At 38.3% G+C, this 72,089-nt stretch overlaps 1 long non-coding RNA gene across 1 annotated transcript; it reads left to right on the top strand.

The window, feature by feature from the left end:
* The first annotated feature begins 17,534 nt into the window (after positions 1-17,534).
* LOC111544743 lies at positions 17,535-49,761 on the top strand. The gene is made up of 3 exons (XR_002732271.2): positions 17,535-17,672; positions 48,395-48,451; positions 49,517-49,761. It is a non-coding gene; the product is annotated as an uncharacterized LOC111544743 (long non-coding RNA).
* The last annotated feature ends 22,328 nt before the right edge of the window (positions 49,762-72,089 follow it).

Genomic DNA, 72,089 nt, shown 5'->3' with positions numbered 1-72,089 from the left:
TGGTTATTTTTAATAGAGTGCTCCCTTGCCCTCCATATCTGATTCAATTTTCAATAATTTGCCTCGATAACAAGGGAAATGTAAATTCAAACTTTGTAAATTAGGATAAAATTATTTACACGCCCTTTGGTTTAGCTTGTTAATCCAGGTTGGAACCAATAAATGAGAAAAGTAAACTGTGGTGATGGAACACTCTTGCCCACAAAATAGAGATATGTGTGTAGCAGAGAATGCCTCTCGCCCATTGACATCTTTATCAGGCCTGGCAAACTGGATCTGCTGCAGGGACCCTGCTGCTCCTGCCCCTAACCTCACCCCTTCTCCCTCTCCAACAAGCCTTGCTGCTTTCTCTCATTCGTAAGTGCCTTGGCTGTGATGGGGGCCAGTGGATGGTGAGGCGTCTCAGAAAAGGAGAATGATGCTCTGCAGCCAGGTGCATGGCCTAGTGTTAGTGCTCAAAGAACAGAATGAAAGAGGCTTCATTATTTCCAGAGTGAACCACAGAACTTGAGTATCTATCAGAAGGAGTTTTATGTGATCCAAGAGGCTGAGGGAGCCTTGGTTAGAGTGAGGAGTGTGGGTGGTGCCAAGACCCCACATTGATCCTGTGGGGATTGAAACTGTAAGGGGTTGAGGGATAGAAACAAGGATCCACCTATAACCAGGGACAGTAGAAAAGGTGAGTTGGGCCAGGACTAGTGTGGCTTTGTATGCCCAGTTGAATCCATTCTATACAGTTCTTATCATATGCCAGGCTACGCACTAGCATGGAAAATACAAGTGTTGTGACTCTCAATTGGGTTTCAAAGCAAGGCAAAGGAAGGGTTGCATAGGTCACAAATCCTATAATATCGGAAGGAGTTAGCCATGCGTTGTAGGAGAAGTGTCTACAGAAAGTCTGAGCATACAGAGGAGACTTACAGGAGGAAAATATTTCCTGGAATGGATGTCATTCAAGAGGGTCAAGGACTCTGAGAGGCAGGAAAGGGGAGGGGGATATCAGTGGATGTATTAGCTTAAACAAAAGTGTGGAGCTGGGAGACATTACCTGCTCCTGTCTGGTTGGAGGGTAGGGTAGAGATAGGAGCCCAGCAATGTCATCTGTACCTGTGCAGGGAAAGTGCCAGCTACAGAACTAACAAGTTTTGTTTTAACTATAGAAAGAGATACATGTCTATGGGTATCTTTTTTTTTTTTTAAGTTTGTATTTTAAAAGTGCACAATCAGAGCAACTATCACCACTATCTAGTTCCAGAACATTTTTTATCATCCCCAGAAGAAACTCCATACTCATTAACAGTCTCTCTTCTCTCCCGAGACCCTGGCAAGCACTAATCTACTTTCTGACTCTACCGATTTGCCTATTCTGAACATTCTATTATAAATGGAATCATACAATACGTGGCCTTTTGTGTCTGGCTTCTTTCACTTAGCATAATGTTTTCAAGGTTCATCCATGTTATAGCACATATCAGAACTTCGTTCCTTTTTATGGTCAAATTATGTTTCATTGTATGGATATACCACATTTTGTTGACCCGTTCATCAGTTGATGGACATTTGAGTTGTTTCCCCCTTCTGGCTATTATGAATAATGCTGCTAAAAACATTTATTTACCCATAGGCATCTTAAATAAATACACAGGAGTATCCACTTGAGTGACTGAAATTTCAAATATTTTCTTCTCTACCAATGAATGTGGAAGTCTTTCTAGGGCTTCTCTCTGGCTCAGCTCTCAAAAACCTTTATATACTCTTTGAGGACCAGCTTGCTCCTGACCAGCTTGCTCTTTTTTCAGGCTCTGAAGTGGATCCATTTCTGGGTTTCTGTTTGGTAGTTTCTTAATCTAAGAGCAGGCATTGCCCCCTCATTCCCTGTATAAACTAGGTTCAGCTGCCACCTGCATGTGTCAGGCTGGGCAGTTATTTTACAGGGAGTATTCCAGGTCTCACACATGCACTGCTGTGCTCAGGGTTGTCTTGAAAAAGGCAGGATTTTCACCCTGCCACAGTCAGAAGAGAAAAAACTCTAAACTCTGGGCAATCTTACACCATCACGGCATCAGAATGTTACCTAAATATTTATTTTAAAGAAGGAAACATTTGGATTTATTGTTTAAAAATACTCACTGTATAATATTCAAAACTGTACTTTTGTTCTTTTGGGCACATTTTTGAAATGTATATATTTTATATGTGACCTGGAGTCCAAGACAAGTAAATTGTGGCCCAAATCCAAAGATCAGTTCTTCAAACTACTTTTCTTTGTTCTAATTTTTCTTTTGATCCCCTCATTCCAAACCACAGCCTTCTTTCTCCTATTCCCCACTCAATAACTCTAGACCCTCCTCTGAAAAAGTCCCTAAATCATAGCCTCTCTTCTTGAATCTCCTTTTCCAGACCTCACCCCCAGCCTTTCTAGTTACTTCATCCTCCAAATCACAATTCTCCCTTTCCAAAACATTTAAAACTCATTTCCTAAACCAGCTTCTTTTCACAAATCCACTTTCCTGAAAACTATAGTTTACTTCTTGGAACTGAAAGACACACATGTCCTACAATCTGTAATGGGGCTGGGACTGTTTCATGGAGAGAAGAAACTAGAAAGCTATGAACTTTGGAGGCTGTGGAGACATGTGTAGAGGTTGCTGTAGGCAGAAATTCAGAAATTCTAGAACCATGACTTCAGGGCCCTCTGGATAAGCCTGGGGCTGTGGGCAGCTGCCCTCATTTTGCTGAACTTTGATTTTCTCATCTGGCATGTACTAAGCCTCTGGTTCACAGGAGGTCTCAATAATAATATTTGTTGACTTGATTAAGTGGTTGAATGAAGGACTAAGACAAGGTGACCTCTAAGCTGCTTTCAGCTCTATGTAAAACTCTAATATCCATGAAGTCAAGATGAAGAGGATCGGCAGAACTTTTGAAGTTTGAATTATCCAACCAATTATTTTCATTTTGTTCTTCACTTTGCTTGTGTACACTAAGTCTTTTTTGTTGAGGAGGAAAATGAGTTGAATTTTCCTGGAAATAGATACAAGACAGTTTACTCCCCTCTTTGGACTCCAAACTCCTTGACTATATATCTGTCAGTAGGTAGCTAATGAAAATAACTTTGGTTCCATGGAAATAACTGTGAGGACTATGAAATCCAGGGACGTGAGCTGGGAGTACAGGACGTCCAACCAGGATTGTTCTAAAGTGCTCAGAATGTAGTAATGAAAGTGAAATGCCATGGCTAATAAATATTTGTTGATTGATTAAAGAACATCAAATGCTGGATATACCTCTGATAAAAATATCTTGTAGCTCTAAGTTTATACACAAGGACCAAATGTAAATGAGCATGCTGGTTTCAATTAACGAGTAACCCCTGTCAAAAAGTTTGAAAAATTTTTTTAACTCAAAATTCGTCACAGATCAAAATGTAGAAAGTAAAACTATGCAACTTGTAGAAGAAAACATAGGAGAAAATATTCATGAACTTGGGCTAGGCAAAGAGTTCTTAGATAAAACACCAAAAGCATGATCCGCAAAAGAAAAAATGGATATACTGGTTTTCATGAAAATTTAAAACTTTGCTCTGTAAAAGACACTCTGAAGAGAATGAAAAGACAAGCTATAGACTAAGACAGCATTTTCAGAAATCACATATTCATAAAGAGCTTGTATCCAGGATATATAGAGAATTCTCAAAATTCAACAACAACAACAAAATGGCCAAGAACAGTGGCTCATGCCTGTAATCCCAGCACTTTGTGGGACTGAGACAGACGAATCACTTGAGGCCAGGAGCTTGAGATGAACCTGGACAACATGATGAAATCCTGTCTCTACTATAAATACAAAAATTAGCTGGATGTTGTGGCCTTTAATCCCAGCTACTCGGGAAGCTGAAGCATGAGAATTAACCCAGGAGGCAGAAGTTGCAGTGAGCTGAGATCTCACTGCTGCATTCCAGCCTGGGTGACAAGACCCTTTCTCAAAAAAAAAAAAAAAAAAAAAAAGAAGGAAACAAACAACCCAATACAACTGAGCAAAATACTTAAACAGATGCTTCACAAAAAAATGATATATGGATAGCATATTAGTACATGAAAAAGTACTGGAGTATATTAGTCATTAGGGAAATGTAAGTTAAAACCACAATGAGATACTACTACACACTTATTAAAATAGCTAAAAATAAAAACAAAACTGACATTTTCAAGTGCTGACAAGGATATGGAGCAACTGGGTTTTCAAACATTGGGAATGTATGGAATGCTGGTAGGAATGCCAAATGGTACAGGCCCTCTGGAAAACAGTTTGGCAATTTCTTATGAAATTAAACATACACAAATCAGATGACTCAGCAGTCATACTCCTAGGTGCTTACCCTAGATAAATGAAAATTCAAGTTCACACAAACATCTGTATCCAAATGCTTATAGCAACATTATTCATAATTGCCAACAACTGAAAACTATTAAGATGTCCTTCAATGGGTGGACGGATAAGCAAACCATGATCCATTCATACAATGGAATACTACTCAATAAGGAAGGACTGTTGATATGTACAACAATATTGATGATTTTCAGATGTGTTAGGCTAAGTGAAAGAAGCCAGACTCAAAAGGTTACATAATATATAATTAAATTTATATGACATTCTGGAGGAGATAAAACTATAGGATGGAGTTGCCAGGGGTTGGGGGTGGGTGAAGAGTTTGACTCCAAAAGGGAAGGATCAGGGACACGGGGTAAGAGAATTGTTCTGTGTCTTAATTGTGGTGATGGTTACATGACTGCATTTAAGACGTTCACAATTGTACACCCCCACGCCAAAAGTTAATTTAATGTATGTAAACAAAGATAAAACTTCTCTAAGTAATGGAAGGGAACAAAATTTAGTCATCAGAGATCTACCATAGGTTAGTCAAGAGGCTTTAATTTTTACTCAGAATAATCTTGTTTTTGATGCTTAACTGACTGTACAATGGGTACAAATGAATATTTTCCCAGTACTATATTTATATAGCAGCCAGGATGACCCTTAAAGACATTCTCAAACACAGGGCAGCTGTATCCCCTAGCTTTCCTAATCAAGCTATCTGACACTCAAGCTCCTGTAACCTCGGAAGAATTATGACTGCTCAGCCAAACAAAGCGTTGATAACACCACACCCTGCACTTTTCACCTGAGCAAATGTCACCAAGATCTCATGCACGTCATCTGCCTTGGTGAGTGTGCTGGCCTGAATGCAATCCACGGGAGGTTTCCACGTCCTCCTCACCAAGTGCTTCCTGACCTTGCCCCACTGATTAGATCCTACTTTGATGACAGCTGAGATGCAACCTGGGTGCTGCCCCTGGGCGGGACTCAGCTTTGACAAGCCTGATTTAGCGCTCCATTTCTTTCCCTTATAAATCCTGTCTTTAACCTCAGACCATTCATTGTTTAGGAATTCAAGGTCTCCTTAGGAGTCTCATGTCCTTGCCAAGCCTTCGCCAGGCTCTCGCCACTGCTGTTCCTCTGCCAGCCCAACGCTACATTCTGAGGCTCTAGGAACACAAGAGAGAACTCCAGTGCTCACATCGCATATTGACTCTTTCTCTGTTCTTGAATTACCACCTACCTGAAAAAGCCTCAAAGTCTCCGGGGAACATTCTGTAGTCCCTGCTGCCAAAGAGGGTTTTTTGAGTTTTAGTCGTCTTCCAAAGTTTATTGTATGAAGTCTTAGTGCTTCACTGGAGTTTGTCATATGTCTGGATAATAAATAAGTTTCAAAAATGTAACTAACATAAGTTCCAGTTTAATTTCCAAGGCTAGTAGAATTGTGGTCTTCTTCATCTCCCTTTCCCTCCCTCCCTGCCTCCACCAACTGCCACAGCATATATTAAAAGGTGACGTGCCAAACTTTGCCTTCCGGCAGAAATTACCTCGGAAATAAAGCTAAGATTCCAGGGGTCCTGGCCTTGAAGAGAATCTAATCCAAGAAGACAAGCGGAACTGAGAGGCCTAGGAAGACTTAAAGTTGGAAGGAAAGAATTCACAGCTAATTTGGAGGATAAACAGAAAAGTAGTTCAGCATAATGTGAACATTTTTCCATGCGCTACAGCAAAGGAAGGGGATTTGGGATATTTAAGGTGGAGAATTGCCCTTTCCACCTTAGCCTTATTTTCTCAGAGTTAGCATTCAACCACCAAAACAGCCAGAAACCAGAGGGCTGTTCCCACACCCACAATTTATATAGTTTTACTCCATTCATAGCAGGTAGGTATCTAACGACACTAAAGCTTCCTACTAATTTTTTACCATTTCATTTTATTGCTCATTATTCCCTTTTGTTACTTTTATCAGCTTTGTGTCCTGGAATTTCACTTAGCCTGGCAGGCCTTCCCTCTGCCACAGCTAAAGGAGAACTCAAATAGACTTTGTCTCGGGAGTGGGACATGACCCAGCCATCTGGGGTAGCATATAGCCCTTCCCATACTAATTGTTCTACTGATTTTTTAAATCCTTGCTTTCAAAAGAAACGTAATCCTTATGTTTCTACTTCATTTACACTCAATTTAGGAAAGCCCTCTTTCGTAAGAGCTGTGTGGTGTCCAAATAGCCTTCTTGACACGCATGCCCCTTTTCAAGAGCCTCCAGTAGTCTTCCAAAGTCAGAACCAATGCCTTCTGACTCTAAATTGAAAATCCAATTAAACACACAATTTAGGTGAATACTGGAAAGTTTAACCTTGAATTTTCAGCTAACACCTACTCACAAAAATATTTGAGAGCATCGAAATTCTAGAATCTAGAAAAATAATCTGTAGTGTGTGCTAACAATTCACTTCTCTAGCATCAATAATTTCTGACCCTGCGACAAGTCCCAGCATCAGGAAGTGATGCATTTGAATTCCATAGGTCACTTTAGCATCTAGTAGCAATGCCCAAGACATGGGCTCCAGAGTATACTTTCTGCATTTGAATCCTACCTTTACATCATAAGTTATTTGTAAATATCAAATGAGTCAAAGCAGGCAAAGCACTTATTGTAGTGCCTGACATAGTCACTACTCAGTCCCATTACCTGTAATCACTAGGCTTTTGCATACTGTTCTTGGTGCTTATTGGGAACAATGTAAGAATTTACTGTATCTACAGGAAGACATTTATGCAATTTTTGCAAAACTACTTTTAAAGATACTGCTCATTTTTCCTTTTAATATCCCATCTAGTAAATAAACCTTTGTTAAATTAATGTTAGATTACTCAAGCTAGAAAAATAGAAATGTGATTAACTAATAGACTTCTTTTAACTTTAATATCATAAACACAGATGAGTGACTAGTTTTTCATTCTTAATTTATTCTTTGCTTTGGCTGTCAAAAAGTAAGGGTTTATGTTTGGCTGTAGTAGCAATCCTGAGTTTAGCAATAATAATAGCTAAATAATAGCTCTCATTTATTTACGAAAAAAGTGCTAATGTTTAAGAGCAATTTGTAATGTTATTGTCTGATTTTTGCACTCCAAAAATAAAAATTAAAAAAGGGCAGTTCCTGCAAATAAATATACCTGAAATTAATACACAAGAACTTTTTGAGCCACTTGCTTTATTCCTGTCCTGGCTCTGACCTATGTTATATTCTGATATAAACAGGAGACAAGTATACATAGTCTAATATTACAGATTTCAACAGCTGTTAAAATCACATAGTAATTGTTCCTTCACACTGTATAGAGTTACACCATGGTGAATTTGCTGTTCATACACAAGGAAGGAAATCAGAATCTAGACATTGATGAGTACTCATTAAATCAGACACACACATACACAAAATACTTTGATGCACTCTTTTTCTTTTGTGTTTTACTCTAGTGCCATGTAAAATATACAGCCAAGACTTTCTGGAAGTTTCTGATTCTCCACTGCTTCATGGAAATGCACATGAATATAAAGCATACGAATGACCAGATCTGTGGCTGCACCCATCAACTGCTTACTATCTCAGACACCCCAGTCCAGAGGATCACCAAGGGGAGCACAAATTCAAATTACAGTTCTTAGAGGTTCCAGATGGACTTTTCATTTATGGTCTAAACTGAGATAGCTTTGAGAGAAAAAGAAGGCACAATTAATAATTTTGCCAGGACTATAGGTGTAAATATATACTAGACAAATTAGGATGCATAATCACCATACCTAACAGGCTCAGATTATTTCAAATCTACCATCGCAATTGCTGGTGGGCTGAAAACGATGTTGAGCCAAAATATTTCTGCACCTTCCTTTCCTGATGACTTAAATTTTGCCATTACAGATTCATTGGTTTGGATTAGAAGTTGTCAACCAGGGATAATTTTGCCACCAGGGGATATTTGCCTAATGATATTTTTCATTGTCACGACTGGGATGGGGGCTGTCACTGGCATCTGATGCATAGAGAACAGGGATGCTGCTAAACATACTACAATGCCCAGAACAGTCCCCAAGAACAAAGAAATTATCGAGCCCAAAGTGCCCATAGTGCAGACTGAGGTTTGGAAACCCTGCTTTGGAGTACACAGTCTCTTCTGTTGCTCCCATTTGAAGATACATGAAGATCAAGAGATTGATAAGACAAGCCACAGTCTGGGAGAAAATATTTGCAAAAGACATATCTGAGAAAAATCTATAACAATTATCCAAAATATACAAAGAACTCTTAAAACTCAACAATAAGAAAACAACATGAATAAAAAAATAGGTAAAAGACACGGACAGACACCTCACCAATGAAGAGCTACAGATGGAAAATATGCATATGAGAAAATGCTCAACATCATATGTCACTAGGGAATTGCAAATAAAAACAACAATGATACTATTACACACCTATCGCAACAGCCAAAATCCAGAACACTGACAACACCAAATGCTGGAAAGGATGTGAAACAACAAGAACTCTCATGCATTGCTGCTGGGAATACAAAATGATACAGCTGCTTTGGAAGACAGTCTGGCAGTTTCTTACAGAACCAAACATTTTTACCGTAGATCTAGGAATTGCACCCCTTGGTATTTACCGAAAGAAGTTAAAATTTATACAAGTTTTATTTATAATTGCCCAAACTTGGAAGCAACCAAGATGTCCTTCAGTAGGTAAATAGAAAAATAAACTGTGATACATCCAGGCAATGAAATAGTATTCGGTACTAAAAGGAAGTGAGCTATCAAGCCATGAAAAGACAAGGAGGAACATTAAGTGCATACTGTTAAGTGAAGGAAGCCAATCTGAAAAGGCTACATATTGTACAATTCCATCTAAGTCACTTGTTTGAAAAGGCAAAATGATGAAGACAGTAAAATGATCAGTGGTTGCCAGAGGTTAGGAGGAGGAAGTGATGAATAGGCAGAGCACAGAGGGTTTTTAAGGCATTGAGATTATTCTGTATGATACTCTAACAGTGCATACATACCATTATACACTTGTTAAAAGCCATAGACTGTACAGCACCAAGAGTGAACCCTAGTGTAAATTGTAGACTGGGTAGTAATGATGTGCCGATGGAGGTTCATTGATTGTAACAAATGTGCCACTGTGGTGCAGGATTTTGATAGTTGGGGAGGCTGTACATGTGTGGGGGGCATATGAGAACGCTCTGTATCTTTTGCTCAATATTGCTATGAACTTAAAACCACTTTTAAAAAGGATACATGAAGGATGCACACAAGTCCCTCATACTTCATATCAAATGGTAAGAAAAAGTGATAAATGCAGGAGTAGTAAGTAAAAATATTACTGTCTTTAGATTATTGCCTATGCTGACTCTGCTATAGTGGACTGGGAGTGGTTAGGAGATGAGGGAGGTGACTGCAATTAGCTGATGTTTTGAGAGCGGTTATAAAAATCATATATTCATTTATTCATTTCACTAGCCAAATTTTATTAAGCCCTGCTGTTGGCCAGAGCCTTAGGGATTTCCCTTAAGCCTCCCATTTCCATAGTGGAAAACAACGTAAAGCTTGAACTAGTGATGCTTAACATCCTGGCCATTCCGCTGCCCCCAGAGGCCACCATTTACTATGTAGTCACTAGACCTATGCTGGCATCATCAAAACTTTGAGTATGAACCTTAAACTGAGGCTACAGCTTCCCCAAATATGACATGATTGGTTTTACTCAATGATTGTGCATTCCAGTTATTCATCTTGTGAGTAGATTCAAACTGCCGCAGTACCCTGAGTTTTAGTGTGTAGAATGGCTCAAGTATGTAGGCCAGAAATGCCCTATATCCTGGATCTTGAAATGAGTGGGAAAGAAGGAAGACATTTATCTAAAGAAGCATTTCCCTTAGTGCCCCATGCATACCAATGATTGGCTTCTGTACTCTTCTAATGTCATAACCTAAACTATAGAGTTTGTCCTGTCCCCCTAACTTCAGACCTTAGAGACATACAGGGCATATCCAAACAACAACTACTAATACCAACCCTAGTTACACTGATGACACCAAGACCCTATGCAGATGCCTCAGAGTGATATAGAAAGACGGACTAACTAAATCGGTGGTATTAGCATGTGCTGAACTCTGGTAAAAGCAATTTATTTTTTAGTCTCATTCTAGGCAGCTGTGGTGAGATTTTTCCCCTCCCCGGCCCCCAAAATAGATAATCCTTGGTTTTCCCAAAAGTAGCATAATTTTCCTGATGTAAATAGTAGATACCGCCATAATCTCTTGTCAAAGATTGCTTCAGAAGGGAATAATTTTTCTGTGAAACTTCAATTAAGGAAAGAAGTAGCTCAGTGAGTATGCAAACATATAGGAGGTGTAACTCTGAAACTTCCATTGCAAGTATTATTCTATGCAAAATACTGTTTTTTCTTTTTATATATGATGGGGAGGTGAGATTAAGAATTATTTAAGACACCATTAAACCACTCCCACAGTCTTTACATTTCTTCTAGTTATCTTTTCATCTTCTAAGTCCCTATATTTTGAAGTTTTCAATTCCCCTTTGTTTCTGACTTCTGTTTCTAGTTTTCCATAATCCTCCTTTCACTGCTTTCCTTTTGGTTCAATCTGATGCCTTTCTTATTTCATTCTGTTTACTACAACATTTTCTATGTGCACTTTTGTACTTATTTCCACTGCCTTTTTGCTCCCAGTTTTAGTATCTAATCTCCTTTATCTGTTGTGTGTGTATGTTTTGCTTTTTGCCACCAATGATAATTATTTTTACTTCTGAGGATTGCTTCTTTCTTTTTTAAAAAAAGAGTTAGAATGTGAACATTTTATCTGCTCTCATTTGTGGTATATTTGTTTATTTCTTGAGTCTTCCAGTTTGGAACTCTCTCTCTCTGCCACAAATTCTGCCCTTCAGAAACTCTTTTACAACATGCCATAATGTGTGGCTCAATCCAATTAAAAGAATAGGAAAAAAAAAAAAAAACAGATGGTAAAAAAATTGGGCTGAGATTATTAGCCACCAATATTTCGTTTTGTTAGAGGACTCTCTCCTTTTGTTTGAGGGGGTGGAGGGGCTGTCCACTGCAAATATACCTCTCTATGCCTTGATGACATGTGCATTGGAGGAGTTTCTGGAATAGACATTTAATAGCCTTCAATGGTCTCTGAAGGAAATTAGTCAGTGTTGCCAAAAATATCAGAGAACTAAGCAGAAGAGTAGGAATATCATGGAGAGTGGGCTAAGGGATTAAGAAACAAAGAAAGAACTGGAATGTTCAATTGCTTAAGGAAAATCTGAGTATGGGTAAGAAACACAAAGCTTATGTCTGTGAATGTCCTAGAAGCTGTGTTATATCACTTCACCTGTCACTTTGATGAATTACTATTTACTGTAGTGAAGCCACATTACACCATTCACGTGGGTCAATCTTCCTTTTTAAAAATCTGACCTTAGGTTCCCAAAACCTAGTCTCCTAAGGAAGAACAGCAGGAACTTTACTTTGTACTTAGGAATTAACAATTTGAATTTTTCTGTATGTGACTCTGCAGATACATCTTTTTAAAAACCCACCGAAATTAGGCAGTTTCTAATAATTTTTAAATATGTAGGCCACTGGCTTGGGATGTAATTGTTCCTATGTGTATTATTTATTTGGAAGAGAATTTGCCTGAGCTAACTAGGTTGGAAATCGGCATGTAATGTAAATTTATTGAGGGTTAGAGGTGTGTCTTTTACAACCGTATATCTCGGGAGAACCTACTGCAGAGCTCTGTACATTGTTAGCACTTAACAAATACTTGTTGAAACAATGCACAAAGGAATAAATAGCAAATTTCGGTGAAGTTGGAAGGGACCCCAAGTGATCAGCATGTGCTTCTCCATCCGGAATGAGGTAAATGGACAGGTGCACACGAAGGCTTCTTTCTTCCTGGATTCGTTTTTAATATAGGAACAACAGGTTCAGCTCCTTGTTCTTGAGGATTCATGGGGATTGGAACTTACAAGCCAAGTTCCCAATTTACAGAGTGTGTGGAAACAGTTTGATGGACAAACTCTGTAAGGACAAAAGTGTATCACTTATCAATCACCTTCAGCAACCAAACTGGGCGCTCAGAACAGCCCTTGTTAAGTAACCATATAGGTGAGGCAGCACAGGAGATTCAAACAAGATCAAATATGAGGAGACTGAAATAATGCTTTCTGAGAATTGCTATTCCCAAGTTGGCATACAGATCTAGTTAGACACAAAGCCATTCTCTTTCCCAGAAATTCAGGGAATACTAGGCTAAACCAAAAGCGTGTCTTATTTTAGTTGATTGGACAAAGTGGGGTTTCTAAAAGTTAAAGGAGACAAAATGAAAAGACTTCATAAGTATTGTTAAAGAATTTACAGCAGGAACCAGCAGTTCGTTTTTCCTTCCGACTTTACAGCCTGTGACTGATGACTAGTTAATGAGTAAGCAAGTGTAGAGTAAGTGTAAGGAAATGATCATTATTTCTTATCAATACTGATAATTGTATCAGTTTAATAGTAAATAAGTGTGCTGTGTGTTGGCAAGACTCTGATTCAAAGTAGTATTTCTATGATATGGACCTTGGGATTACTTTTAGCATATTCACCACCTTGTAAGCAAGACTTTGGCCCTCTTCATGGCACGGATATTTACTGGGCAATACCTTGGAGCACACACTAGGCACTGGAGATAAATAAATCAAGGAGGTAGCGACTGCCTTGTGGAAGGGGGGTTTCGTCATGCCAACACAACCTAAGGTAAGCTCAGAAATTCCATCCTCAATGGCTTTTTTTCCCCTAAAAGCATAACACATACAGTAGTTCCCCCTAATTTGTGGTTTCTTACCTGTTGTCAATTGAGAACAAAATATATCAAATGAAGAATTCCAGAAATAAACAATTCATAAATTTTAAATTGCCCATTGTTTTGCGGTGGTGAAATCTCTCACCGTTCCACTCAACCCTGCATGGGACATGAATCATCCCTTTGTCTGGGGTATCCATATCCACGCTGTATAAGCTACCTGCCTGTGGGTCACTTAGTATCCATGTTGGTGATCAGATGGACTGTCATGGTATTGTAGTGCTTGAGTCCAAGTAACTCTTATGTTTCTTAATAATGACCTTAAAGTGCAAGAGCAGAGATGCTGGCATATTGTTATAATTGTTCTACTTTATTATTCATTACTGTTGATTTCTTACTGTGGCTAATTTATCAATTAAACTTCATAATAGCTATTAATGTATAGGAAAAACATGGCATATATAGAATTTAGTACTATTAATATCTGCAGTTTCAGGTATCCACTGAGGGTCTTGGAATGTATTCCCCAGAGATAACAGGGGATTACTGTATATTGGTTGATTTGAATGGATTTCCTTCCCCCACCTTGCCACCTGATTCCACCACAGCCTCTTTGAACAGATCCCATAATTCAGACATGATAATGTCATGGTCTCTAACATGACAGTATTTTTTTAAAGAACTTTTAAATGAGTCTATACGTTGGCAACTGCAATTTCATGTGCATTTTTCTTGATAAAGTTTGATTAGCTAATGAAGTATAGCAATACCTAATATTTATAATATACCTATATAATAAATAGGTATATATATATATACCTATAAATATAATATAATATTTATAATGTAATTCAGCCTCATATAAAAATTTAAATTAAATATGTAACATAGCATGTTGTGGTTACTTTGAAATATTATGTGCTGAGGTAGGGCACTGATTTACTAAGCACTGACAAATATATTATGTTTTATTTACTCTCAGTATCACTTTATTGTTGCCTTACTTCCTTCTACTTCAGTTGTGTCTTAAAATAACTGTTCTGTACTTTAGCAATAACACATATAGCAGAAAATTTGGAAAACAAATAAAAACTCAAAAGAAACAGGAAAATAAGTCACCCCAAATCCTGTCGCACGTGGGTGGCTTCCATTATGTTTGGCAAAGCCTTATAATGTTTTTTTCATGTATCTTACGTTGCTTGACAAAAATTGTATCACATTATATTTACAGCTTTGAACCTGTTTTTCTCTTAACAACATACTGGGGGCTGTTTTCCCATGTCAGCAAAGATTCCGTTAAATGGCTGAATAGCATCAAAGTGTGTTATTCTTAAATTGCTGCATGTTGCCTTGCCATGGGCCAGCGGGAATACAGCCCCAGAAGCAGTGGTTTCATCCAGACCAAGAAGTCATTCTTTGCATTCTCAGTGGAGGGTCCTCCCCTTAGGAATGTGGAGCTGATGATGCCAAGTGTGTCCTTGACCTTCTGGGCAGGATGGAAAGCTCTTCTATTTTCTCAGGCTTCTGCCTGATAAGGGTGATCAAACAGCAAGATTCAAGATTTATTACTCAGGAATCTAATTTATTTGCAGTTGTTTAGAGCTTTCACTGGTGTCCTGATCCTTTTATCCATTTGCTGCCTTATTTTAGAAACTCATCAGTTGAAACCAATATCAATCAACAAAACCCCAGTTTGCATCCTATTTACAATTGTGAATCAGTTTCTTTTCTGTTTCAGTGTTTCTCTTCTTATGTGATTGTTCCTATAGTGGTCAATATCAATATATCATATTTGGCTAGCCCTTATTTCTGCAAAATGCACCTAAGACATGTTCATTAGTTGTTTAAACATGTAAATTCAATAGAAAATTTACCTCAAAATTTGACTGCAATGTGAATGTGAATGAATGTATTTACCTATATCTATTATATTGTTATATATGTAATTTTTAATAATGCAAGTTCCAATTTTTAAAAACATTTTTCTCTTGAATGTATCAGTTATAAAATGCCTGAAGTTATTAAATCCTGTGACGTGGCATCTTGATGTGTGTTTTTTTTGTTTTTGTTTTTTTTGAGATGAAGTCTTGCTCTATCACCCAGGCTAGAGTGCAATGGTGTGATCTTGGGGTCACTGCAACCTCTGCCTCCTGGGTTCAAATAATTATCCTGCCTCAGCCTCCCAAGTAGCTGGGATTACAGGTGCCCACTACCCTCCCTGGCCAATTTTTGTATTTTTAGTAGAAATGGGGTTTCACCATGTTGGCCAGGCTGGTCTCGAACTCCTGACCCCAGGTGATCCACCCACCTCGACCTCCCAAAGTGCTGGGATTACAGTCATGAGCCACCATGCCCAGTCAATGCATTTTAGAGTCTAGGTTTTGGAAGTCCTAGAGAAGCTTATGATAATCAAAAACAATAAATTATTTCTAAACCATGACATAAAATAGTAATAATGGACAGTTATGACATTCATGCTAAGTGTGCTCTACTTGAGCACTTTTCATATTTTATTTCAATAAACTTCTTAAAACAACTCAAAAACAGTTACTATTATAGGCCCCATTACTGCAGATGAGGGAAACACAAGTGAGAATTTCTTAAAAGCCTAATTTTTCACTACCTTTTTCCTCTAAGAAGGTGAATACGAACCTCGGTGCTAATTGCTCCCCCCTTAAAGTTAATAATCACACTATTAATAGCAATATGAGTCATCATTCATTGGGCATGTATCATGAGAAGCAGGTACTTTATAAATATTATTCCTAATCCTCACGTGGTAGATTGTATTTATAGCTACAATAATCTCTCCTTTCCACATGCTCCTCTGCAATGTGACCTAGCCAACCTCCCATCAAGAAGAGACTTTCTCCAGCCCCTCCAATCTCCACTCCCTCAATTTCTCCACCCCCTCCAATAAGGGTAGGCCCTATGACTGCTTTGACCGAGAGAATACAGCAGAAGTGACATTATGCCAGTTTCAAGACCCAGGCCTTAAGATTTTACCTGCTTCCACTTCCTGCCTCACAGAATATTTGCTGTGGGGACCTAGATACTGCGTAAGAAATATGACTACTCTGGGACCACCATGTCATGAGAAACCCAAGCTGTATGGAAAGGCCCAAGAGTAAGGGTCATCAAACTATAGCCCATAGGCCAAATCTGGCTCATCACATTCTTTCTAGCTAAGAATGGCAGGGAGGGGCAGCCAAAAGAATAACAACAGTCTGTGATATGTAATAAGTATATGAAACTTAAATAAAATGTTATTGAAACTATCACACTTATTTATTTACTTATTGTCTGTGGCTGCTTTCATGCTACAATGGCAGAGTTGAATAGCTGTGACAGACATCATGTGACCCTTGAAGCCTAAAATATTTACTATCTGGACCTTTACAGGAAAAGTCTGCCAACCCCCAGCCTCAGAGGATAAGAGGGAGAGGCCAGGAAGCATCAAGGAGCTAATATATATAAGTATATAAATACGCCATGCATCTCAAACCTTCCGCCTCCAGCCAATTTAACTGATGCCACGTGGAACAGAGACAAATTACCCAGCTGAGCCCTTCCCAAATTCCTGATCAACAATAGCAAAAGCAAAATAAATGACTGTTTTAAGGCATTAAGTTTTGAGTAGTTTGTTACATAGCAAGAAATAACTAAAACACCTTACAACCATCCTACAAAGGAAGATGTTGTCATGCAGATATTTGGATGAGGAAATGGAAGCTCAGAAAGATTAGATAACGCACTGAAGTTCACACAGCTGACAAATAAGGAGCTGGGATTTCAACCCAGGTCCTATCAATTCCTAAGCTTTATTTGTGATACAGTAGCCCCATAATATTCAGCCTTTACTCTATTGCAATACATTTTATGCCCATGTCAGTCTTCATTAACTCAAAAAAAAGTGTACTGACAATTGTCACCACAGGTAAGCACTGCACTAAGCTTTGTGGGGAAACAAGAGATATAATTTAGATGGAATCTGAAAATTTTACTTTTTACTTAGCTAAGAAGACCAAAGGTTATTATAATGTGATGATGGATGAAATATTGTAAATTAAAATTTGACACATTTACTCTGAAGGTGGTGGCCTACAGAATCCCATTCTAGGTAACAAAACCTTCAGAAAAGCTATTTGTTTGATCTTTATATCACAGTTCTAGGACTTTCCTTTAAGGAGCAAGTTGTCAGCAGTCAGTGAAGAGATGGCGTGAAAGCTCATCCTGCCTACCCGCAAAGTTAGTTACACATTAGTGTTTTACTTTGTTTTTTCATTTCAGATTAACTGTCCTCTTCCATGTTCAAACCATATGTAACTGTAACTGAATGGAAGTTAAACATCTGGAAACTGTTAGGATTGAATAGCAATGAAAGGCAGGAAGCACAAGAGTATGGAAAGTGGTTTTGAACAACCAGGGTAAGGAATGTAAAGAAAACTAAGCATATTCCAAGTTGTCTGCCATTATCATACACTCTCAAGGTCGTTACTAGAGATGGGTCACTCTGAAGTGAAGGCTGTCAACTAGGAACACAGCTAGATGAAATACAGTATGGTGAAAATGGAGGCAACTATGGGTTTAAAGGTCATTTCCTTGTTTATCAAGGGCCCTACTTAAGTGTAGGCTGCTTGAGAGCCAAAATATGTCACCTTTATAATATTTGATAGCCAGTGGTTTGTTGGGACTGGGACATACCAGCTTACAATAACTGATTACATTTTTAGGAATTTTTGTGAGCCGATTGTTGAACTTTGCCATGATAGAAGCATTTACACCATGGAATCTGGCAAATACAATAAGTCAGGGCTCTTTTTTAAGAGAGCCAGTTTGCCAGCATACAACTGAGACAGAATCAATTAAAAATGATTAGCCAGTAGTCCAAAATTCTTTAGAGTGTGTGATAAACTATAACGCATTCATTACATTTATGCTTTTCAATAAATGTAACAGGTAACTATTGTTTTATGCTTTTCAATAAACAGGTAACTATTGTTTCATGCATTATATCTTTCAAGTATTTCTATAAGCATTGCTTTCTTAATTAAAAACCATTCAAAATAATGTACCTAAGTATTAACCTTTTTAAATTTTGTGTACAGGAATGACAGAGGGAGGGTTTACAGGAAGAGGGGTTGGAAGAGGACTTTCTCTTCTTAACTCATTCAGTCCTGTGAGAAAAGAATTGAGGAAAAACCATTATGATTGAATTGGAGCTAGGAGTTGGGCTAGGGTCACAGAGGGAATGAGTAGAGAAGCAAAAGACTAATAGAGAGAGGCAGGAAAAGAGAATACTAAAACAGGGATCAGAAACTGTATCCCTAGCAGCTACATAAAGAAGCCATGTCATAGACATTTCACTTTTTGAGCATCAATTGTTTCATCTCAAGTGTGTGCAGACCACACTAGAAAACAATGCACAAATTTCATTTTAATCAAGATGTTCTAAGTGAACTTCCTCTTAAGGGCAGTCAGCTCTCAGGGTGGGTGTGCGGCAGCATGAGACTCACCTGGCAAAGGAAAGTAGAGGAATGTTTGCTGGAGAGGAAGGAAGGGAATTGTGCAAGATGAGAGTAGAGGGGTGTCGTTTAGTGAGGGTGCTGGAAGAAAACTGTCCTAATTGTAAAACTTCAATGGTAGTATCAAAGGGATGTTTGGGGACAAAAATATGGCTCCACGTTTGTTTTATTTTATATGTAGATAAAGAACCCTTGCTTCTCACAGACAAATTTCTAACTTCTACCAAGGAATTTCTGAATGTAGTCTATATGATAAGATCCCTGATTATGTGTTATAATGAAAAAATCAGGAATCTTCATTAGAAGATTACTCTGAAACTGAATAAATTTTGTTTAGTAATGTTTTAAACACATCTCTTAAGGTCCAGATTATTTTCTAGGATCACATTATAAAATACAGTAGAATTTTTTTTTTTTTTTTTTGAGATGGGGTCGCATTTTGTCACCCAGGCTGGAGTACAGTGGGATGATCCCTGCTCACTGTAGCCTCAACCCCCTTGACATCAAGCGATCCTCCTGCCTCCACACCCCAAGTAGCTGGGACTACTGGCACATACCACCAAGCCCAGCTAATTTTTGTATTTTTCACAGAGACATGGTCTCATCATTTTACTCAGGCTGGTCTCGAACTCATGAGCTCAAGTTGTCCACCCACCTTGGGTTTCCCAAAGTGCTAGGATTACAGGTGTGAGCCACAGCACCCAGCCTAGTAGAATTTTTATTAGTTGTTAACTCTGACACTAACGTAGTTAGAAAGAGGTAGAAACTAATGGCTCAGTATATTACTTTATCCGTGGGTTCCAATTATCTATACAAAGTTGTTGCTTATTTCTACAATAGTTTCATGTCTATTGTAGTTATTCTCACTCATCTTGAAGAAAAAAAAAATCCCCTGATGTGATAAAGTACAATGGTTCCAACTCACATATTTACAATGTAATTAAAGTTTAAACTTTAATCTTTTTATAAACCTTAATATGATTTAACGCATATTACTTTATCTGTGGGTTCCAATTATCTATTCAAAGTTGTTGCTTATTTCTACAATAGTTTCATGTCTATTGTAGTTATTCTCACTCATCTTGAAGAAAAAAAAAATCCCCTGATGTAAGTACAATGGTTCCAACTCACATATTTACAATGTAATTAAAGTTTAAACTTTAATCTTTTTATAAAACTTGATTTAATGCATGCCATGTGTGCCTTTTTTTTCAAGGAGATCTGTATTTTTTAAACGATTTTGTAAGTCAGTCTCATGTACACATATGATGTTGGAGCTAGTTGGTTATCTCCATTTTAATTGTATTTTTGAGACATTATAAGAAAAACATCAATGTTGCATTCCACTGGATCCCTCTTCCCAAACAGACCTGGATGAGTCTAGCTTTGCCCAGGACCGTGGACTTCCATGTTATGTGGGGCTGGGTGCTGAGGACATCGACACATCTGTAACCAAATCAGTGAACCTCAGTGGGAGCTGAGAGCCATGTCTCTGGAATGAGGGCCTCTCATTCCTTTGTTCTCGATATTTCCTGGCAACGTGTACACAAGCACATGCTATTAACAGATGGTGGAAGGCATAATTGGGATTTTTATCATAACATATCCCTCATGCTTCCACCATGCGCCAAAGAAGAAGAGATGCTTGGACTAGCTAGCTTCATCACAGCAGGACTAAAACCCCCTACTGTACTTCAAACTTCCCAAGACCTGAGTCCCTCCACGACAGACTCAACCACTCAGTTAGATGTGGTTTTCAGTCAGAAGTACAGAGCCAACTTTGGCAGACACGTTCCTTCAGATTCCTTTTAAGATCAATTGTTAATTTGAGAGAGACTGGAGCCTAGTTTATCTGGTAAGTTGAGGCATACATCTGCGCTGCAGAGCTGAGGCCTATGGGATTGGCAGAGAGCCCTAAACTTTGTACAGACAACTGTGCCACATAATCCGCACAGATGAAAAGGTCTCCTTTGCTTAACCCCATAGCTATGTGCTGAGCAAGTCAGAAAGAAAGCAGGAACAAGTATGGCAAAGAACTTAGCCAAAGAAGCTTAAGAGGATTAATTTTGATTTTTTGCTGTTGATGTTCAAATCTAGTGTGTGCCTTCTCAGTTCAAAATTGATTACCCAGGTCTGCTTTATAAAAGCATACGTACATAGTGCATATTTTTAAGCAAAAATTAATTCTTCATAATTTATAAGTCTCTAAAGAAGTATAGTTCATAATGTTCATATGACTCTTGTGCATTTATGCCACTTGCATCATCCAAAGAATTTGAGGGGTTTTGTTAAAAGTATATGCTGGCTGGGAATATTTCACATTACACCCAGGATGATTAAAATCGCAGGGCTACCCTTTGGGCACATGCCTGAGCATTGTAATCAGCGAGGTTTATATTTAGTGGTCAGTAGCATAGCTAAAGAAGTGCCTCAGACAGCTTGAAATCTAACATGGTGGTGGTTATAGCTGGTGGTTAGGAGCTGGGAATCAGATGGTTGGGTTCAAATCTGACCCTTTCTCCTACCAGCTAAGTGACTTCGATCAACACACTCAACTTCTCTAAACCTTGATTTCCCCATTTGTAAATAGGCATGAAAATATTATCATGGGGTTAATTATATAATTATAAAATATTTTAAAATATGTAAAAGACATCATTATAAAATATATAAAATGTCACACGGTTGTGAGTTTTAAATGAAGTAATAAGTGAAAGTACTTACCATAATACCTGTTGTATAATATGTGCTAAATAAACATTAACTATTATTTATACAAAGTGATAAACAGGGCTACATAATTTTCTAGCCCCACAGCAAAATGAAAATGTGGAACCCTTTGTTCAGAAAGCAAAGCAAAAAAAAAAAAAAAAAAGTGCTGTTAAAGCTTAAAAAAAGCTTTTTATTCTTTTTCATGCTCTCTCTCAGCTTGTGAAGGTGATATTGTATTTAATTACTAGACTTTTCAGATTTACAAAAAAAAAAAGAAGAAGAAAAAAGAAGAAAATGGAAAGTGGAGTTCTCAAATTACTCCCTCCAGGTTTCCACTATTATTAGCATCTTGCATTAGTGTGGTACATTTGTTATACTTGACAAACCAATATTGACACATAATTACTAACTAAAATCCATAGTTTATATTAGAATTCACTCTTAATGTGTATAGTTCTACATGTTTTGAAAAATGCATAATGTCATATATCTATCTACCACTGCAGTATCATACAGAATAGTTTCACTGATCAAAAATATCCTTTGATAGCTGGCTAATCATATGCAAAACAATGAAACTGGATCCCTATCTTTCACCACATACAAAAATTAACTCAAGATGAATTAAAGACTTAATTGTAAGACCTTAAACTATAAAAATCCTAGAAGAAAACCTTGGAAACACCATTCTGGACATAGCTTTGGGAAAGTTTTTATGACTACATCCTCAAAAGCAATTGCAAGAAAAACAAAAATTGACAAGTAGGACTTGGTTAAACTAAAGGGCTTCTGTACAGCAAAAGAAACTATCAACAGAGTAAACAGACAACCTGCAGAATAAGAGAAAATATTCACACACAATGCATTCAACAAAGATCTAATATCTGGAGTCTATAAGGAACTTAAAGAGTTGAACAAGCAAAAAACAACTCCATTAAAAAATGGGCAAAAAACATGAACAAACACTTGTCAAAAGATGACATACAAGTCACCAACAAACATGAAAAAATGCTTCTCATCACTAATCATCAGAGAAATGCAGATCAAAACCACAATGAGATATCATCTCATACCAGTGGAAATAACTATTATTAAAATGTCAAAAAACAACAGATGTTGGTGAGATTGTGGAGAAAGGGAATGCTTATAAACTTTGGTGGGAATGTAAATTAGTTCAGACACTGTGGAAAGCAGTTTGGAGATTTCTCAAAGAACTTATAACAGAACTACCATTTGATCTAGTAATCCCATTACTGGGTATATATCCAAAAGAACACAAATTGTTCTACCAAAGGGACATTTGTACTTGCATGTTCACTGCAGCACTATTCACAATAGCAAAGACATAGAACCAACCTAAGTGCCCAACAGTGAAGGGTTGGATAAAGGAAATGTGGTACATATATACCATGGAATACTACACAGTCATAAAATAGAACAAAATCGCCTGGCCAACATGGTGAAACCCCATCTCAACTAAACAAACAAACAAACAACAAAAAACAATTAGCTTGGCATGGTGGCAGGTGCCTGTAATCCCAGCTACTCAGGAGGCTGAGGCAGGAGAATCACTTGAACCTGGGAGGCAGAGGTTGCAGTGAGCCGAGATCGCACCATTGCACTCCAGCCTGGGTGACAAGAGCAAGACTCTGTCTCAAAAAAAAAAAAAAAAAAAAGGAACAAAATTGTGTTCTTTGCAGCAACATGGATGGAGCTGGAGGCCATTATCCTAAGCAAATTAATGCAGGAACAGAAAACCGAATACCACATATTCTCACTTATAAGTGGGAGCTAAACATTGAGAACTCATGGACATAAAGGTGGCAACAATAGACACTGGAGACTATTAGAGAGTTGAGGAGGGGTTGAAAAACTAACAATTGGGTACTATTCTGTATCTGTGTGACGGGATCATTTGTACCCCCAACCCCAGCATCATACAATATAATCAGGGAACAAACTTGCACATGTACCACCTGAGTCTAAAATAAAAGTTGGAGCTGGGCGTGGTGGCTCACGCCTGTAATCCTGGCACTTTGGGAGGATGAAAAGGTGGATCACTTGAGTCCAGGAGTTTGAGACCAGCCTACATAACACTGGAGAAACCCTGTCTCTACAAAAAAATACAAAATACTTAGCTGGGCCTGGTGGGCGCACGGGTAGTCCCAGCTACTACTGAGGCTGAGTTGGGAGGATCACTTGAGCCCAGGAGGTGGAGGTTGCAGTAAGTTAAGGTTGCACCACTGCACTGCATCCTGGGTGACAGAGTGAGACTCTGACTCAAAAAAAAGAAAAGTTGAAAAAACAAAAATGATTCCTTGTGCTTTGCTTCTGCATCCTTTTCCCGCTATTTCCCCCAGTCCCTGGAAACCACTGATCTTTCCATTGTCTCTTTTGCCTTTTCAGATGCCATATAGTTGGAATTATATAATATGTAGCTTTTTCAGACTAGCTTATTTTAATTAGCAATATGCATTTAAGCTTTCTCTTCCATGATTTTTTATGGCTTGATAGCTTATTTTTATTGCTGAATTTAATTGTATGGATATGCCACAGTTTATTCATTCATCTACCAAAAGACTCCTCGGTTACTTCCAATTTTTGGCAACTATGAATAAATTTGCTATAAACATTCATGTGCAGTTCTTTTGTGTGTGGGCATAAGTTTCTAACTTATTTTGATTTTAGCTATTCTAATAGGTATGTGGTGGTATCTCGTTTTTGTTTTAATCTGCAAATTTGTAACAGCGTATGACGTGGAACTTTTTTTATATGCTTACTTGCCATCTATATATCTTCTTTGCAGAGGTGTCTGTTCAGATCTTTTACTCTCTTTCTAATTGGATTGTTTGTTTTTATTGTTGAGTTTTAAGAGTTCTTTGTATATCCTGGGTAACAGTCCTTTCCCAGATATGTCCTTTGCAAATATTTTTTCTGTCTGTGCCTCATCTTTTCATCATCTTAATGAAGTTTTTCACAGAGCAGAAATTTTTTATTGTAATGGAATCTAACATCAATGTTTTCTTCTAGAAGTTTTATAGTTTTCCATTTAGGTTTGTGATTCATTCTAAGTTAATTTTTGTGTAGTATAAGGTTAGATTCTATATTCATTTTTTGCATGTGGATGTCTAATTTTTCCAGTATCATTTATTGAAAATACTAGCCTTTTCCCGGTGAATTAACTTTGCTTTGTCAAAGATCAGTTGACAATACTGTGTGGGTCTTTTTCCAGATTCTCTATTCTGTTCCTCTGCTCTATTTGTCTATTCTTTCACCAATACCACATTGTCTTGATTACTGTGGTTTGTAGTAACTCTTGAGGAAGTATAGTGTCAGTCCTTTGACTTTGTTCTTCTTCAATATTTTGTTGGTTATTCTGCGTCTTTTGCCTCCCAATGCAAACTTCAGAATCAGTTTGTTGTTCACCACAAAGTAACTTTCTGGGCTACTTTATTGAAATTGCATTGAATCTGTAGATCAACTTGGGAAGAACTGATATTTTAATAACATTGAGTCTTCTTATCCATGAACATGGAATATCTCTTCATTTATTTGTGATCTACTTTGATTTCTTTCATTAGAGTTTTGTCGTTTTCTTCATATACACGTGAAATCTTACAGATATTTTGTTAAATTTATACATAAATATTTTATATCTTTTATTTGCTATTTAATGTTCTGAGTGTAAAAATTAAAATGCAAATTTTACCATTCATCTCATATCATGCAATTCCAGTTTTAAGTGCAAACATAAAACATTTAATTCATATGTAGAATCACCAGAATTACACAGTGGAAAATCTGTACAGAATGTATGTCCATGAAAACAGCCCAGCTGATAAATGAGAAGTGGTGGAGATACAGGCAGTACAGCTGATCACAGAAGGATGTTAACTAACTAGAGAACAAAGAATACTTCAGCTGGAAAGGAAATAATGTTGATCTCTAGTTCAAGAAACTAGGTCCCAAATGAAAAGTGGCCAGGGTCACACAGGTAAAGACTGATGAGAACCTCTCTTACCATCCAAGCAGCATTGTTGAAATTCACTATGTAATATTAGTTCAGGTTTCTTATATACTGGATTTCAGGTCTGCTGACATTCAAAGTTTTATTGAGCTTGACTAGATACTTCTGGGAATATTCAGATGTACACACTGTGAGTCCAAGTAGAATCCCAAAGCAGTTACGACTGTCACAGATGTAGCAATACCTTTGGCCCCAAAACTTGTTGAAGGAGAGACTAAATTAGAACTAATCACACTGACATGTTTTTAATATTATGCATTGATTCTGCTGGGAAATAAAAGAGGCATCTTCCTTCATGGGGGAGAAAAGTGACTGGTGTGTATGTGTTCTTGGCAGGAGTTTTTGCCATCTGAGCCAGGCTCAGTTGGGGAGAACATCAGATTCAGAAGAGACCTGAAAGATAAACTCATTCAGTGGCTTTTAAACTGTGTTCTAGGGATCTACACACATTTCATTACATTTATTTTATTATTTGAAAAACTAAGTTAAAAAATGCTTACTATTCAAATATGTTACAGATCAAAGCTTGACACGGTGGAAATCACAGATCATGATAATCTTCAAATGTCTCATGAGGAAATGCTATACATGGTAACTTATGAAATAGGTATACTACTTTTATCTGGGCTATGTATTAAGGAGCCATACAAGACTTCATTTTATGAAAGGATTCCCTTGCACAAAAGTTAAGTTTGAAAATCACTGATCTATTCATCCCCCTCCAAATAAGCCTCTAAGAACTGTTGATAGATTCATAATACATGTTTAACAAATTTCAGTCATCATTATTTCCAACAGATAGAGAAATTGAGGCCTAGGTTGACTAAATGACTTGCCCAACACATCCAGATATTTAGCAGCAAAGCCAGAATTTTACCTGTGTCTTGACTCCTAGATCATTTTTCTTTTTACTCTATTGCAATTGCCTCCAGATTCCATCCCCAACAAATAGCTAAAATATTAAGTCTTCCAGGCATAGGCTGTATTTACTGTCCCTTTGATCTATCCTTTTCTTAGTCCTGGGAGCCAGGAGGGAAAAAGAGGAGAGGGGGGGGGGGGGAGAGAGAGAGAGAGAGAGAGAGAGAGAGAGAGAGAGAGAGAGATTTGTCATCTTTAACACTTGGGACAAAAAAGTGACAATCCTACTTTTAAATGTTTATTCCATTTTCCTTATAAAAACATTTATATGTGGCAGACCATGGATCCCAAATTTCGATCGGAAATGTGATCTTTCTTTCAGAGATCCCAAAGATAGCCAATTATTTAGAGCCTAGAGGAGAGGTAAGAACCCACAGCTACCATGAATGAATAAATGATGAGTTCTGACCATCGTTCTCCAACTTTACAAACTGTGGCACTACACACAAATTTAAGATATCCACAAGCCCCACTTTTGAAAACTTTACAGTCACTTATGCAGCCTGTTCTGAAGACACTTTCAAACCATTCCTTCTCCCTCCTTCTCCCATCCTCTATATATTGATATATTCTTGTCTATGCCTATCTTTCTAGTCTTTGAACACCTCCAAATTCAGGCTTAGAGCAACAAATGAGTAAATGGGGAAAAAATTAAATCCCCAAACCACTTTACAAAGGCTTAAATGTATGATTAGAATATTATTGTAATATCTATATGGCAAATAATAGGAACTCAATAAATACTTGAATTAATAAATTTGTTTTACATATTTTTATGGAATATTTCTTATTTTCTGCCTACAAGTTAAAGTGATTGTTGAAAAGCACACAGATTGATAAAATGAATAACTTAGTAAGCAAAGCTGCCTTTATAGGGAGGTTCGGCCCATGTCCTGCAACACTAGGCTACTTGCTGGTGGGCTTTAGTGATGGTGATGAGTGATTTACCTGAATTCAGCCATCTTTAACCTACTCCCCCTTGTGGTTAGTTTGAGACATTTTAAGGTGGCTGGTGTGGCTTTCACTCCTTTAGCACTATGTTCTGACCTAGAGATAAAATAATTCACGGACAAAACCAAACTCAAAACCAAAACATTTTAAGAGTGGACTAGACTAATGTGAATGCGGGAAGACCTAGAGAGCCAGGCCCTTTTCTCTTGATCTCTTTCTTTCCTAAGCAGCTCCTTCACCTTCATCAAGACTCAGCTCAGGACCAACCCCTTCCAGAAAGTTTGTTCTGGTTTCTTGCTCTGTGAGTTTGAGGCCTCAGCTTGTGACTGCCTCTATCAAAGAGCCTATCACTCTGTGTCTCTGCTCACTAGTCCCTAGTCCCCAGTGGACTGTGAACAACTGGAGGTGGGGGCAGGAACTGTGTCTTGCATTTCTTTATTCCAAAATGTCTTCTTTTGCCAGCTATGGAGTAGATGTTCAATAAATGTTTGTTGAAATAAATAAGTGGTTTTTGCCACTAAAAACTTTAGACAATTGGTATAATATCTCAGGTTGCAATTTTCTCATTTATAATCTTAGGGATTTAGGACTTTAAGTCCCTAAAGGGTCTGTGTGTCTGGAATTACATTTATTATCAAAATATTCTGTAAGACTTGTTCCCCTTTTGACTTCCAAGTTCTTTTTTTTTTTTTTTTTTTTTTTTGAGATGAGGTCTCGCTCTGTCACCCAGGCTGGAGTGCAGTGGCGCAATCTCAGCTCACTGCAACCTCCACCTCCTGGGTTCATGCCATCCTCCTGCCTCAGCCTCCCAAGTAACTGGGACTACAGGTGCCCACCACCACCACGTTGGGCTAATTTTTTGTATTTTTAGTAGAGACAGAGTTTCGCCGTGTTAGCCAGGATAGTCTTGATCTCCTGACCTCGTGATCCACCTGCCTTGGCTTCCCAAAGTGCTAGGATTACAGGCGTGAACCACCGCACCCGGCCTTGACTTTCAAGTTCTTTTATTTGGGGACTTTTGAATCTTTTTGACTCTATGGAATTGTATGTCATGATATGTTAATATTGGTGGGAATGGAAAATAGCCCAGTAGTTACTAGCAAAGATGGCATTGAAGAGATTTCTTTATAAGTAATTGTCTGAATGATTATTTTCCAAAGAAAATTGTCTATTCCATACAGACCTCAAATAAGTTTTTATTTACATTTTTTATTTCATTTCAAGACATACCAGCTTATGGAGAGGTCTAGAAGTATTTCCTCCTCTTGGCTTGGAGTTCCCAACATATCAAGTTTTAATAATATTTGACTCAGGACCACAAAGCATTATTTAGCAAATATACAGTTTGTGTTCAAGACATTTGAGAAAAATAAAAACGTGAAGAAAAAATTACTAAGCTTCCCCCAACATGGTTTAAATTTCTATGTTGATTCAATGAGTAAACATTGAAAAATGTATATGACTGTTAATCTAAGAATAGTAATACTTAACACAGACTCTGCCATAAAACAAAACTTTGTCCAGGCTTTTCTCAAAAAGATAATGGATAACAAGTGTTGGCAAGGGTGTGGAGAAAGGGGAATGTTTGTACACTGTTGGTGGGAATGTGGATGGATGCAGCAAGTGTGGAGGTATCTAAGGAAATCAAAAGGAAAACTACGAAACTACCGCATGACCTGGCAATCTCCCTTCCGGGCATATACCCAAAGGAAATGAAATCACCACCTCATAAAGATAGCTGCACTTTCATGTTGATTGAGGCATTACTCACAATAGACAAGATATGGAAACAACCAAAGCATCTGTCAACCGATGAATGGATAAACTGTGATATATATAGTATGATGGAATACTATTCAGCCTTAAAAAAGATTCTGTCATTTGAGACAACATGGATGAATGGAGAGAACATTATGCTAAGTGAAGTAAACCAGACCACAGGAAGAAAAATACTGCATGATCTCACTTATATATGAAATCTTTTAAAACATTGAATAAATAGAAATGGAGAGTATAATGGCGATTGGAGTGGGAGGATGGGGGAAATGGGCAGATGTAGATTAAAGGGGACAAAGTTGCAATTATATAGGATGAATTAATCTAGAGATCTAATGAATAACATGAGGAAGACAGCTAAAAATATTACATACTGGAAATTTACTAAGAGAGATTTTTGGTACTTTTGCCACACACACAAAAGTGAGTATGTGAGAGGATGGATGTGTTAGTTCACTTGACTATAGTAATCACTTTATCATATATGTGTATATCAAAACATCATGCTGTACATCTTAAATATATACAATAAAGAAAGTGTTCAAACTGCCTAAGATCTAGAAGACATCAGAGAGGATTGTATACAAGTCTGGCAGTGAGGCAAAGTGAGAATTCATTGTCCTATCCCATGTCTCTGTTTTGTTTCTGTGAGAATTTGGGTCTATTGGAGGCAGAGAGTGGTGTGCTCTAAGGATACTGACAGCTGGAACTTTTGCTCTTCTAAAGTAGGAAGCACTCAGAAGTGGGAATGCTTGCAGGAGACAGTCCTTTCAGAACCGAGGTAAAAATTTTTCAAAGTAAAAAAAATTTTTTGGAGGCCATGGAAAGAAATTGATATTTTTAATGAACTAAGTTAGGACAGGAGGAATCTGCAACTGGTCAGAAAATAGAATTTTAAGTAAAGGGAAGAAAAATAAATGTTGTAGATATCAGGATGTTTGTTGTTAAGCAATATTTTTTGGGTGTGTGTGTGTTGTTGTTTTTTGAGCCTTACTGCTAGTTTGTAAAGATGGACTTTTTGATTATAAAGAAAACTGCAGGCCAGGCATGGTGGCTCATGCCTGTAATCCCAGCGCTTTGGGAGGCTGAGGTGGGCGGATCAACTGAGGTCAAGAGTTCGAGACAAGCCTGACCAACATGGAGAAATCCCATCTCTACTAAAAAATACAATATTAGCTGGATGTGGTGGCACATGCTGTAATCCCAACTACTTGGGAGGTTGAGGCAGGAGAATTGCTTGAACCTGGGAGGAGGAGGTTGACGTGAGCCGAGATAACGCCATTGCACTCCAGTCTGGGCAACAAAAGCAAAACTCCATCTCAAAAAAAGAAAAAGAAAACTGTAGTTTGAAATGTAAAATGACCCCATAATGAGGCCTGTATTTGCCTCTACTGCAGTCTTTTCAGGAATGTAGGCACAGGTTAATCTGTATGTAAAGGATTATGTTAGCCTCTGAGAGACTCTGGGAAAGGGTTGTCCTGTTAAAGTCATAAAGGCTCTTCTTTTCCTTCAAAGGGTATTTTTTTTTTCTATGTAGAAAATCTACCAGAAAACCTTACCAAATGTCTAAGGATGGCAAAAAGAGTTATCTCAGATCTTTTATTTGTGTTTGGGGATTCTAATAAACTGAATTCATGTTTTCATTTATTTGTTTGTTTTGTTTTAAATTTTTGTGAGTACATCATACATCTATATATTTATAGGGTACATGAAATATTTTGATATAGGCATACAATGCATAATAATCACATCAGGGTAAATAGGGTATCCATCATCTCAAGCATTTATCCTTCTTTGTGTTTCAAACAATCCAAGTATAGTCTTTTAGTTATTTTTAAATGTACAATAAATTATTGTTGATTGTAGTCACTCTGTCATGCTATCAAATACTAAATTTTATTCATTCTATCTAATTATATTTTTGTACCCATTAACCATTCCCACTTACCCCTCACCCCTACTGCCAAACTATCCTTTTCAGTCTCTGGTAACCATCGTTCTACTATCTCCATGAGTTCAATTGTTTTTATTTTTAAATCCCACAGATAAGTAAGAACATGCAAAATTTGTCTTTCTGTGCCTGGCTTATTTCACTTAACATAATGACCTCCAGTTCCATCCATGTTGTTGCAAATGACAGGATATTATTCTTTTAATGACTGAATAGTACTCCATTGTGTACATGTACATTTTCTTTCTCCATTCATCTGTTGATGGCTGCTTAGGTTGCTTTCAAATTTTAGGTATTGTAAACAGTGCTGCAACAAACATAGAAGTGCAGATATCTCTTTGATATACTGATTTCTTTTCTTTTGGGTATATACCTAGCAGTGGGATTGCTAGATCATATGGTAGCTCTATTTTCGGTTTTCTGAGGAACCTCCAAACTGTTCTCCGTGGTGGTTGTACTAATTTACATTCCCACCAGCAGTGTACAATGGTTGCCTTTTGTCCACAACCTTGCCAACATTTGTTATTGCCTGTCTTTGGATATAAGACATTTTAACTTACGTGAGATGATATCTCATTGTAGTTTCGATTTGCATCTCTCTGTTAATCAGTGATGTTGAGCACCTTTTCATATGCCTGTTTGTCATTTGTATGTCTTCTTTTGAGAAATGTCTATTCGGATCTTTTGCCCATTTTAGAATAGGAGGATTATTGGAGTTTTTCCCTATAGAGTTGTTTGAGTTCCCTATATATTCTGGGTATTAATCCTTTGTCAGAAGGGTAACTTGCAAATATTTTCTCCCATGCTATGGGCTGTCTCTTCACTTTGTTGATTGTTTCCTTTGCTGTGCAGAAGCTTTTTAGCTTCATGTGATTCCATTTACCCATTTTTGCTTTGGTTGCCTATGCTCATGGGGCATTATTCAAGAAATCGTTGTCCAGTCCAATGTCCAGGAGAGTTTCTCCAATGTTCTTTTTTTTTTTTTTTTTTTGGTAGTTTCATAGTTTTAGGTCTTATATGTAACTCTGTAATACATTTTTATTTGATTTTTGCATATTGTGAGAGATAGGGGTCTAGTTTTATTCTTCTGCATCAGGATATTCAGTTTTCCCAGCACTGTTTTTTGGAGAGACTGTCCTTTCCCCAGTGTATGTTCTTGGCACCTTTGTCAAAAATGAGTTCACTGAGGTGTATAGATTTGTTTCTGGATTCTCTATTCTGATCCATTGGTCAATGTGTCTGTTTTTATGCCAGTCAGTACCATGCTGTTTTGGTTTCCACAGTTCTTTAGTATTATTTGAGGTCAGGTACTGTGATTGCTCCAGTTTTGTTTATTTTGCTCAGGATAGCTTTGGCTATTCTGGGTCTTTTGTGGTTCCATATAAATTTTAGGATTATTTTTTCTATTTCTTTGAAGAATGTCATTGGTATTTTGATAGGAGTTGCACTGAATCTGAAGAATGCTTTGGATGTATGGACATTTTAATAATATTGATTCTTGCAATCTGTGAACATGAAATATCTTTTCATTTTTTGTGTATTTTCTTCAACTTCTTTTATCAGTGTTTCATAGTTTTCATTGTAGAGCTCTTTCACTTCTTTGGTGAGGCTAATTCTTAGGGTTTTTTTTTTTTTTTTTTGGTAGTTACTGTAAATGGGATTATTTTCTTAATTTTTTTTCAGATTGTTTGCTGTTGGCTATAGAAATGCTACTAATTTTTGTATGTTGATTTTTTAATCCTGAAACTTCACCGAATTTATCAGTTTGAATAGTTTTTTTGTGTGGAGTCTTTAGATTTTTCCAAATATAAGATTATATCATCTACAAACAAGAATAATTTGACTTCTTCCTTTCCAATTTGGATGCCCTTTATATCTTTCTCTTGTTTGATTTCTCTAGTTAGTACTTCCAGTACTATGCTGAATAACAGTGGTGAAAGTAGTCATCCTTGTCATGTTACAGATCCTAGAGGAAAAGTTTTCATTTTTGCTTCATTCAATATGATACTAGCTGTGGGTCTGTCATATTTAGCTTTTATTGTGTTGAAGTATGTTCCTTTATACCAGTTTTTTGAAGGTTTTATTAATAATGAAGAGATGTTAAATTTTATCAAATGCTTTTTCAGTATCAATTGAAATGATCATGTAATTTTTGTCTTTCAGTCTGTTGATATGATGTATCACATTCATTAATTTGTGTATGTTGAACCGTCCTTCCATCCCTGGGATAAATTCAATTCAGTCATGATGAATGATCTTTTTAATGTATTGTTGAATTCAGTTTGCTAGTATTTTCTTGAGGATTTTTGCATCAATGATCATCAGGGATTTGGCCTATGTTTTTCTTTTCTTTTTTTGGTGTGTCTTTGTCTGGTTTGGTATTATGGTAATACTGGCTTCATAGAATGAATTTGGAAGTATTCCCTCTTCTATTATTCAGAGTAGTTTCAGTAGAATTGGTGTTAGTTCTTTTTTAAATGTTTGATAAGGTTTTCATGTTGTTTCTGAGCTCTAACAAATAACATAAGATTGTTTACTTTGTGACAACAAAAATTTGTTTTGCTAGGAATGCATATGCATTCCCATTTTTTACGCCTGCTTCTAGAAAAATAACTGTGTATTCATATAGCACGGCCATTGGACTTTAGAAAAAAATAGGAAAACAGGCATAACTTTATTTTTAATTTGTGGGGCACTATTAATAAACCTAGTACATTTGTAGCACTACAATGATGTTGAAGCAGGAAATTTCCCTGACCCCTCTGTGGGCAAGAACTGGAACTAGCTGGCTGCTTCAGCACCAGCAGGGGCAAGTTCTACTCACTCGAACCCACAGCACTTAACCCCTTGCTGAAGGGAGCATGCAGGTGAGGAGGTGCATGAGCTGGGGAGAGTGTTTTGGGGTGCCAACAGGAACAAACTTTGTACCAGTCCAGTGGCAGTGTTTTGGGGGTGTCCATGACCCCTGAAGCCCCAGAAGGAGTGTTACAGTCAGTGGTCTTTTAGCTTTGCCATCCATGGACAGCTTAAGTGTTAACAGCTCAGCAGACAGTCAGTGTGACTGCCTTTTGTACCCACACCTGGGTTCTTATCTGGCATCCAGGAAGGATGTTGCATAAATGAATTTGAAGGATGGTCAGTATTGGGGATTTTATTGCTGATGAAGGTGGCTCTCAGCAGAAAGGGGAGCTGCAAAGGGGACAGACTGGGGGAAGGTAAGCTTCCTCTGGAGTCTGGCTGGGGATGGCCAAACTCCTTTCCAAAGCTGTGACATCAAGCTGTCCCTCTGAAGTCAAGCTGCTTCTCTCCAACTGTAGTTTCTGACATCCAGCTGCATCTCCTCTTCTCCTCTCTCTGCTGGCTGAGCTTGGGGTTTTTATGGGCACACGATGTGGGGCAGGGGGTCATGGGTGGTTTTGGAAAAGGCAACATTCAAGTGGGAAAACAGGGATGTATGTTCTCACTTTGGGCCACAGTTCCAGGCTTGAAGGTGAGGCCCCGACTGGGGACCTGCCCTCTTCTGCCCAGAATTTTCCTGTCTCCTGTCCCTATCAATGTGAAAATTGGTTTTGATCTAAAATGATTAAATATTAGTTAACAGAATCAAAAGTTTTTTATTGCTAGAAAGACTTAAAAACTAGATCCCCCATTGATCTATTTTTAGGCTTTGTGGTGACAGAGCCTGGCACCTAAGGGACATTCAATAAATGTTTGTTGACTCATGATTGACAAGTATCAATTTTGAGGCTAAAATGAAAAGTCCGCTTAGAGTATAAGAAGTTTATATAACTTATCTTAACCACTGTAATGATTTTAGCTGAAGTTTTCATTGTTCTTCCTTCATTTGGATTTCTTGACCTCTGAAAAGTGGAAGACAATTTTATGTTAACAAAATTATCTCTAGGCCAGGCATGATGGTTCATGCCTGTAATCCCAGCTCTTTGAGGCCAAGCCAGGAGGATTACTTGAGCCCAGGAGTTTGAGACCAGCCTGGGCAATATAGCAAGATCCTCTCTCTACAAAAAAAAAAAATTTTTTTTTTTAATTAGCTGGGTATGGTGGCACATGCTTATAGTCCCAGCTATGCAGGAGGCTAAGGTAGGAGGATCACCTGAGCCTGGAGGACAAGGCTGCAGTGAGCTGTGATCTCTTCACTGCACTGCAGCCTGAGTGACAGAACAAGACCCTGTCACAAAAAAAAAAGGAAAGAAAGAAAAAAAAAAAATCTTTAAAATAATGTGATGTCTGGGATTAGCTTCAAAATAATGAACAAGATGGGCTATAAGTTCATCATTGTTGAAGCTGAGTGATTCATACACGGGGGTGCGTTATATTATCCTCTCTACACATATATATATATATGAAGTTTTATATATATATGTATATAACTTTTCAATACGTAAAGTTAAAAAAAGGATTTATAAGATTGAAATGTAGTTCCTGTGTCTTTCCCAAATACTTATTTCTCATTCTGGGTCCCTTACTTAAAAGACAAATGAGGTTGGGGAAAGCCTTTCCAGGCTCCAAAAATTTGATAGTATTGCTTATCTCCCTAATCCTAGGCCTCCTCTTTAGAAGCTTCTGGACAGGAATGAAGCCTTTTGGAAGCTTCCCAAGACTTATGGTTGAACAGCCTACTTTAGTTTCCATTACCTTCTTTTCTGGGTGGAGAAAAAAGCCCTTTAGGTTCAACAATTTACAAGGATGTGACAGGGGAGGTGGTTTTCCATTGAGAAAGAGATAATGGCAGCATTCCTTCCCTGAGAAAGGAGTTGCAAGGTGCTGTTGCCTCAGGGCACACTCCGGACAACTGAAACCAGTTATTGCTGACTGGGCTGGCTTTTAATTGATTATTTTGGTACTTGTGTTGGCAATTTTCCCTTTTCCTCAGTCTTTGAAAAAAAAGCAAACACATCTGTTTATGTAACTACTAGAAGAAACACGAGGTTCTTAGCAACTGACCTAGTGTACCTTGACGGAATTGTATTGTTTTGTGGGCATGGACTGCCATATAATTTGTGAGTCTTTTTTGATCACTTGGGTTTTGCTGGTAATATTTCAACAAAGGGGAGGAGATATTCGGGGCTGTCTTTGCTCTTGCCTTGTGAGATATTCTCACCCTGCTCCAGTATAATTGAGCCAATATGAGTTTTAATCTTTTTTTCCTCGTTAAGAAATGCTCAAATTTATATATAGAACACTGAAATCCAATATATATTTAAGAAGTTCTCTCTAGGAAGTATAAAAGAAACCAAATACATTTGTAACACTACAATGATGTAAAAATTTGTTTTGTTTGACTTAAAATGATTAAATATTGGTTAAAAGAGTCAATACTTTTTTATTGCTAGAAAGACTTAAAAAAACAAAAAACAAACCCTGGAGATTATTCTATCTGAAAGTTCTTATTTATGCAATAGAAGTTACTGATGCCCAGAAAAACAATGTGACTTGTCCACTATCACAGGTCCCTTTGAGAAAACTTTTTTTTTTTTTTTTTTTTTTTTGCTTTTGCTCTCTCTGAAAAGCAGTTTTACAGGGCCTGACAAAAAAATTCACTCAGCACAGCCATAGTTCAAAAGTTAGTGAGCCATAGGAGCTATGGCAGAGTAGAAAAATGAATTTGCTATCATCTGCTGTTTTGTTTTATGCAAGACACATACCATGGAACCTCCAGCTTTAGGGTTCTCAGGGAGACAATGTAATGTAATGTTTCTATTACAGAAAAAAACAGAGAAAACTCAGCCATAAAGGTTCCAGCTCAAAAATTCAGTTAACGTGCATTTGGGGAATCAAAATATCCTTCTCATATTCAAAGAAAATAATTGCTGTTAAAGTCAATTTGGGGGAAGTCTGCTTTTAATAACACTCTCTTTAGAGAATAGTCACTCAAAAATTGAGAAAATAGATTCAGCTTCAAGTCAAATATTCTCTATGCACTATACTGATAAGACAGAAATTGGGGGCAGGGGGAGTCTTTTAGAAAAGAATCAGTAAATGGAGAATATATTTACCAAGTGAAATACATCTAACATTTTATTTCTCCTGAAAGAATATTTATAAGAATTAACTTTCCTCTGTGTATGAAGTGTATATTATTTATAGCTATTTAAAGCTACTAAAAGAAAATTGAAAAAGGTAATTTAAAAGTGTTTACTTTCTCTTAACCTTTTTCATTTTGACTTATTCCAACCATTGCCACCATACATAGAACCTTTCCCATTCTGAAGGAGACAGAGACCACGTTGTAGAACAAAAGTGGCTTTAAACACTTATCTCGTGGTCTTGGGAGAGTGGAAAAAAGAGGGGGGAGGGGAGGAAAGTAAGGAGGGCAGAAGAAAGGACTCCTTTCTAACAAACCTTTTAAGAGCAATATTCTTAGAAATATTTAACTCCTATAAACTTTGCCTCACATATTTGCCAAGTGTTTAAAAAAAAAAAAAAAAAGAGTAGAGGAGACAGTAATAATAGTGGGCTATAAAGGTGGAAGGAAGACAACAAAGATAACTCCAAGAAAGGAACAATGCCTGTGCACTGACCCTGGGGAAGGAAGCAGGGGCATATACGTCTGGACCCTTGAGTTGCAAAGCACTTGACCTTCAGTTTCTCTGTGGACGATGTAAAATAAAGAGCATCCCCTTCTTTTTATTTTAATTCCAGTTAACCTAAGTGCATGAAACTTGACAACTGGGTCATCTTTCCCCTTAGTGCTAATGAGAAATTTTGAACTGAGTAATTTCACATTATGAGCCGGATTATCTATCAAAATGATTTCCTGAAAACATTGGATAGTGATATACTGTGGATATTATTTATACATAATACTATTGACATACTGTAGATACTATTTTAAAGGGCCTCAGAACTTTTCTTTGCACATGATCCACTGTAAGAAATACATTTTATATCACAACACACATATGCATACATGTAAATCTAAATTACTGAAATGGAAGTTTCATTTAAAAAATACTTTCCCGGCTGGGTGTGGTGGCTGATACCTGTAATCTCAGCACTTTGGGAGGCCGAGGCGGGCGGATCACCTGTCGGGAGTTCAAAACCAGCCTGACCAACATGGAGAAGCCCCATCTCTACTAAAAATACAAAAATTAGCCAGGCGAGGTGGCACATGCCTGTAATCCCAGCTACTTGGGAGGCTGAAGCAGGAGAATCCCTTGAACCCAGGAGGCAGAGGTTGCAGTGAGCTGAGATCGTGCCATTGCACTCCAGCCTGGGCAACAAGAACAGAACTCCATCTCCAAAAAACAAATAAACAAAAACATAAACATAAACAAACAAAAACATCGAACAAAAAATACTTTTCCTTACTAGGCATGATGCAGTCTGATATTTTTCCATTTCACTGTATTTTTTTTTTTTTAAATTCTGGGTTCTAATCCATTAAATTGATTTTACCACCTAGGAAAGAATTGAGACTCAGAGTATGAGTCAGAATCACAAACATAAACAAATCAGAGTGCTCGTTGTACTCGAGAATAATATGAAATTCAAGTATATTTTATTTGAAACAAACAAGTCTGCTAAATCCAGAAGTTATCAAATTGGTGTTTTGTTTGTCATAATGTAAAACTTCAAATTTTTCAGAATCAGCTATTCTTCCAATTAGTATGTGGCTTATGCTGGCAAAAGACGATTTGGCAGCAAAACTCTTTTAAATATTAGACATTTTGCAATGAGAAGAATAGTGACTTCTCAGTTCTGGGGGCTCTTAGTATAAAGTTGGGGCCTTAGATAAGACACAAAATCTTCTAAATAGAGAATTGCAAGAAGGAACTGACAACAATCTGGAGATAGAAAAGAGTTCTTAAAAATTGCAAAATACTAACTAACACATTGCACACTTACCATTGAATTTAGCTTTCCACAGGATAATGAATGCTTCCAAGAATTTCACAAAGTGTCTTAAAGTTTTGTGTTCCAATGCCCTGCTCAATAAATGCAGGATTCCCCTCTGTGTTATTCCTTCAATCATTAAAAATATATTTGTTAAACATGCACAATATGTCCAGAGATGCAGAAAGCAATAAAATTTAAAAAGCTGTCCTCAGGGCTTCTACAATTAGTTAGAAGGGATAAAAGATGAGCAAAAATATCCTAAAATGGATGCTCATCCCCAGTAAGCGGGGAGCTCCCCCTATTTCTTTTCTCTTGCCACAGTAACTCAGTTCCTTTGATTACTGGCTACTTCTTTATTAGATAGCTCTGGTTGTTTTTACATTGAATGGTTCCTTCAGTGACATCAGTCCAAATTCTATTTCTGTCCTTGGTGTCCATATAGTTAAAAAAGAAACAAATTTAGAGTAAACTCCACTTTACCAGATTGACATCAAGAGGGGAGACACATTCCTAAGACCCCATGAAAATCTGAGCGGGACGCACCCTCTGGCATCCCAGTTTGAGAAAGGGCAACTCCTGGACTGAATCCTAAAGCAGAATCAGAACCATAGACTATTTTAGTTGACAGAGACCCTTCAAAGATATTTAGCTAACTTCTATAATTCTTTAAATAGGAAAATGAGTTTGCAACCTAATCCACTAAAATATTTTCTAGGAGACGTGATTCTGATTTCATCAAGGACATCAGTGGGAAAATAGGATTCACTTTTCAGAAGTTTAATTAAGTCAACTTTGCTGCAACAGATTTTTTTTTTTACCCTTGAGGCGGATATTTCATATGGTTTAGCCTCTAAAGTAACCTTAAACATAAGGCTCTGGGCTTTTTGACGAAGAATTTGTGTATGTAATATCCCCAAGTGAGCTGAAGTTAAGAAGAACTAGTATGAACAACTAATAAATTGTAGTACAGGCTACAATTTATGTAGTACATAGCTTTTTCAAGCTACGGATTATTATTGTTATTATACTATAGTCACAATTTATAATGCATGTTCACAAACCTGCTCTTTTTAAGCCTTACAATAATCTTTGAAGTAGGTTTTCTAAACCTTTCTTTCACAAAAGGAAACTAAGAAAGAATTCCTCTTACACTCATAGCAAATGAGAACTGGAATAGTATAAGTATTTTCTAGTTTAACCCCTTGATTTCGTAGAACCCGAGGCATATAAGGGTTAAGCAATGTGGTAGATTTAAGACTAGAACTCAGGAATAAGACTCTCAGGAGACCTCTTTGCTCGATATTCTGCACATATTTGCCAGAATCCTGTGGGAGTAATCTGTAAATCTCATCAGATTCCTCTAAACATTTATGAATTGGACCATGTTATACCTCGTGTTATGCAAATTTGTTTCCTCACTTGGCTATAACTTGGACATCTTTCTATGTTGATACCTATGTTGCGATCTCATTGTTATTTTTGAAGGGTGAATTAATTGTACTCAGTAAGTATGCTCCAACTCAGTGATACCTATTATTTGTGCCAGTGTCAGTCTTGACTTGTCTGTGCCTGTGCCATATTAGTTATTAAATATTTTGAAGAATGATTCCTAGTCCTTTCTCCGTATTCCAAAACAGAGCAGCTGTATCTCTCAAATCTTGAATGTAACCCACCATGTTTCTCAACAAACCTAAAGCTCAACAAAAGCTAGAACTATGTGATAAGCATGCAGATCTTCACAATGCAAGGCAGACAATCTGGTATTCTGAAAACAAGACTGAGATCTTTCTGTAGATGCCTAGGCCATATGTGGAAGTTGACACTTGGCAATAACAGGTAACTTTTGTTATTTTACTTTCCACAAGAGTTCTGACTATTAGAGAAACTTCCATGGGTATTCTAATCATTTCTGCTCTTATGGGCAAATTTAAAGACATTGTAATCTTTAATGATAGTCTCTGAGAGGTAAGAAAGCAGGATTTCTTCCTCCGTACCATCTTGAGTCACAATTGCACATGCGCAAACAGTTGAGCAGAATATCCTTTGATGAAGTCACCAAAATGGCTGAAAAGGGCAATGATTTGATTGATGGCAAAATCAGATATTTGCCATTTGATGGTAGAATTGGATAAGGAAATATTTTGGAATCTCCTCTCAATTTTCTCATCAAGTATAGTTTTGACAGAATGCAGAATGTAAAGTGGTTTTTTTTTTTACTCCTAACTTCAAGATAGAAAACTTTCACCACCCTTGTGAATTCCTAATGAATTCGGTATTACTAAGTTTCATGTGTTGCCAACATTTATGCCTTTCTGAAAAATAAACAACTCCATGGCGTTTTAAATTAGATATTTGTGATTTTGACTCATGTGTCTGTCAAAATGCCAGTTACAGTGCCACTTTGGGCTATTGAGATTTGCAGCATGTTGGAAAATCGAACTTCTTCCTTTGCAGTAAATGTGAAACAATAATTGATGTGAGTTCCTTTTTTTTTCCCCCTGTCATCATCAACTAACCCCCAAAATAATAATAATGTAATCATGAGGAGTACTGTGGGAAAGTGTCTGGTCAGGTTGGTTGAGCAATGAATGAAGGTGATAGTGGTGATGGGTGGTGTAGTTGTTTTTTCCAGGGAGTCAAGCTTTTTAGATCTCTGACAAATGGAATTACTCTTTTTTTTTCATTCACAGCATAATACCTGGTGCCATTTAATGGAACCTATTACCCAATCTAAGCAAATTTACTTTAATAATCCACTTATTTCTGTAATCATCATGTATTCAACTTATGGGCTAGAAGAAATAGAAGAAGAAACAAATACATTTTGAAAGTCTAAAATCTCCTATTATCATGTTATCAAGGCATAACTTGATAGGGCCTAAAAGCCCTATTTTTGCTTTATCAAGGCAAACTTTAAATGAAAATAAAACTTATACTCATCTTAAAACAGAAAACATTCTGCTCATGGTAAGACACAGAGCAGTGTGAATTACACACATGCATGATGACATCAGAAGTAGCCAACAAACATGATCCGACTTGAATGAATGTAGGACCAACTCTCAATGTGTTCTCATTCAAACTTCAGCATACTGCACCAGTCTATGTGATTTGGTTTAGGTTTTCTTATTTTAGGTACGTTTATGAAAATGACAGATGTTGTTTTTATCCCCTTCCTCTCCTGCCACTCACCCAACATGCACACAATTAAATTATATAATTGTGTATTATTGTCAAATGACAGATAGTCTATTTCTGGAGGTTTGGTTACACTACCCTCAATTTTCTGGTGTACCAACAAGCCTATTGACAACATCTACATATTTGCTCTTAGATATTCTTTCTTTGATCTAAGGAACTGAATCCTGTTTAAATGAAACCAAATACCCCTCAAAGGAGTAATGTTTAAAGATTGTATCAGTCATTAACACCATAGCCTAAATTGTGGAATTCAGGTAATTAGCATTTATTACAGGGCTTTTGAGGGCCTGTGTCAGGTTCAGTGACAGTAAAGACATGCCCTTGAGGAGTTTTGACTTTTGTCAATATTTCATTTGCTAATGTTGGACAAGTTGATTCACTTTTGGGCTGAAGTTTGTCATCTGTGAATTGAAGGGACTGGATTAGAGCAATGGCTTTTTAAATATCTGGGGATTTCCAGGCTCTCCCTCTGGAAAGAAAAGGGGTTGAAACCAGTGTAGCTCTTGGTTCACTTATTTATACCTTAGGCCTTTTTGAAACTTTTTTTTTTTTTTTGGAGAAAGAGATTTTCAGCTAAAATATTAAAAATTAACAGTTCTGGAAATAACCCTACTGGATGATTTTCAAAAATTTTTAAAAAATTGTTGCCTCCAGTGGCATTCAACATTCTGTAATTTGACCCTATTTTCTCTATTCACAATAGGATAACCTCCTAAGAGGACATTTTCACTGAGAAGAGAGAAGTCCAGTAGGGCACTCTCTGGGGGTTTCTTGACATTGGTCAGGCAAAGACCTAAAGTGTTTAGTGCTGTATGTGCCAGTGTGGACGTGCAGGAGGTTGCACCCAAGCTCAGCTTGACAATTTATCAAATTTGCCAAAGGTTAGGCCTGGGGCTCACCAGAGCCTGGGCCACCAACTTTGTGAGAAAAAATTTCCTTCTGAGGAACTTAATTTCCACCAATTCTTCCACTTCAGAAATGTCATTTCTCTCTAAGAAGTGCATTTCCTGCTACTTTTCAGAAAGAAGTTTGGGGCTTCAATAATTCCACTGGCTACATTTCAGCAGGCAAAATGTAGCTTAAAAATAGACATAGGAAAAAGGAACTTTCAACACAATAATCTCATCTGATATGGAGAAACTTTAAATACAAACCATATTATGCCTTTGGCTCTTTTCCTCCAGCCTCAACTTGGAATATTTTCTGGAATTGTTCCAAAAAAACTCTCTTAACAATGTCAAAAAAAATGTTAGGACACTCTTTCAACAGTCCTTTAAAATATTAGGAAGTGCAGAAATCACTAACTGATTTGAACTGACCAAAACACAGAAGGGCTTGTTGCTTGGCATTATTTTTATGATGCTCAGATAAAATCTCTTCTTGGATTGACAATATAAATGGAAAAGATTGAAAGCTATCTGGAATCTTTTTATTGGGGGTCATAGGGTTTGAGGCTTGAGAAAAGCCCCACACTTCCTTAACTTCCTACCATTAAACTCTGAACTTTAGGACCGAAATAAAATCCACGGGGCAAATTTACAAGGGCCTCAGAATGGCAATCCTAGTCGGGGAAAACACAAGGGGAGAGAGTTGAACCTGGGAATCTTAGCATCTTCATGTTGGTCCTGACTGCAACAGCATGTATGGTTGGGGATCTGAGATAGTCTCTACATTCCAGAACAAAGAGGAATATCAGTAAAGTAGGAAGATGTCCCAGAGACTGGAGAGACATAGCCAAGTAAAGGTTAGTAAACAGTGATAGTTAGCTTGAGGACTAAGGTAGAGGTAAAATGGAATTGTCCATGCCGAACCCTCAATGATCTTTGAAACTGCTCAGCCTTTTAAGTGACTTCTGGTCAAGAAGAAGCCTGAATTTTCGTAGTGTGGCAGGTGTGGACTTTATTACATGCCATTGTCCCTGAGACAGCTTTTTATTGAAAGAGGGGGAATTTTAAAATATATCAAGTGTATTAGTCCATTTTCACACTGATGATAAAGGCATACCTAAAACTGGGTAATTAATATAGGAAAAAGGGATTAATGAACTTACAGTTCCACATGGTTGTGGAGGCCTCACAATCATGGCAGAAGGTAAGGAGAAGCAAGTCACATCTTACATGGGAGGCAGCAGACAAGAGAGAGCTTGTGCAGGGAACTCCTCTTTCTAAAACCGTCGGATCTCGTGAGACTTATTCACTATCACGAGAACAGCACGGGAAAGACCTGCCCCTATGATTCAATTACTTCTCACCGGGTCTCTCCTACAACACGTGGGAATTCAACACGAGATTTGGGTGGGGACACAGTCAAACCATATCATCAGAATAATACACATGCCCAGTGAGTTCTAATGATAAATATTTTCCTCCAGCTAGGAGGATCAGAACAAGTGTGAGGTACTTGACTAGAGCCATGGGTTAGGCATCAAGAAAAAGTCTTGCTTCACACACCAGACTACCCAGATGAGGACTGGTCTTTCTCTGATCTTTGTAGTCCTTCTTGGAAAGGTATCATTCATAGTGACAGTATCGAACTTGGCTCAGACTTGGTCCTCAATGAGGCAGTATTTATAAAATGAGTTTATTGCTAGTTGGTAAAGATGTTCAGAGGATGTACTCTGTGCCAAATGTTGTTTGTTTGGGTTTTTTTTGGTAAGTCCAAGGTAGGCCTTTGAGTGTCACTTCTTTCTATCAGTTCTCTCTCTTTCTTTCTTTATTTCTTTTTGGTGGAGTTTCACTCTTGTTGCCTAGGCTGGAGTGCAATGGCAGGATCTTGGCTTACTGCAACCTCTGTTCAAGCGATTCTCCTGCCTCAGCCCCCCAAGTAGCTGAGATTACAGGCATGAGCCACCACACCTGGCTAATTTTGTGTTTTTAGTAGAGATGGGGTTTCTCCATGTTGGTCAGACTGATCTCCAACTCCCGACCTCAGGTGATCTGCCCGTCTTGGCCTCCCAAAGTGTAGGGATTATAGGCATGAGCCAGCATGCCCGGCCAGTTTTCTTTCTTTATGACCTTTCTGCATATGAAGGTGTAGAGTGTGATGTTTTCTGTATACTTTGAATTTCTAAAAAAAAAAAGGCTTTTTTATAGAAAAAAGTCAAACCACTGTATATTTGTGTTTTTAAAATAATACAATACTTTCTGTTAAATTGATTATATTGTGTATTACACAATACTATTTTATAATTCTGCTGACTCCTAGTAATGGATCTACAACCCTGTGTTGAAAGAAGACTGTGTTCTCATGAAGAACCAAAACAATAGAATCTCATACAATGGTCCTGTGCCTCCAAGTACATTATCAGTGACTTCTGATTTTTGTGGTATCTCTAGTCAGTGAAACTACAAAGTGAGATCATTTGGAACTTAGGGGAGGCTAGATAAGAGAGAAAGCAAAACTTCAAAATATGAGACTGGTTTGGTCAAGATCAAGGGACCATGAACTATTTGGGACACAGAAGGATAAAAGGGGAACTTGAAAGTGACTATAATAAATAGACCCCAATCTGCTGTTCCGAGATTGGCTTCTACTTGATGGGAAAATTGTGGTTCCCCAAAGTAAAGACAATAAATTTGATTAAGGGATCTGCCTGGAAAAGGGAGTGTACTCTGACCTCTGGGAGAAGGTTTTGCCTCACCACATCCTATGTGTACACTGGATGAGTAATATTTATTATTGAGCCATGTGATGGAACGACGAACAAAGGTTGTCTATCCTGTGTCTATCACTGCAATTGCTCCTCTTGTAAATGTGATATATTACCGGCCACCCTCAGCTGTTTTTGAAGCAGAAACTAATGCTATTTTGTAAATAGAGCTTAGAACCCCTGGACATGTACTAGGACAGCTTATCAAACATATTGCATGTTCACTCTCGTGCTCAGTTGCAGAAGGATCTCCCAGCACTTCCTTTGCCATGGAGCTATGCTTTGATTGGCTGTGAATGATGTCATCACACTGTTTACTTTTTTTAGTGAAGGCAAAGATCTGAATGTGATATGCATGTGCACACGTTAAGTAATGGGAGAAACTCTACCCATAGATTTCGAGCCATGTCGTACTAATTTACTATGAGCCTATGATGTGACAACTCGGTAAAACACAAATCAATTGTGTGTCCTTTGGTGAGTTACAACTTTTGGAAGTTTCTGTTTGTCTTGGATGCTTCCTCTTGGACTATCTTTGTAAGTTTAGTATTTGGGTCCTACTGTTAACAAACTGGCTTTTTCTGCAAACATAGGGTAATCTGCTAGGCATAATTTGAAATGAAATTTACAGATAAAATTCTGCCTTGACAAAATTTTAAGACAAATAGGCTTTGTTTATCATTGACAGTTGAATTGACAGGTATTTTCAGCTCATTTATACAAAGCAGAACATGTCTGGGAGAAAAGATATTTGACTAGGTGGTATAAGAAAATTGTTAATGCATTTTTGAGCTTAGAGAAGACTAGATTCCTCTCTGGCATTTCTAGGGAGGTAGGAAAATATTCAGTGTTAAGGTTCAAAAATAACTGATTAAACCATAGAATTGAACGTATGCAATACTGGTCAGTGGATGTCATGGAATAGACCAACAAATTTTCAGGAGGGATGAATCCTACCAAAATGTCTTCAAAGTTTTGTTTGTTTTTTTTTTTTTCTAAGTATGATTTCGTCCTGCTCTATGCCAGGTATATTCCAGAAATTTGGGTTGCACAGTTAAAATAAGAATAATAATATTTTTACAGTTACTTTTATTATAGTTTGAAGGTACAATGTCCAATAAAAAGCTAAGGATTCTAGGTAAATAAAAACTACGCTTAAGAACCCAAGAGGGCATCCTGAGGCAATGTCAGTTTTGGACATTTAAGGCTTTCATATCCTCATTAATCCATCCACACGATAAGCCTAACAAATATTTGTTGATGCTGATGAGGGCTATTTCACATGATTTCAGCATATTCATTAGAAGCATCTACATACCAAAACATTCCTCGAAGTTGATTCTTGATTCATTGACAACTTTGGCTGGTACCACGGGATTTTCAGAAGTTGCATTGTTCTTTCTGGGCATTCAGCGTAACTCACTCGCTTGAAACTGCTTTCCTGGACAAAATGTGTTTCTAGGTCTAAGGTGAGAGAAAAATAAATAAGTAAATAAATAAATAAAAGAATGAAATGTGTTATGCTTTTATTATAGCACACTGATTTTCTCAAAGGCTAAATTACATTATATAGACAGATATAATTTTGGGTTCTCATTGGAATGTGTATTTGTCCAGAACCTATTAAACTTCTTTAAAAGATTTGTAGGCACTATCCAAAAATTCTCTAAAATATTTAAAATCTTGAACTTAGATAAAATTGTTGTAAAATTTATTTAAAGTTAGGAAGTTCTGTAGGGGGTTGTAAATTGCCAGCCTGCTCTGTGCTTTGTAGAATCACGGCTTGAACAGGGCCACGAGGACTTCAGGATGATCTATGACCCATAGCATCCACTCTATTGTCAGACACTGCCTATGATGCAGAACTTACCTTTCATGATAAGCCTTCCACCTTTATATGTCTTTCAGAGGAAATTTATTTGCTTGGCCTTGGGTTACAGGTTTAACTTTTCTGGGTCTCAGTTTTTTCACTTGTCAAGGTGTTCAGTCATTTTTGAATTTCTACTATGGGTCAAGCAATCCCAAATCCCAGATATTTTCTTGTGGGGGCTGGAGGAGGACCAAGGCAGGGTATACATAAGCAGAAAAATGAAATGAAATAATGTGCACAGAAGTTTTAGGCATTAGGGAAAAAAGTTAGCTTTTCCAGGGGAAAGGCTGGGACATTAACAGTTATAAAGACACTATGGTGAGCCATTTAATAGGGTTCAAGGAATTCTGAGGACACTGAAGAGCACTGGGAACATCACTATTTGATTCTTTAGCAGCTCCTTCCCCTCCAAGCTCATGAAACTGATTTTCCTTAAAAACAGGTTAGTGGCTCTGTTCTCTGGATCAGGATTTCACCCTAGGTTCTCGCATTCACTCCCTCCGGAGTCCCCTAGACTGTACATGCCCATGAAGGCAGGGACCCCATCTATTTAGTTCATCTTTCATCCATATCACCAAACCGAAACTTGACATGGAGATCCCAATAAGTATTTGCCGAATGAAAAAATACATGGACCATATCCAGAAGGTAAAGGGGAGCTACTACAGGAAGTTACACAAAATAGTGACATGCTTTTCTCTTCCCTCATTAGGCCACCTGGAAGCATAATTCTAGTAGCAATGGGGACGTGGGTCAAAGGGTACTTGAGGTAAGGAGGCCTTGTAGGATGGTATTGCAATAATTCAAGTAAGGAGTGATAAGCAGGTGAAATAGGGTGATTCCAAGGATACTGGGGTTAGCCTTGATGGCTTACTGGCCATCTGTATCATTTGGATAAGCATCCTGTTATTGACAATTGAAAATATCCTAACGAAAACAGCTGGAGCTATCCATTTGATAGTCACCAGCCAATGGGTGACTGCTAAAGCCAGGGATGTTACAGAGACTGCCTGGGAAAGGTAGGTTGAGAATGGAGTTCTGTGCACTTTACATTTGTGATTGCATTCAATTCTGAATTCTAGCCTATGACCCAAGAGGCCCTAAAGCATCAAGGCACATCTTCTTCCACTTAGTTTGAAGGTTATTATGTGGAATGAGTGAGATAATGTAATGTGCTTAGCACATAGTATTCAATAAAGGTTACCTGGCATGATTATGAATAATTTAATATATAAATTATAGCTAATGATGGAAATACACCAACATATGTGCTTATTTAATTTTTCTTCTGCTTGCTTTAACTTGTCTCTCACTTCCAAGCAGAACGTTCCTCCTTCCTCCCTCTCTTTCTGTCTGCCAGGGACAACTTAACCATTAGACACAGTGGACCTGTTGTTTAGGCCCACAGCACTTTTAGGAGCACACAAAAATGTTTTTATTTCTTTCAAAATCAGAAGAAAAAGATGAACTTTCAGGTTGAAGAAAATATTTTTATACATAATGTAAGTGTATTCATCTTCATTCCAATGCAGTAGTAAAATAGAAATTTCAATTTTTTTTTCATGGAGAAAGAAGCCCACAAAAGTCAGGATGCAGCCCTGTTGCCTTTCCCCTTTGAGTTGCTGTTTTTCTTTCTTTGTTATTCTCTCCATCTTCCTCTCCTCCTTGCCTTCAACCCACTCTTTACTGTTGTAATTCCTAGTATTCTTCTACTTCTAGCATTATTTAGCCTATATCCATTTGACTCCTTCATATTAAGTGAAAAAATAAAATAACATAAAAACTAGCATTTTCCTTGCATTGGTTTTCCTTTCCTGTGTCTTTAATTCCTCAGGTTATCAGCTTTCAGAGGGAAGACACATAATCCCTGTTAGAGTGGAAGACTTAAAATCGAGTTTGAGACACACCTTCTGAAACTGCAGCCTCTTGGGAGCCTGATTACCAGTGAAGAGTGTTGCTGCTTTGCATTTTTCACACTTGAACACAGTGAAGAAGATGAACATTAATTAGGATTATAATGCCATGAAGGCTTACTGTGCTGTAAGAACTCACAAGAAAGAAAATGCCATTTCTTTTTTTTGGATGCAATTCTGAGTGTCATGTATGTATTAGTTCTTGGGCCCAAGCCAAGTTACTTTAGGGGTGATATACAATCTGTTATTTTTAGATCATACTGGGTAAGGGTGTAGGCTATTATTTTAGGATAGTAAGAGAAGACAAGTTTGTCTAATTTTAGATGATCAAGTTTCCTAATACGAATCTTCCTTTAGAAAGTATTTTTGAAATGTTATCGTTTATAGTTCAAGCTTATGGAGAACTTAATGTTGGAAGTATTCCTTAGTTCAAGGGGATTTCATGCCTGGGTAATTTTTGAGTTTGACTGTTTTCTAGCTTACTTGCCTGACTTAGGATCCTTACTGTTTCTTAAATTTCACAAATAGTGAGTTAAAAAAAAAAAAAGCAAACACACCAAAAACAAACCAATACTAAACTCCCTTTTCTAGCAACCAGACTGTCCTAGGGAGTTGTATGTAAAGTAAAAAAAAAAAAAAAAAAAAAAGTGGCAGGATTCCTGTTTCACAAATAACTTGAATTCTAATTATTTTTTAAAGACAGATTTAAAACAAAGCATTTTGTGAATAACGTACAGATCATTAAGACTATAATCGCTAAACTCTAGCATATAATATAAGCCTCTATTTCACCACAAAAATTCACACTGATTACCCAGGATGATTTCCAGATGTTTACTCTCTGCATGTAATAAAATGTTGGTTAAAATTGTAACTTAGCTGCTATTTAAAACAAAACAAAACAAAACAAAAAAAAAACCCCTAAACTCTCAACAGACACATGAAATTTTCACCAAGACTTTCCCCCCACCCATAGAGTCATCCCTCTCACGACAGGAATCTTCAAAAATCTCTGGCTTACTTAAACCCACTTTTAATTTTAACCAGGGAGAGAAAGTTGAACTATGAAATGTGATGAATCGATCACTTCACATATATCAACTGGGTGGAAATTTCCACAGAACTTGCATAACTAGAAAACTGGTACAAGTAAATTATTGGGTCTGTATTCACAGATGTGAAAGGGAATAGGAAAAAGATTAAAATGGCAGTAAGGTTAAATCTTCAGGGAGAATCAAAATATCATGGTAAAACAGGGTATGAATACTGTCTTTTTATGTGTCGGGAATTTGAAATTTGTGAAAATATGCAATGGATCAACTTGGAGCATGACAGTATCATGTACAGCAGCTGAAGAAGAGACAGGTGCCACATGAGGAAAAAGGGAACAGAGAGTCAGGTAGTTCAAAGACAGGAAACTAGTTCAAAGACATATATTATGTAGAAGTCATTAAAATACACTAAAGAAGGGGATAGTAAAATAATAAAATACAGGATAATAAAGTAGAAAGGGAAAACAGTGAGGGAAGGAGGAGGAGGTGAGATAATCTGAAAAGAGAGAAGAGATGAAAAGGTAGAATGAGAGCACGCATGGGTGCAATGATTCTGTAATGACCTGTTTCTCATGAAAAATGCATTATCCTTGAAAGGAATGATTTTTCTCCTCCCGCACACTACTTTGATTTGTGTGTTTACAACACGCTAAGCCCACTGGGATGCAGCAGAGGATTCAGAGCCTTTAGAATGATCAACCATACACTGCTATTCCAAAAGACACCAAATGCAGTGTAAATAATTAAATATCCATATAAGTCAACTAACATATATTGAGTGTGCACTCTCAGAATGATGAGGCATCAGCCTTCTGATAGACCTTAGGGTCTTGACAGAAAGCAAAAGCCCAGATGAATAAAATGGTGATTTGGGGAAGAGGGACTCAAAAAAGGCAAATGTAACTTAGCCCAGTAGGTCATAACTTTTTTGGGATAATAGACTTCTTTGTGAATCTGATGAAAGCCTCAGAGCTTCACCCTGGAAAATACACATTTGTGTGTAAAATAAAAATTTTGCTTATGTCATGGAGTTTATAGATTTCCTCAAGTTCAATTATGGGCCCCCTAGTTTAAGATCCTATAGTAAGTGCTGAATTTAATAGATGCATAATTTTTAATAGGCCACTGTTTAAACTACATACAAATTCACTTCAGTTAAAACCTTAGGAATGATTGGAATTCATGAATTGAACTAAAGAGTGGGACCCAGATGCCATCCTCCTGTGAAACTTTAATAAACCAACTAGTTTCTCCATCCTCCAGTGGAGTTAAATTTTGGGGGTTTGTTTATATGTTTATTTATGCCTTGCCATGCTCTGGAAAAATTTTAGCTTATAAAAGTACATATAATACAAAAAACATAACAAATATTTTAGGAAAATAAACATCAAAACATGTTTAGGATTGAGAACGTTGAACTAGCAGAACTTAGTGTTGTGGTAGACATAGATTACAATTTTGTAACTTTCTGGTGGCTAAAGTTAAGATGAAGTAGGCTTAATTGCAAGACTAATAACAATCCATAAAATAAAAACTAATCTGGTTGTTAGATTATTGGTTAGGATACATTAGGTTGCAATTACAGAACATCTAACTAGGAGTGGCTTACAGGCATTGTTAGGATTTTTTCTAACATCACAAGAAGCCCAGAGGTAGGCAGTTGTTCAGTCATATTATCAGTGATGTGGGTTTTCATATCTGTCATCTCTGCTATCCTTAGGCTGTTGGTCTCTGTCATACTTGTAGCTTCATTGTCTCAAGTGAACTGCTAACTTGTGGCATCATATCCATGAGCAAGGCAGGGAGAAGACTATATAGGTCTTGTCCATCTGTAGCTTTCATCAGGAAGCAATTGCCACCCTAAAAGCCCCCTTGTAGACTTTCTTTTATGTTTCATGGCCAGAACTGGATCATATGAACATCCCTGGCTACAAGAGAGACTGCTAAATTTGTATCTGCCATTTTGGCTTTTTTAGAGCAAGGAGGGCAAAGGAGGGTCTTGGGGATGGCATTGGATTAGTATCTTTTACAAAGGGTATGAACAGTTTTTCCTGATATTGAGCAACCTTATTCCTGGGTATCATCAAATGAAGATCCTGTGTGATACATTACACCATGCCCTAATGTCAACCTATACAGTAAATATAGCAGTGAGTTCTATCATGTACCATGGAGTTTCATGGTTCTCTCTGTAGGCTGATGGCTTAGACCAAGGCACAAATTGGGACAAGGCAGGTCTACAGGAAATCAAAACAATGTATTCAGGTACAAAGCCTTGTTATGATCTAGTTTAATTCAACAGTAACATTTAGCTTATCTAGAGTCATGTATGAACACCAATGCCCTTGAACCACCCTTCCATAAATATTATTTATCACAGCTGGACATTGAATAAGAATGGGTCCACAGGCAGTTAAAGTCTGTAATCTCTAACACAATCCTACCTGGAGCACAAAAGCCTGCATTGCTGATAAGAACAGATACATATGCTTTGACAACCAACCAGGGAGAAAGTAGGGTTAAGTGCTGCTTATAAAAATTCAGAAGCATAACCAAGACATGTGCCTGTTAGACAGTCACTGGTGGTTAGACTGGTGGAGGTGAGCACCAAGAAGAAGTAATTATTCTTTCCACTCTCTTCCCTTAGAGTTTGTCTCTATCTCTATGATAGTATGTACAGCCCATATTTATGTAGTTTGCTGGCTATCAGCCTACTCATTTTGTAGCCCCTGATCATGTTATCTTTTATATAACAGACTTGGGTCTCAATTTAGAAATATTTGGAAAAAATATCATTTTATTGAACAGTGAATAGTAGTTGCTTAGGTAATATTTGGAGGGACAACTTTGAACAAAGAAATCAATGACAACTTATTTCATTCTATTTTCAGTACTAATTATTTGACATCAAAATATTGGCCAAAAAAACCACAATTACTTTTGCACCAACCTAATATCAAGCATTACTTAAACTCTCACTGCTTGAAGACCAGAATACTTGGTGTAATGGACTAGACACCAGAGGTTAAAAGCTCAAGGGAAGAAACATATGTGCCTTCCCTTGATGAACCTATGAACTAGCTGAACTGGAGGAGCATAGAAAACATATCTGAGAAAGGAAACCAGAACATTTATAAACACTGTTGTTTTAATAAAGAGTAATTCTATGTTTGGAAGAAAAAGGTACAATTTCATTATAATGCTTTTATGTCCAAGTCTATGTTTAAGGTATTTGCTTGATTACAAAGAACTAAGGTTTATAACTTGCTTTATAGTTGGAGGTGTTCATAAATGAAGAGAGTTGGTGAATGGAGTTTCCCTATGTGAAATTTTTAAATGCATCTGTGAATATGTTCTTCATCATTTATACTCAAGCTACATCTTTTGCACTAATTGTTGGTTTACATTAGAAACACAGAAACACAATTTGCAAATTGTTTTTATTGCTATAGACATAAGGAGACATTTTCATCTTATTGGTGGTTTAGTAACAAATGGAAAATTACATGACACAAATTACACACTTAATTGCAAGAATAACAGGAAATGAAAGATGATTGACATGTGGCAATAACAAAAAAGCTTATTTATTCTCACAGAAAATTAAAGAATTAAGAACTGGAATGTCAGCTATCTGTGAAGTGTGAAATTCTGGACAAAGAATTTTAGATATTACTCAGAGAGTGATTGGTGCTTTTTATATTTTTGCTATAAGATTATAAATTATTTGAGAGCAAAGCCTGTCCTCTGGTTTTACATCTATTCGTTCAATAAGCACTATGGCACTATGTGGGGGATCAAAAATAAATAAGAAATAATTTCCTTTCCTCTGTGGACCATGGTCTACTTTGGAAGAAATAATGTTTATACAAAAAAAAAAAAAAAAAAAAACCCTGTAATAGAGGATAGACTGTTCTAAATCTCACACAGGAGATTAAAACAAGTTCCCAGGATTCTGGGAAGAAAAGAGTATCTCCAGCTGTCCTGTGTCAGGAAAGGCTTCACAGCGGAGGTGACATCTGAGCTGGGCACTAAAAGGCCAGCAGTACTTTACCATAGGGAGATGGAAAGAAGGACATTCTGGGGAAGAAAAACATGGTAACTAAAGTGCTGATGGCAGAAAAGAGAGGCTCATGTATAAATAATGGAAAATCATCCAGTTTTCCTGGTCTACAAGATCTCAGTAAGCAGAGAAATGAGAGATAAGGTTTAAAACATGAGTTGAGGTCAGGAAAACATGGAGAGTCTGTTATGTTTAAATTAAGGCCCTTGGACTTTGTTTGATAGATAATGAGGAGCTATTGATGGTTTTTTGAGTACCTGATAGATATTAAACATAAGTTTTTTGAGTGGATGAGGTGTCAAGTGAAGCAAACCATGCTATCATTCTGTACACTCTGAAGTGCCTAACACAGTGTTAGCACATAATAACTGTACAACAATAGTTTTTAATTGGCTATAGAAAAATACATAAGCAGGAGAGCCATCAAACAAGGTATTGAGAATGTCTGACAGCTTAGAGATAAGCCAGACATGCTCTTTTGACACTCACTGTTCACATCCACCCCCTTCTGCACACTCTTGTGTCATAGGGGCTGGAAGGCTGACAACTACATTTCTCAGGCTCCCTTGCTGCCAGGGTCTGAGGTGAAGTCCAAGAAATAAGATCCCTCCCATGAGATTTGGAAAGTGAAATGCTGGTGGAGCCCATTTTTATTTCTATGGTAGTGGTAAGCCCTGGCAGAAATGCATTTTGTAGTGGACAGTCTTCACAATCATTCTACAGTGGCCAGCTTCATGAATGTGAAGCAACTGTGAAATTGGCAGCAGTTTCTTGACCTCTGTGCATTGACAATGATTTCCTGACCTCTGGTTCATAGCTTCAGTGTTATAACCTTATAACCTAGCATCAGCATGCTCTGTCTAACAGGACCTCTTCACATGCATTTCTACAGCTCTTCCAACAATTTTGTGGCACCCCATTCCCTGTATTAAATTCCTTTCTACTCGAGATACCTAAACCCTTTTCTATTTCCTGCACCAAATCTTTACAGGAACAAAAGATGAGGAAATTTGAATGGCAGAGGGTAAAAGTCATTCAAAGGCAAGTCAATGTGGGACTGAAGAAAAATACTTCAAGTCCAAGGCTCTTTTATACTACAGAGGGCGTCAAAGTGCTTTTCAGTCTGTGTCAATGCAGGCCCTTGTCCTCCAGTCTCTCCCTTACTTACCTAAACAAGAAACATTTTTTTTTGCCAATTTACAAAAATATATATATACACATACATGTATATATACACACACACCCATATATACACGTATATATATGTGTGTGTGTATATATATTCATTGTAGAAAACTTAGGAAATAAACAGAAAATTATAAAGAAGGAAATAAAAAGCATCTGTAATTTTACTAGTGGGAGATAACTTCTTGAATCAGTAAAGATGAGGTTAAGCTGTAAGAGACAGAAAACCCAACATGCATGCAACTTAAGTAGACATTTCCCAGAACGAGCAACATTGCAAAACTCTGTCTCTACAACAAACAAACAAACAAACCCCAGAAAAATTAGCCAGACATGGTGGCGTGTGCGTGTAGTTCCAGCTACTGGGAAGGCTGAGGTGGGAGGATCATCTGAGCCTGGGAGGCCGAGGCTGCAGTGAGCCATGATTGTGCCACTGCACTCCAGCCTGGGCAACAAAGCGAGATCTTGTCTCAAAAAAAAAAAAAAAAAAAAAAAAAAAAAGTTTTTTTAGTAGACATTTCATTCTTTATTTCTCACATAAAAAAGTTCAGGAGTAAGTAGTCCAGGGATAGTAGCTCTAAGGAATCCAGACTCTCCTTCTCTCTTTTATTTCTGCTATTCTTTTTTTTTTTTTTTTTTTTTGGAGACGAAGTCTTGCTCTGTCGCCCGGGCTGGAGTGCAGTGGCTGGATCTCAGCTCATCGCAAGCTCCACCTCCCAGGTTTATGCCATTCTCCTGCCTCAGCCTCCCGAGTAGCTGGGACTACAGGCGCCCGCCACCTCACCCGGCTAGTTTTTTGTATTTTTTAGTAGAGACGGGGTTTCACCGTGTTAGCCAGGATGGTCTCGATCTCCTGACCTCGTGATCCGCCTGTCTCGGCCTCCCAAAGTGCTGGGATTACAGGCCTGAGCCACCGCGCCCGGCCAGTTCTGCTATTCTTGACACACGCTTACACTTCTTTAATCAAGATGACTGCTCTAGCTTAGTCTCTCATACTACATTCCAGCCAGGAGAAAGAAAAGTAAGAACATATCCCCTCTTTTTAAGGAAGTCACATGTGAAATTTTCGATATCCCTTTGTTCCCTGTGGTCATACCTATTTGAAGAGAAAATTGAGAAATGCAATCTTTATTCTGAGCAGCTGTATACTTAGGGGAAAGCTGGGGGTTTCCCTCGAAGAAATGTGCACATGGGTATTGGAGGACGGTTAGCACTCTCACTCACATAACCGTAACTAGCCAGTCCACCTTCATACAGAAGTGTGCAGTTTTCTCTTTCTTGGCATCTCAGGTCCCAAAGCCACCCTCATTCCAGGTACTAATCTTAATGCTTCTGCTGATACCATATTTTGTCACTTTGGCCTGTTGCCCTTTCCTGAAGCATTTTGCCCGGACTACTTCTATTCAGATTAGTTACTTTTATTTTTAATTTTTATTTTTAGAGATGAGGTCTTGCTCTGTTGTCCAGGCTGGAGTACAGTGGTGTGATCATAGCTCACGGCAGCCTTGAAATCCTGGGCTCAAGCAATTCACTTGCCTCAGCCTCCCAAGCAGCTAGGACTACAGATGTGCTCCACCATACCTGGCTCATTTATGATTATTACTTTTTCAGAGACGGACTCTCGCTGTGTTACCCAGTCTGATCTACAACTTCTGGTCTCAAATGATCCTCCTGCTTCAGCCTCCCAAAGTGTTGGGATTACAGGTGTGAGCCACCATATCCGGCCAGCATTATTATTTTAAAAATTCTTTCTCTATCAGACCACCCCAGGCCACCTAACTTTTCTCTTCTCAACTTATCTGAAAATGTAACACCCCAATGAGTCCCTCAGACCAAACTTCCTTTTTTTTTTTCTTTTCTTGAGACAGAGTTTTACCCTTGTTGCTTAGGCTGGAGTATAATGGAGCAATCTTGGCTCACTGCAACCCCTGCCTCCCGGATTCAAGCGGTTCTCCTGCCTCAGCCTCCTGAATAGCTGGGATTACAGGTGCCTGCCACCACACTCAGTTAATTGTATTTTTTAGTAGAGATGGGGTTTCACCATGTTGGCTAGGCTAGTCTTGAACTCCTGGCCTCAAGTGATCCAGCCATCCCGGCCTCCCAAAGACCTGGGATAACAGGTGTTAGTCACCATGCCCAGCCTACAAATGGTCGTTATAGAAGTTTGATCTGTCCAGACACGGTGGCTCACACCTGTAATCTCAGCACTTTGGGAGGCCAAGGCAGGCAGATCACTTGAGGTGAGGAGTTCGAGACCAGCCTGGCCAACATGGTGAAACCCCATCTCTACTAAAAATACAAGAATTAGCTAGGTGTGGTGATGCCCACTTGTAATCCCAGCTACTGGGGAGGCTGAGGCATGAGAATTGCTTAAACCTGGGAGGTGGGGCTGCAGTGAGGTGAGATTATGCCACTGCATTCCAGCCTGGGTGACAAAGTGAGACTGTGTCTAAAAAAAAAAAAAAAGAAAAAAAAAAACACCATTTGTAAAGCCACCTTGACCTGTATCTGAGTCCTTTTCCAAGAAGGGCTGCAGGCTGTATTGCCTGTCCTTCCTCTGACCCACCATTCTATCTTTCCCTCTAAATGTCAAGCTGTTCTTTAAAACAACATTTCTGGATAAATTGCAGCTCTCCTGCTCCTCACAGGAAGCGCCAATCAATGTCCCTTCTTCTGTGCATTTCCAGGGCTGCAAATTATTTTCTGTTCAGTACAAACTGTATTTCTTCTGATTTTTAGCCAGTATTATTTCTAGGTCCTTTAGAGTCTAAGTTTAACCACATTCTTCTTTTTTCACTTTTTCCACTTTTTTTTTTTTTTTTTTGAGACGGAGTCGCATTCCGTCACCCAGGCTGGAGTACAGTGGCACCATCACGGCTCACTGCAAGCTCCACCTCCCAGGTTCACGCCATTCTCCTGCCTCAGCCTCCCAAGTAGTTAGGACTACAGGCGCCTGTCACCACGCCCGGCTAACTTTTTGTAGTTTTAGTAGAGACGCGGTCTCACCATGTTAGCCAAGATGGTCTCAATCTCCTGACCTCGTGATCCGCCCCCCTTGGCCTCCCAATCCACTCTTACATTAAAAGCTGCTTAGGGACTACAACCTCTGACCACAGAAATATATGCAAATAGACACTTAATGCAGTCTGTTGGTGAATTTCTCTCATGGCTTCTTTTAGGCTAAGCAAGACTCAACGAGCATCTTCTTGCTTCTTTCTTGGGACCTATTATGGCTCTTTTCTACAACATCTTGGGTTTCCCAAAGCTTGAGGTTTTGAGATACAACCATAGACAGTTGACTTCCAATGCTACTCCGTAGGAGAAGTTCCCTAGCTGTGAGAGTTCCTTGCTTAAATAAGGCAGGGGTGCTTTCTCAAGGAAGTCAAGGATCATTTCACTATCTAATCTCTGCTAGTGCAATTGGACAAGGAAAGGAGTCTTTGGGGCCTGTAGCAGTTAACAATAATCTAGGTTATGCTGCTGTAATGAACAACAGTCAAATCTCAGTGGCTTTAAACCAAAATGTTGATTTCTTGCTTATGTTACTTGGCCCTTGTGGGTTGGCAGGAGGACTCTGACATAATAGAGTCCCCATACCAGTGACCCTCATTCCAGAGAGGAAGAGTTCTGGAGCGTCTTGCATCAATAATTCACTATTCCAGCCAGGAAGAGACCCACATCACTTCTGCTCATTGGCTAGAACTAGTCACATGGTTCTGTCCAAAGAGACCAGGAATTACAATCTACCTTGTGTTTGAAAGGAAGGGGAACTGGAAATATTTAGAGAACAGTACTAATGATGTCCACAGACCCAATTGTAATGATTAACATTCACAGGCTAGTATTTGACCCAGGCTTACTTGAGGCAATTGCAGTCAGCATTTCTAAACCTCTTTGTATTTCAATCCAAAGAAATCACTTTCAACATTTTGCTTCTAATTACTCTGTATCCCTCTCAAATTGTTCCTACTTCAAGGTGAAATCAGTGAAATGTTTTGAGAGCCCTGGTGCAGAGTTTCAGGCCTGTCACAGCTTCTTTGCTAACATCTTCACCTTGGCACTTGGGTTCTCCTTGAGTGTCCTCCCCATCCCCTTCACCAGCCTCAACCTCACTCTGCCTACCTCATCACCCTGGGAGCTGCTTGCATGCATCACTGTTTTGGTGGATGGCAGCAATACACAAGGGCACCTCATTGTTGGAAAGGAACTGCCTTCCGCCTGCCAAGGACAAATGCAGACACACAAAGCAATATCAAGCAAGACTTCACATCAAAGGGAACCCTGCCCGGGCTTGCCAAGAGCAGGCTGCCTCTGTGTCTTTCTCTTCAGCCTTGTCAGTATTCTTAGGGCCCAACAGACCTATGGTGTCCCTGCCAGGCCACCTCATTCAACCAGCACTCCTGTTCACTCTGACATAAAAAACTCAGGGCTCTCCCTGAATCTGGGCTCGAGCACTTGAACAGAGCACAATGCCAAGTGTTTAAAAATGTTGCGTGATTAGGAAGGAAAAGTACTGAGAAATATTTACTCTGTGAACTCTATATGGGTAGGAGAACAGAATGCTTCACCTTGTTCAGTGAAGCGACACATAGAAAGTTAAGAAATTCCTGCCTAAGACCTAGGAAAGCTTACCTAATGAGGAAGGAAGAATACTCTATGAGCGGAGGTCTGGGAACATTGGAACCAAACTGAAATTGACACTGGCTGGCCTGGGCATTCAGACTTGACTGGAGAAGTCATGTGACAAACAGAAGATCCAGAGAAACTTTAAGTTCTACTTTAGAACCAACAGAAGAATTCAGGTTCTGTTGCTTTAAGGAAAAGAACATGTTTGTTTTACAAAGAGTATGAGGGAAAAATGGAAAAGAGGGACTGGCAGGGACAAAGAAGGGGATTGAAACTTTATTTTAGAAAACAGGTAAGTCTATCTGTTCTGGATGCTAAAGAACTCTTCTAGAAGGATACACTCATCATCAAAATACAATGGAAGTCAAAAAGTTTTAAAGTCAAATATTGTGAGAGCTTGAAAGGGGAGATCGTCTTTTCCAAATTTTTTTTTTTTTTTTGAATTATGAAAATCTAAGGCTCAGGAATGTCAAGGGGCCTTTTCACAGTCACACAGCTGCTTAGTGACAAAGCTGTAGCTAGAACTCTGAGCTTCTGACTCTCAGGCATAGGTTGTTAAATCACAGTGTGGTGTAATGGTGCTACGTGTGACACGTGATCAGAGAGCACAGGTCTGCAAATTCATCAAGTAAGATATTTTTAACATAGTGACTTCAACCCTTTGACTAAGCTCTTCCACTGTAGCCAACCCTACTGCACTGTTCCAACAGCTTCCCAGAATGGTAGTAATTAGAGCAAAGAAAAAAAATAGGGCCCAAAGAAAATGTAACATTTCTTAGTAGTGGGAGGAGGTGGAGATAAACGCATTTACATAACTTTCTACTTTCAGAGCACTTCATGTGACCACGGGTTATTAACCTAGGGTCCATGGAGAGAACTCAGGCATTCCAGGACAGGAAAAAAAAAATTACATCTTTTACTGAACTCTCACTGAAATGCGTCATTACCTTCATTATGAATGTAGGCAAAAAACCACAACAGTATTTGCAGTCCTTGGACTTTGTCACTAATAGAAATAAACAGTCATTAATAGAAATAAAGGCATTATATTAGCTGTTGCAGGCATCTTGACATATCTTTACCTTTTTTTATCACTTTGCTATGATGGTAGTTTTTAGATCTGCTGCTAGATTTTGTTAAATAATGTTTAATAAGCACCTATATTACTATGCCACAGATTTTCATAAATGTTTTGATAACAATATTTCAATATAATTGGATTCTTTTATAATTACATGTATGTATTTATTTTAAGCAGTTAAAGGCATTATTCTGAGAAGGGATCTGTAGACTTCACCTGTCAGAGGGATCCTTGGCATGAAAGTTAGGAACTCTTGACATGTGAGGGGTCAGCGAGTGTCAGGTTGCCAATGGATACCCATATTACGAGGTCCCCTGTCCCTGCACCATCATCCTGTGGGCTCAGAATGACAGGGATGCTTGCTTGTCATTCTGGGTTGGAGAGCTGCCAATATCTCTTGCCACAGACTGTGTTTGTAATTCCAGGGTGTGCCAGCCTTTGAAAGCTGACATGATTATATTGCAAAACGTGACAGAAAAGAATCCATTGTTTGGCGTTATTATTAAAATTAAGGCTGATATGGAGTTGGTAATATTTCTATTAAGAGGGCTGTGTTCACACGTCCATGGAAGTTGACTTTTCTGCGGGAACTGGCACTTTAAAGTCTAGTCAAAAGGAAGTCAATGTTTTCAAAGATGACAAAAACTGATTTGGCCTGGTCAATACATGTTCAGACTACTATTAAGTAAGAAAAATAAACATTTTAAATATTAAGGCACCATTTCCACCTCTCAAATAGTCCAAGAGTTTTAAAGATGGCAATTCTCAGGATCGATAGGGTGTAATAAAATAGATATTTTCCTAAACTACTCACAAGACCAAGGCTTGACATAACTTTTCTAGATGACAGATTGAGCTTTATGTTTTAAGTGAATGCTTTTCACCCAGTCATTTCACTTCTAGGAATTTATTCTGTAGGCAGAATTACAAGGGTATTCTTCAAAATATTATTCATAACAGTAAAAAAGTTGGAAACAGCATGAATGCCAACAACGAGAGCTTGGTCAAATTATGCTGCATCTGTAGGATGAATTATTACGTAGCTAATTTTAAAAATAGCCATTCTGACAATATGTAATGGTATGAGGAAATGTATAAAAATAATGTAGACTTAAAATACAACACATAAAACTGCAAGAATAAAATAATTCTGTTTTTTAGTTTTAAAATATTCTTCGTATTTCTTTGCAATCTTACTTATATACATATACCTATAGAATACGTATGTGTAAAAAACAAGAAGGAAATATATCACAGTGTTAGGGTAGTGGCATTTTAATTATTGGGTAGAGGCATTTTAATTATTTTTATTTACTTCTTTATGTTTTTGGAACTACTGACGTTAGGAAAAGCACTAAGACACTGTTTTTAAGAAGATGAGCTGGTGCCACATGGGCTGATGTGTTTGCTGTGCCTTCTTGTTGCTCCAGACAAAAGTTTGTTTTGCTGGTTGCTACTGAGTGTTATTTTTCTTGTAACCTTTGCTCTCTTTCCCCACCATTGGCTTCCAGATGTCTGATTTCACCAAGTTCAGGGCACTTGACGCATGTGCATTTTCCCCTCTAACTTGAACAGGAAGTTCAGAAACTGCCTTAAGCCTGCCAGCCTGACAGAGCCAGCACCAACATGAATATCAACCCCAAACCTCTTGACCTAATAAAAAATAGCTTGATGGGGGAATCTGAAGCTTTTGTAAAAACTGGTGACTGAGTTTGATACAGGGAAAGAATTTTAGGAGGCATCCGCCCTCTTTCCTCTTGGTCAATGATGGCTTCTGCCTAGTTGTGCTTTCTGCATGTTGTGGGCGAAAAACGGAGATAAAAAGTAATTATTCTACAGCAACTTAACCTTTTGCTGATATTTGGTAGAAAAGTGATAAACTTTCAACTTTCAGTCATTATTTAGCATGTAATGTATAAATTAGCTGGAAAAAAATCTGTTTGAATAGATGAAGACATATTTTCTACGGATTTTACCTTGAAAGTGAGAAATACAAAGGTAATTTTCTGTTTGGGAATGTTTCTTTTAGGGTTCTATTATTTGCAGTGCCATTTAGAATTTTGGAAACATTAGAGTCTATATTCCATTCCTCCTCTCTTTCTTAAACTTGGATCAATTTTCTCCTGGGTGAAGTTTAAAATAATAAAAACTGGGAAACCATTTACTCAATGCCTCCTGTTGCATAGCAATCTAAACAAACAGGCCCCTTTCCTCTGTTAAGAACTTCCAATAAGACAAATCACAAAGCTTGTGTTTAAAAAAATGATTTCCAAGTTCCCCACCCCCAACCCCATTTTCAAGCTCTTTTTTAAAAAAATAGAGGCAAAAGATTGTAAGCAAAAAACCTAATTGACTTTTTAGTGAGTCACTTCTCATGCTACTACAGGGATTAGAAAACTCTTTTGTTTGTGGTGAGGCCAGAGGATCTGAGCTGGACACATAAAATACCAAGCCAACCAAAGCAGGACAAATAATAAGAAATAATAGTAACCATCAGGTGATCAGTATCTTCTGTGTAGCAGACACAGTGCCATGTAAGTTATCTAATCTTATAACAAACTTCCTGTGTTGGATATCTTACATTGGCACCCCCGGGTCCTCTCTCTACTCTTCTGCATCCTGTTCTCTGCCCAGGGAGGATGACCTATTTAGACAGCGGCAAAGGGCTTGCTTACCCAAGGGTACTGGCAGCAGAGAGGAAGGAGGAGGTAAGATCAGAGTATGTTCCTGGCCCCTTCTCTGCTGGTTCCGGCAGGTTGGCTGTGTCCCTCCACCTAGAGATACAACTCCTGCCAGGCAGCCTTTTCCATTCCACTCCCCTCCCTGGCTTCCAAGAATGGCTCCTCGATGCTTCATTCAGGTCTAGTGGTGGGAAGAACTCCTTGTGGTTGCCAGCTCCATATCAAAGTGAACTCTTAGGCAATGTCTTCTCATGCAATTTATTGGGAAATCAATCAGTGACTGACCTTTGCTAGACAACCTCTAGTGTCTTGTAAACGTTATTTAAATTTTAAATTATTTGTCTTTTCAAAATCATGGGCTTTGGCACTAAGTAGTTTTGGCCTTGACTGTAAGCGTTGTCAACATTGAACACCTGGATAAAGTATTAACCTAGCAGAGACTCAATTTACTAAAACTTAAAGAGTAACAGTAATATCTACCTTACATGGTATCATGAGAATTCAGTGAACATATATAACATTTTATTACAAGGTACAACGTATATAAATATAATTTTATTCCTCTTTTTTCCCTCTTTTTTTCCTCCAACTAGGGGCCAAATTTAGCTAACATTTACTGAGTGATTATTATGTGTCATGTACTAGTTTAAGCATTTTATACATATTAATTTATTTACATCAGTCCTGTATACTATTGTTCTCTCTTTTACAGATGGAGAAATCAAGGCGCAAAGAGGTTAAGAAGCTTCCCCAGGGTTTGCCGGGACATAGATGGGAGTACTAATTCACAACTAGATGGTAAACTTTTCAAGGCAAAACCAACTGTATACCAAATTTCTTTCTTTCTTTCACAGGGCCTAGCATGATGTCTTCCATACGTAGGTGTTCAATAAGTGCTGATTTTATTCCAGGAGCAGTGGCAATTAAGCTAGGGTTGCAATAATTAGGGAGCCAGGAGATCCACATGGTCAAAGTAGCATCTGCTTTCACGAAGGGCAGTAATGTGTGCCTCTCGAATGTGGATGCAAGGTCCTGGTAACTGAGGAATGGGCTGCTGTCAGAAGATAGAGCAGAGAGCAGCCAGCTATCTTGGGGAGGGGTGAGGAAGGAAAAAGAACTTGAGCTGGGAGGCCAGCAATGGTAGAAAGCTCCCCAAGTGAAGCTTGAGCTCCTCTCTCAGCAGTCCTCCTGACCTTGAGGAGACAGTAAATCTCACTCCATCCTGTGGTTATACCACTGAAGCATCTTTAAAAATACTTAGTCCCAAACGACGGGCCCTTTACTGCTGCTTTTCTTACCTGAGCCAGCAACCTCAGAGCTTTCTGGGATTTCTGTTAAAAACACCGAGATCCTTCTCTACCAACACAACTGTCGCTCACGCCAAGCATGGGACATATGGCCGAGCATCTGGGAGGGAGACGATGGGCCAGGAGTGCTGGCAAGCGGCACATACTTTCATTATAATGGATGTGTCACAGTAAATCATTTTGTAAATGTCCCCCTCCCCTCTGTGCTGCATAGCAAAACATAAAGGAAGACGAATTACCCACAGCACCACAATGCTAGCTGAATATGCCAAAGCTTGTGCCTGAGACACTTACTGACATTTCCTTAAATATCTTTTTAATATCTTGGCCAGGTCGGGCATACCAATGGCATTACAGAGCTTGCAAATCAATACCCCAGCTGTTTTGGTTTTTTAATAAAACTGAATGTGATCTATTTTAAATGATTGCCTTCCGCCCCTCTAATTTTCTACAGGGCTTTCAGAGAGCAAGACTGTGGGCAGCCCTGAAGTCAGGACTTGGCTCTGAAAGGGTAGTTGTTCCTTTTGGGGGTGGGGATAGAAATTAAACATTTGCTGGATTACTGTCGTCATTTTTTCCTAGTCCTCTAGTCTCCCAAATCTAGTGATCTACATGATTTACAGGACCAATTTGTGGTTTGCTGCTGTGTTTAAAAAATGAGTTTACCAAAATGTTGCGGAAGAATCTAAAGGGCTTAGCTTCTACAAATCAAATTGATTTCTCCATTTGGGATCAGTCCAAGTGATTTATTCATAATTTTATTAGAGATCTTTTCCTAAGGAAATTCTTTGTCTCTCATTATCACCATAAAGAAAATGGAAAGAACTTCTACCAAGAATTCAGTCGTATGCATGTGACTTTTGCCCCTTGGAAAACTGGAATATGTAAAACTGTCATCAACAGTAACCATCTTGGTTACTGGACTTCCACAGTCCTCAATAACAAGAATTCCTCATGCAAATAGGGAGGTGGTCCTGTCACATTTGGGGTCCCAGTAGGCAGAAAAGCCCATCAAAGTACCTATAAATCAGAGTTTTATAAAGATATTAGTTGACTGCTACTTATGTGGGTCATAAATGTGACACCACAATAAACAATCAAGTTTCTTTGAGGATGTATTTGCGGACTCTTTTATTGGCTTTGAGAAATCACAGTACTTCCATCAGGAAAGTCTCATTTGCTTGTGCAGTTTATTGCTTTTATTTTCTGTAGTTTATACTAAGTGTCTAAGCTTTTTTCCTTCCAGTATTTCTCCTGGGCTACATTAGTGCAAGTCCATGTTTTCCCTGTGCCAGCAGGACCACAAACCAGATTAAAACAAAAAGGGAGCTGGAGCCTCGGCTGGGCCCCTGGAGAGGCCTCCTCCCTCTGCCTTCCCCACCCCTGACCTCTCACAAACCAGCTTCGAAGCAACTGAAATTTCTTTCTTTCTTTCTTTCTTTCTTTTTTTTTTTTTTTTCCTGACCACAGGCAAAATCCTGTCTCCCTGGTTCTATGAAAGTTATCCATTCCTGAATTTTACCCTTAACCACAGCGGAGGAAAGGGAATAGCTGAGGTCAGGAAATATGAAAAGAATGTTAACAATTTACCACTAAAATATACATTAAGATTATTTTCAGCAAGTGTAATCCCCACGTTGAACTTCTAAATCTAGAATTCTCCTGTCATGTGACTATATTCACATTTATATGTGCCCCTTTCAGCCTCAATTCATTCCTTCCTGAATGAGCTCTCTGTGAAAGGTAGGACTGAGTGAAAACAGCCAAGTGAAATCTCCAAGTTTCCCTCCCTAGTCAACACTGATTACAAATGTTGAAGTGGTTAGATGAAAGCAGTTGTCTTTTACGTGAGCTAGTGCACAGATATCATCAAAGATTTTAAGAGGCATAAAAACAGAAGTAAAAATAAACACACAGGTCATACTTTCAATCAGACAGCTAGTTCTGTTATAGAAATCCAAAATCATTAATGTTCAGATGCTGTTAAGAACAAAAGGAATGAGCCAGGGATATCTCATCTCGGGTACTTTTAAGATAATCGCAGAATGTTAGCATTAGAAAGAAACAAAGAGAATCTTTCATTCAACTTCTTCGTTTTATATAGGACACAATTAACAATAATTACTATTGCCAATGTATATGTATTTTTCCATTTAATTATTACAACAACCCTAGAATGTGTCACTTCCATTTTGTGGAGAAGAAAAAGAGAGGTGAAGGAACCCGCCCAAGGTGAAGTGGTAGAGGTAGGATTCAAACTTGCGCATTTTGGTTCCCATTCAAAACATCAAATTAGAGGCCCTCCAAGGACTTGAACTCATTTCTCTCAGAAACCAAGCAATCTTTGCCCTACTGGGGCAAGTAGATGGCTGCTAACTGCCTGGCTTTATCCACCCCTGCTTTGCACCACGTCTCACCCTCACACTGGCCTCAGGTTGGTTTGGAGTGGCTGTCATGGTCTAAGATGGATCTGCCTTTCCCCAAGGGCTGGGGCCAGTGCCTCCCCAGACACGCATGCTGCGCTGCATCTGTCGCTAATGGGATTTCCAGATTTCTGCCTCTTCATGAGTCCCCATTTGGCAGCCTTGCATATCTGTGAATCTAATGTCTGTGTGTAGTCGTGCTCCTCAGCTGTTCCAGTTTGGCAAATAAGTGATGACGGCTGTGGCCAGGTTAAATCTGAGGGCAGACTTACTGTGAGTTTAGTTTTCTGAGTCCATCTTTGCAGGGACTGAAGCTACCTTGAGAATGTGATGTGTGATGTGATCATGATGGCCCTGGACATGTCCTAGACTCATCTTCTTCAGTTACTAAGCACTTCATGTATTGTTTCTTTGTAGGTGAACTTTCCTTAGGGGGTGTAGTCCCTCTTTTTCCCTTTTTTTCTTAAGTGACATAGTTGTTGTTGTTGTTGTTGTTGTTGTTGTTGTTGTTGTTTTAAGTGACATAGTACCTGGGAGGTCACTGTCTTGTTTAATTTTGTCTCTCCTATATATTACCTAGCTTAGGGCATTAAACTTTGAAAATCAAGAAATGATTATTACATATAAGAAGGAATAGGCCGGGCATGGTGGCTCATGCCTGTAATCCCAGCACTTTCAGAAGCTGAGGTGGGTAGATCACTTGAGGTCAGCAGTTCAAGACCAGCCTGACCAACATGGCAAAACTCTGTCTCTATTTTAAAAATACAGAAATTAGGTGGGTGTGGTGGTGCATGCCTGTAGTCCCAGCTACTCAGGAGGCTGGGGCAAGAGAATCACTTGAACCTAGGAGGCAGAGGTTGCTGTGAGCTGAAATCATGCCACTGTACTCCAGCCTGGGCAACAAAGCAAGACTCTGTCTCCAAAAAAAAAGAAGGAAGATTATAATGAAGTCCTCTGACCCTCTGTGTAGTAGACATTTGTTATTTCGTGGCTACTCACAATCCCAGTCAGCCCTGCTTCCTGTTAGAGCATAGTCTCCTCTCATGGCGAGAGCTCTTAGCAGTAAAAAAACCAAAGTACACTACCCATTTCCCACTTCAAAAGCTGAAGGGAAAAGTTTCTGTTTCATACAGTTGCTATGAGTATATTTGATGAGTTAATTTAGAAATAACACATAAAACATGTGGCAACTGCTAGTATTAGCTCTTCTACTTGTTCTTCTTCTTCATCCTGTTCTTGTTTGCCTTCTCATTTTTGTTGTTATTGGTAGTAGTATTATCCTCTGCACAGCCAGGACAAAGGTACTTGACTTAAACTTTGCCACTCAGATTCCTTGGAATATTGAATGTCGTATGGTTGACACAAGGACAGAAGATACAGTTAGTTTTTTTTAATTGTGAAATATAACACAAAGAAAAATGCAAAAGTGACATGAAAGATTTGCAAATAACCAAAAGCAAATGCCTATGTAGCAGCATTGTCCAGTTTATGAATCCACCAAAGTCTTCTGTATGCTCTTCACCAGTCAAAACCATCTTCTTCCCTCAGGGACAGCTTCAAGGGTTTTGGACCCTGCAATCATACAGGGCTTCATGCTCAGAAGGGTCCCATGCTTGATTTAACGTCTGCAGTTGCCTTCTTGAAATTTTTTTATAATTTTTGAGCAAGTGGTCCTGCATTTTAAGTTTGTTCTGAGTCCCACAAATTATATAGCTAATTCTGCCTTCACTCTTAAGGTGACCATTATCCTGACTGTTGTGAGGATGATTTTCTTGCTTTTCTTTATAATTCTACCACCTGTATACATCCGGAGCTCTTTCATCCTCAAGGTATGCTCTGATATGCTATTCCTGCTTAAAGTCAGTCAGTTCTATGATTCCTGCTTCATAGATCACAGATGTTCCAGTGACTGACTCTTTCAATATTCTCCCAGTACATTCTACTTTGCTTAGGTTTGCCAGTGTTGATTTCTGCTGCTTGCAACCAAAGGAACATAACTGGTATCGTTGTTTTTCTAAAAGACTCTTGGTAGAGAAAAAGATAGCATGTAATAATTTGTCTTTGTTTTATTCCTTTCTGCACAAAGTCTTATGAAAGTTGCACAGATGTAAGATTTATTTTAAAACTAACATTCTGACAAACTTAATTTCCAGCAGAGAAAGTTAAAACTTGAAGTTGTTAACTTTCTCTCCAAGTTGGTAACGTAGTTACCTATATTTAGAAAAATGTTACCTTCGGGACAAGCCATGAAGCCCAAAATGCCTGCCAATGACAATTTTTTTCTGCTCAGAAAAGTTGCCAGAGGTTGCTAGTGGATCATCACAGGTTGCTAGTGGATCACCACAGGTTGCTGGTGGAGAACTCCTCCCCATGACATGTGGTTGAGATGGGATCCCCAAATTGCTAGCTACACATGTATCCTCAGCCTCCTGGCTTCAGTGATTAGAGCAGGGATAGGTGAATAACCCAAACAAAACCAATAACGATTCTCCCGAGGAGTTTTCTGCCTTGAGCTATCAGGGAAGATGATTTCAGGTTTTTGGGTTGGGGCTCAGGGTGTCAAGGTATGGGAAAACCCTCTTACAGCAATAGAGACAGTAGAGACTAAAACTGAACAGCACACACACACATGGTGGTAAGGAGAAGCCATGAGGCAGTAAAAGCTATGAGGTGTCAAGGGAGTTGGTAGTTGAGATGTTGGCACAAAAGCAGAGGCAGAGAAATGCTGGCTGCCAGACTTCTCTTGAGTTGCTGGGGTTACTGTGATGCCTTAAGAGACATTTCAGTGCTCTATGAAGCTTGGCTTGGCCAGTGTTAAGATGGCTTCCTCTGCTTCCTTACTTCCCTGCACATCCTAAAATAAACTTCCTACATCTATCTCAGCCCCAATCATCAGAATTGGTGTCTATAATGAAACATATGTACAAACTTTGGCACTTGTTAACTGGACTTGAGACCTAAAATGAACCCTTCTCCATGCTTAGTCAACCATTGTACTTTCTAAGAGTGGAGCTCATTTATGCTCAGTCCCTGCAACTCAGGGGTAAGTGAAACAGCTGAAAACCAGAAACATCAAATGATAATCCAATCAAGAGGACCTAGAAATAATTACCTGCTACACTGGAATGCTGACCTTGTGATTCTGGAATTCTTTTTTCTCCATATCTACTCTCTCCATTATATTTTAGGCTTCCAGAAAGCTTCCCGTGGATTGAAGTGGGCCTCCCTGCTTGCAATATTGCTCCCCTTAAGTCCATTCTCCACAGAGCAGTCAAAGCAATCGTGATCCAATTAATAACAAAGTGACTACCTATTGCTCTCAGGATGTGGCCCCAAAATGTTAGTTCACATGTTAGGTTGTTTATGATTTGGTTCTTGTTTACATTCCCAGCCATATTCTTCCCACCTCTCCCCACCTGTATATCATCCCTTACATTCTCTGCTCTAAACTTGAACTCACTCTTTTGTCTACTTACCTTTTGCACACATTTTCTTCTGCCTCGAATGCCTTCTTTCACTCCTTCCCCTTTCCTTCTCCTACTCTTCTTTAAGGCCTTAGTTTAAATGTCCCTTCCTCCAGAAAATTTCCCCTGAATTCCAAAGACCAGGGTTCACAAACATGCACTCTGTAGAGTTCTTTTTCAAAATAAAATTGCCCTTTAACTTGTCGGTCTTTAACTTGGCTGTAAGTTTCTTTAGGATGACTGGCACATAGTTGATGCACAAATGAATTTACAAGATTAGAGGAAATAACAGAATGTTTCTACTCTTGCAGCCAGAGTCCAGGGCTATGGTGTGGGTGAACAGAGATCAGAGAATTGGACTAGCAGCTGGAGCAAAATATGAGGCCAAGAATCCCACCCACTGATCTAACAAGACCGCTAGGAACCATGAATTACTCAGGAATTACCATCTTGATTAGTTTAGTTTAAGGCAAGTCCCCAAACCCATCCATCTCCTTTTCTTGCATATTTTAGCTAAAGGCAAATAACAGCTTTTCCCAAATGGTCAGTACTTACATGTAAAACAACTTGCCTTTTTCATAATTTCTCAAAACAAAAGCAAAATCAGTCCAA

This window comes from Piliocolobus tephrosceles, chromosome 2 (genome assembly GCF_002776525.5).
Source record: "Piliocolobus tephrosceles isolate RC106 chromosome 2, ASM277652v3, whole genome shotgun sequence".
NCBI lineage: Eukaryota > Metazoa > Chordata > Mammalia > Primates > Cercopithecidae > Piliocolobus > Piliocolobus tephrosceles.
This window is presented reverse-complemented; position numbering and strand designations above follow the sequence as displayed.